Source organism: Hemibagrus wyckioides, linkage group LG10 (assembly GCF_019097595.1).
Source record: "Hemibagrus wyckioides isolate EC202008001 linkage group LG10, SWU_Hwy_1.0, whole genome shotgun sequence".
In the NCBI taxonomy this organism is placed as follows: domain Eukaryota; kingdom Metazoa; phylum Chordata; class Actinopteri; order Siluriformes; family Bagridae; genus Hemibagrus; species Hemibagrus wyckioides.
In genome coordinates, this window is record NC_080719.1 from 15,856,691 (window position 1) to 15,910,491 (window position 53,801).

Sequence of the window (53,801 nt, forward strand, 5' to 3'; positions counted from 1 at the left end):
GGCATTTTTGCAGCCGGGTGGCATCAACGGTCCCTGGTCCTCAGTTGACTGTTTTGCTACATGAGGAAAAAGGCATGTCTGTGTAACAATGACTCTAACCCTCTCAGGTGTGGGAATTTGCCTGAGGTTTCATTTTGCTTTTATATCTTTTTTACAGTGTGGGTTGGGTGTGTTGTGGGATTTAGGGTGGGGATTCGTTTAATTCTTGGAACCCCACCCCAAAAATATGCCAAATCCACATTACTAAAAAAAATCCCACAGCTTTAAAAAAACAAAAAAACAAAAAACAGTTAGCTGTTAATCACGTTGTGCTTTTTGCTGTTGTGTAATGACCACCTGTTGAACATACTACCAGCCAGGTCTTCTTCAGTCAGGAATGTTAACAGAATAATCAGGTTATGAGAAGGTTGGGCTGTGTCCCATTACTAACAAAAAAACCCTTGCTGTGTTGTGAAATGGTTAGATAATAAAGTGAGGTGTGATGTTTTCAATTAGACAGCAAACATTATGAAAATGTTAACATTCCAGTATTGCACTATTACAGTGACTTTATATGAAAATTTAGAAATGCTGCACAAATTTTGCAGCTTGTCAGTTTGTCACACTCTGGGAAACTTTTCGTTTAGAAAAATACCAAAAAAAATAATTCCCTTTCTGTAAAGAATAAAGAGAACTTTTAACCTTTCAAAGAATTTATGAGGAACCTTTTTTTTGTCTTTTTAATTCATTCAGAAAATATTTTGGACTGCATTCTTGGGGAAAAAAGGTTCTATGTAATATCCCATAGGGGGCAGCATGGTGGCTTAGTGATTAGCACTGTTGCCTCACAGCAAGAAGGTCATGGGTTCAAATCCCGGGTTCAAACAGGCAGGGGCCTTTCTGTGTAGAGTTTGCATGTTCTCCCCGTGTCTGTGTGGTACATTATGTTTATTAGGAGTGAGTGTGTGTGGTTGTCTGTCTATATGTGGCCCTGTGATGGACTGGTGACCTGTCCAGGGTGTACCCCTGCCTTTTGCCCAATGCGTGGTGGGATAAGCTCCAGCAGATCCCCGTGACCCTCATTAGGAATAAAGCGGGTATAGACAATGGATGGAAAATATCCCAAAGGTTTATTAGATTTGCCCCTTTGGGAATACTTAAAAATTTCATGTAGAACCCTAAAACTGAAGATTCAAGAGAATTCAAAGTAGGATCCCTTTACAATCCAAAAAAGGTTTTGTCGTCTGAACTAAAAATGTTAGATTCATCATGCCATGGTTGATAGTCATGTGACCTCAGGCTAAGAGTATCCATGCTGTGGTAAGTGGTGGGTGAGTGGGTGTTGTTTTGGCTCAGACCCCCATGCCCACAGCCTCACCCTCTCTGTACCACCTCACTGATCTGCCCACCTCACTCCGCTGGAATCTGACACTTTGCTCTCTGGAATGTGGGATTGCCACAAACTTCTTGTTGTTAACTGCCAGCAGCAGAGTCAGGGGCCCAACAGCAAAACCTCTGAGCAAAGCACCCAGCTACACACCATAAAGTGCTCAGTGTTCAGCTTACCCCATAAAAAACCTATATACAGCAGTACAAGTTTTCAGTACATCGCTATTGCCTTTACAGACCATGTTTCAACTAGAACATTATCAACGAGATGAAGCTGTAACTCAGCATATCCTCAGGGATTCACCTGAATAATAATTCATCCCACAATTTAAGGTCAATTTGCACAAACGAATAACCTGTCTGTGTCTGTCTAAAGTTTGGGTTTATGACAGGTTAGATCACCTTCCAGCTAAGATTTCAAAGACATGGAAGCCTGCCATGTAAGATAGAGCTATAAAATAATTAGAAGGGTAGTTCCCTTTAAACACACACACGCACACCCACACATACACAAAAAGATAGGAACTTGTACTCAGAAGACCAAGCTGACTAAACCTGCGTCTAGATGTGGAAGGAAGACTTGCAGCTTTCTCTGAAACACTTGACCAACATTCTATTTTTGCACCTTGCTGTCGGTGACAGAGAAGAGGCGGTGTTGTGGTTGACGTTTCTCTACATAAATCCTAAAATACATATAGAAAAGAAGCAGGAACGTCAGCAAGTAGCACACGTGGCATGGTGCTTGATAAAGAGATGAAAAGAACTGCCCAGAATCATTTCCTAGGTGTTTTAACAGGCAGTCACCGAGCATTTAGGTTTGTAGTGCACTTGATACAGACGTATATTGCAGCTCAGTGTCAGGACCAAGCGTAGGACTGAACTCTGTAGAAACTCTGCACTATTAGCATGAAAGGGCAACCTCTAAACAGCAGTGTGCCTTCTCCTCTACCACCCACACCCAGCCAGCGTGCAGTATCTCACAGCTAGCCGAGAGTCCACAGCCTCCCTCCTGACAAACTGTGGACAAAAAAGAACAACACTTTACCCAGAAACATCTCAACTGTCCTCCATGAGAACCTATTAAAGACCTGCTGCATGCTATGCTGTTTTTAAGCAAACCTCAAAAAACAAACCTAGATCCTAAACCTGACGTCTTGAGTCATAATGAATTCAGGTCTATGCTAAAGAAAATATAGTACTTTTAAAGAAACTTAAAAAATGAACAATTATTAGAAATCAATATGTGATGGGGCTAACTAAATGTTTATTTACAAGTAACGAAAAGTTAGCAAGCTCCTATCTGTATTCTGAAAACATTTTCATTTAAAACAACTTTCATCAGGGACTGGCTAAAATCCAAGCGCACATCTGAGCAGTTGAGGGTTAAGGCCCAAGGGCACAACAACAGTCCTGGGCTTGAACTCAATATTACAATCACTAGCTTAGAACTTTAACAACCATCATGTCATTCATTCATCATATCATCCACATCATCTTTAATCCGCGAACATTCCATGAAGCTTATTAACTCATCAAAATTTGCACCTAATAAAACAAGGCGCTCTTTTACGAAAATAAAAGGAAAATATGTAGATGGTTTAATAATGAAACCTTGATATGGTTGCAAACAAATGGGTTTCCTAGCTTTACGCAACCCCCTTTACTGAATAACAAAACACAGAAAAATACATATTTACAAGGCATTACCCAGTTCCTATTATTTAAGCTGCAATGTTTGCACTTCAACCTTAATTATAAAGTCGATAGCCTTAAAATAGTTTATTACAGCTAGACATTCATTAAGTAAGTATTTAGTGTTTGTTATAGTTTATTAGAATCTCATCATAACATCATGACCTGTTGTAATCCCTCCTGATTCAGCGCGGAACGAGAGCAAGTGAGAGCATGCAGCCGAGACAGACGTCTAATGCTCATAAAAGAACTTGCAATTGTCTTCAGAAACTCAAGTCAGCACATGATTACAGAGCTCTGGAAAGACAGCCTGCATTTAAGAAAACCCCAGATACTAATTAATAAGAATTCCCACTTCACTGGACAGAAACATTGGCACTGCTAGCAATTGAAATAAAACACACAGAACTACTGCCTTGCAGGTATTATGTTAAGTATAATAATTAACATTTTTTTTTTTTTTTTAGAATTTAGTGGTTAACACATTTGCCTTGTTCTTCCAGGGTTGGGGGTTTGAAAAACACCTCCGCCCTTTGTGTGTGGCGTTTGCTTGTTCTGCCTGTGCTTCGGGGGTTTCCTCTGGTTTCCCAGTCCAGACATGCGTTGCAGGCTGATTGACATCTTTAAATTTTCTGTTGCGTCAGGCGAGTGTGTGCGCAAATGTGCCATGCAATAGGTTGGAACCCAGTGCCCCCGCACCCCCCCACCCCAAGCTTGTACCATGAGTCCCCTGGAACAGACTCCAGGTTCCCTGTGACCCCGAGTGGGACAAGTGCTACAGAAAACGGATGGATGGTATTTTGACAATGCTACTTTACATGCAAGTTAACAAGAAATTTATTCAGACATTCCACATTTAAAAAAGCAGTTAAAAATAACCCAAAAGCAGCCAGACGTTCTGTCACTGGAAGACTAATTTTAACCATTAAAAGTATTTGCTTTCGTCCAACCATCAGTAAACACAATTTATATTTTTTCCCAGATTTTCAGGTCACTTTACAGTCTAGCTCTACAGCCAAGTTGTTAGTTTAATGATCTTGTATGTAACAGAAAACTAAATATTTTTAAAGCTGATTCAACTGAATAAAGGGGGGAATAAAACTGTAATTATACCAGAGTAAGAATGACCGTTTCCTAAAATGTAAGACCAATGCACATTTAACATGTATTTACTTTTGAGACAAATCACCTTGGTAAAACTACACTTACACCGTTATAGGGGCCTCATAGGCACAGAACTAGATTTCTGTAGAGTAGTACTGCCCCCATTTGGCAATCTATGGTACTGCATGACGACTGCCACACTGTCAGGGAAAGCACAGTGAAACTCTAATTAATGATGTTTTTCTATTTGTTCCAGTGGTCCAAATCTCAAGCCTCCATCATTAAAGCTGCTCTATTTATGATCAGTTCAGTTTGAATTGAACAAGTTTAATCTAAACCTCTAAAACAAAAACAAGTCAATCTACAAAGAACAAATTGGACCTTTAGGAATTACAATCTCCATAAATAGCCAGATTACTACTGTACAAAATGGGAATATTAGGTCTGTTATTTGAATAGATGAATTATGTTCATAAATTAAATCTGCACTCAGGAGGCTGATGGAATTTATTTCACAGTTAAAGGGTTGATGGCTGCAGAAAATTAGGACAGAACAGAAAGCATTTAAAAAGTTAAGGGACAAAAAAAAAGCAGTAAACAATGAATTACTTCCAAATAAATTTATTGGTATGTTCACTGTACAAAGCAATCGGCTTGACTTGCAGTTACTGAATTTAGCAGAGTTTCGGGAAGTGACAAAGGACGTCTGACCTGGAGACAAACATCAATAATGTAAATAATTCTACTTTACAAATAAGCATTGTGCTTAAAGTATTATTTAGGTTCTAAACAGTGTCCTTCATGATAGAATCACAATAAGTATAGAAGAACTCTTTGTTAACATGGTACACACATACCATAAAGATGACAAATTTATTCCAGAGCTTTGACGATGGCTTCGTTGGCTTCTATGCTGATCTGGGCTTCTGCCCTGGAGACCTCATCTGAAGCGCTGACCAACTCGGACTGGGCCTTCTCCAGATTAGCTTTAGCAGCCTGCAGGAGAAACAGACAGACATTAACACTTTATAGACATTAGAGGAGAAAAAAACATTTTTCTAAGGTGAAACATAATATGAAATAAGGCAAGTATAAATAACATTATAACAAGCCCTTAATGAAGTCCCAACACTAATCTCAACTGATTGATCGAACAAATGTTCAACTGATGGTCAGGCCACAAGTTTAAAAGTTAACATTTTTGTCAGTGATATAACTTTACTTTCCACCAGATAATAGATCAACTTGACCTTCCTTTCTGCACATGTGTCAATAAATAACATCATACACATTACCTTTTGTTAAAAAAAAGGTTTGGAAAGTCTCTTTTAGTGGGACATTAAACGCAAAACATTAGGCCACAGTAGCATTTGTGTGGAGGGCGACATCTCTTCAATAGTCAAGCAAATTAACATGGCCTCTTTCCTGCGAGGGACATTTGTTATGGTGGCGATTACACAGCTGCAAAGGCCAAATATTGCTGGGAGTTAAAGGTCTCCCAATGGGGATTTGACACATCCTCTGCACTTTAACAGGGACTGACCTTTCTTTCCTTATTAAACACACAGACCCCCGAGCACTGCTATCACTCGGAAGAATAAAAAGTCACCCAATTTTGTGGAGTAAAATGAGAATGGCGGAAAAAAGGTTGCATTAAAAGGCTCAATAAGAGTAATGCACATTAAAAAAAATAAATTAATAAAGAAGAAAAAGATTTCAAATTCATATAGGCAAATTAAAATGGCACACCAGTCATGGGACATTTACAGTTATATTTTAGCTAGCAATGAAAATTTCTAAATGTACACAATCAGCCAAACCATAAGTGATGTCCCAGTTACTTTTGTACTGGTTCCAAAAAGCTCATTTACTAACAAGATACAGAAAGAGCTGGGTTTCACCTTTCATACATCTACAGATTACACCCTCTGTACACTAGGAGGCAGGTCAGAGCCAAAGAAGACCTCAGCAGTACCTAAACACCCCCTTTAACCTATTTTTGCACTTTACATAAAGCAAACAGTATAGATGGTGGGAATTAAGGAGGCACTGATAACTTTGTATCTTAAGAATGTAACAAAGACCAGTGTAGAGATGGTAGAACAGACTATAAAACTGCAAAACAAAAAATCTCATCATGATTTAGAAAGATATTTTGATCATCCTAAAGTAGAATTGGGTAAGACGTGCATATTTTTGGCATGTTGCTTCACATATTGCTCCTCATGTTCATCTTTTGAATGCACACAATCAGGTTACAGCATCACACCATGCATGCAGCAGCTATTCTGCATTAGAATAGTTAAAATCAGGTATAACCCTGGGCATAGGATCAGTTTGCCTCAAAGAGGAGATTGAACTTTCTGAAAGGTATAATATAAGGCAGACCTGGAGATTAAAGCTGGTCTGGATAATAATATAATTACAATTTCATATCTAAATTCAATTTAATCTTCATTCTGATATAAAGGGTATTACTGCATTATTGTATTTGGAGAGAAGATTTAAATGCAGTGGAATATAGGGATGTATGCTTGGCTGCAGTAAAATCACTTTATTTAGAAAAAATATAAATGTGCGATACACATATATTGCCAAAAGTTTTGGGACACCTTCAAATAAATGAATTCAAGCCTTGTTTTTCAGAGGTTGGACTTGGCTCCTTAGTTCCAGTGAAAGGAACTCTTAATGCTTCAGCATACCAAGACATTTTGGACAATTTCATGCTCCCAACTTTGTGGGAACAGTTTGGGGATGACCCCTTCCTGTTCCAACACGACTGCACACCAGTGCACAAAGCAAGGTCCATAAAGACATGGACGAGCGAGTTTGGTGTGGAGGAACTTGACTGGCCTGCATGAGCTACTTGAGTCCTGACCTCAACCTGATAGAATACCTTTGGGATGAATTAGAGAGGAGACTGCGAGCCAGGCCAAAACTAGGACATTTAGTGGCACTTTAGTGAATTAGTATTGAATATGCGAAACCTGATTAAATTCTGGTTTGGCTATGCAAACCCACCAGTCATTAAATGCAGTTAAGCTACACTATATGGCCAAAAGTATGTGGACACCTGACCATCACACCAATATGTGCTCATTCCAATACAACAGGTATTAACACAGTTCGGCCCACTTGCTGTTAAAACAGCCTCCACTCTCTAGGGAAGGCTTTCCACTAGATTTTGGAATGTGGCTATAGGGATTTGGTCTCATTCAGAATTAGTAAGGTTAGATTGGATGTCAGATGAGGAGGACTGCCCAAAAGTGTTATTCAGTAGAGTTAATATTGAACCTCTATACAGGATACTCGAATTCTTCTACATCAACCTTGTATGTATGGACCATCTCTTGGTACACAGAGGCGCTGTTATTCAGGAACACGCTTAAGGCTCTGAGAAGGAAAATCTTTATACTGCAGTATGCACAGACATTCTAGACCAGGGGTGTCCAATCTTATCTGCAAAGAGCCGGTGTGGGTGCAGGTTTTCATTCCAACCGAGCAGAAGCCACACCTGAGTCTACTCAAAGCCAAGATCCGTCGATTAGCCAGTTGGAATCAGGCGTAGCTTGTGCTTGGTTGGAATGAAAACCTGCACCCACACCGGCCCTTTCTGGATAAGATTGGACACCCCTGTTCTAGACAATCGTGTGCTTTCAACTTTTGAGGTAACAGGGGCACCCACATATAGTGTGATGGTCAGGAGTCCACATAATTTTAACCATATAGGGTACGGGTATGTAAAAGGTGAGCATGTTTAATATAGAGAGAAAGGAGCAAAACACAGCTTGCTACACAGAGAGTGTTTTATGATAAGAATAAAAGGTTTTTCAAAATAATAGTGCAACTGTGTCACACTGTACATTTTCTAAATCAGGGGTGTCTAATCTTATCCAGAAAGGGCCGGTGTGGGTGCAGGTTTTCATTCCAACCAAGCAGAAGCTACACCTGATTCTAACAGGCTAATCAACTGATCTTGGCTTTCAGTAGACTCAGGTGTAGCCTCCGCTCATTACTTACATTTCTGTAACGTTAGTGATTTTATTCTTGATATAGAATGTGTTACATATCACACGACTTATGAAATGACTACCTATGAAAAAACATAAGCGATTGTGTCCTGTGATTTATGACACAAATGAACTGATGGAAATCATACCACAGTAATCTCTCATCGTGAGTTTAATATAAAGGCCATGTAGAATTTAATATAAATTTGTCTCCTATGAGGAATTGACTTTAAACAGTAGCAGTGTAGAATTTCGGACAGGCAATTTGGGACGGAATTTGAGGAGCATCTAATCTGAACATTCATAGAATTCCTGGAACATAAACTGCAAGGGCTTGTATGGCTTTCTGTTGTCTATTTTGTTTTTATTTTTTTGGAAACCATTGTAGAGCCACCAATCAAGTGTGTGAACAACTTTAAAGAAAACAGTGTGATGTGCTTCTTACAGAAAGGTCCAGACTATCCAGAGGAAAAGCCTCCTCAGCAAGCAGCTGCACTGAAGAGTCAGCGTTGACGGTGACTGAACCACTGCTCACTGCAACACACAACCAAACATCATTACAGGATCACTTATGACTTAACCAGTAGTGTCTTGTGCTTAACACATACATCAACCCATCTCTGTTCTACAGCCTGTGGAATAGACTTAATTAAGTAGTTTTAATGCTTAAAGGTAGATAGTTTTCCTGCTCTGCTACTTAAGAAAAACATTAAGCGTGTTAACTCTTCAAACGTTTTAATAAAGGGAAAAACATACAGCTACTTTTAAAAATGTGCTAGCCGTCAGGATCAATTAACAATGAGGTCCTAGCATTAAATCAGGAACAGAGTTGACAATTTTTTCTTTTTTAAAACAATGTTGAGATGTTTTTGTGTATAATAAGTCAGGGTTAACAAATCAAACTTCAATATGCTGCTCATATCCATGTTTTGGCTGTCTATAATTAATGACCTAGTTAAATTGATTAATAGAGATTATGTAGCACATTGCATTTGTCCCCTTGGCCAACACTTTGGCTACGAGATGAGGTGTTTTCTTCTCACGTCGCATGTAAAATATGTTATTTATGTTTGACTAGCATCTTTATTTCTCTTTGCATTTTTAACTATGACGTGACTCAGCAGTAGATTTATATGGCAGCTTCACACCAAGGAGATTTTCAGTCTTTCCAATGTCCCTGATTCTGAAAATAAAAATTCTGAACAGGAAAAATTAACTGGTCGGCCAGAGCAGGCCCCGGACGATGTGGGTAGTGCAGCAGGTGTTGACGTTCAGAATGACCAGCTCATACCACAGTAAAGTGAATTACGTTTTAACATTTCCAAATACCAAATGAAAACATCTGTTCTGCAAAAGTCAATAAAAAGTAGGTGTTCTTTAAGTGGGTGTAATTAACCTTTAAGGTGTTCTGATTGTTGAACTTGCTTTAAACATTAAAATTTTATTAAATTAACATCCTGAACCCACAAATGGTGTATATAATATCTGATGACATTAACATGAGATAATAAAAACATTAACTATTAATAAGGCATTAATTGATAAGGTCAACAGAGCTGAAGTTTGTATTTTGTATACTTGGCTTGACTAGACTAGGCTAGACTATTGTGGCTGTTCAGTCCATGGCACCACTTTGAACAGTGCACATGTGAAACAAATCTTTAAACACTAAAGATAATAAGCTTATTGGAGGCAAAATGTAGTGACTTCCACAAATCTAGAGAGATTGCTTAGGTTGTTGCCTGTGGGTTTGTTTTTGTTCGTATGGCTAAGGCTTATTATACAGACCACTAGCTCTTATTTTTCTTTTTTTAAGTTGTGGCGATGTTCTCACATCATTTGACACACATAATGATCTCAATAGATGGAGATGAAATCTGTTACCTGCAACACCGCTGTGTGACCTTACCAAAATATTTGGAAGAGGAGCCATCCTCACTGAAAACAGTGACCACCCCAGGCCTCAGCACCTGCAGTGTGGGGACGTGAGCTGGGAGGATACCAAAGGCGCCGGTCATTGTTGGGACATCCACTTGTTTCACACTGGCTCCAGTGAAGAAGACCTGAAGAAATACCAGACATGTTAAGTAAATACAGTACGTCTCCCTTTAACTTAAATGTTAACAACAAATGCAATACATGATTCCTTTGCATCCTATGAAGTGGCCAATATGAAAGGTTTTTTAGTAGTCTAAAACTTTAACTTAATAACCCAATCAATTGTAAAGGTGCAATATATACACTTAAGTAAAATACTGAGAATATAAACGATCACGTATGATTATTTTAGCTAAATGTTAAGTCAAGGTGAAGGGCTTGTTCTGCCAATGACGGGTTACTGACGTTAGCTTAAAGTTAGCTAACTAGCACGTTCAGCTAACAGCATGACAACTAAAAAGCACTATATTCAGGCTAACGTTATTTAAAAACAATCTATTAAGAACATTAGGCACAAACTGAGTACCTAGCCATGTCAATTAGCAAAATAATAAACACCGACCGAATAAAACCCATTTAATTCAGAATTCAAGCTAACGACAGGGTTAGCGAGCATGCTAGCAAGTTTAATGATAACAGCGCGTGCCCACAGTGTGCATATACAGTCATAGTTGGAATAAATTAGAAACCGTAAGCACGTGCAATGTGATTTTATATAGTAATGTGAATGTAATCGACTCCTGCGGTGTGCAGAGTGAGGTTAGGCCGAGGCAGGCGGACAGTCTCTACCTCATTCGGAGAGGCGAATGTGAAGGACATCTGTGGAGCTCCGGCGGCCGCCTCGGCGTAAGAGCGAACCTGTCTCAGTGCAGGAGCCGCACGGCGAAGCAAAAACCTCGCGGCCATCATCGTGTCTTCTAACTGTGGAGAAAGCTGGACTTCACAGTGCACAAATAAATGAGCTACAGAACCCTGAGCCAAGCGAGCACCCAGTCATTCAATAAGCAGCCGAGAGCGCAAGGGCACAGTGGAATTACCCATAAAGCCTAGCGCGCTTTCTGGTGCATCATGGGAAATGAAGTTGTCTGTCCATTAACTATTTCAGACCCTCTGTCTACACTATATTACCAAAGGTTTTGGGACACCCCTCCAAATTATTCAATTCAGGTGTTGTATTTCAGGGGTTGGGCTTGACCCCTTAGTTCCAGTGAAAGGAACTCTTAATGCTTCAGCATACCAAGTCAATTTCATGCTCCCAACTTTGTGGGAACAGTTTGGGGATGACCCCTTCCTGTTCCAACACGACTGCAAACCAGTGCACAAAGCAAGGTCCATAAAGACAAGGATGAGGGAGTTTGGTGTGGAGGAACTTCACAGAGTCCTGACCACAACCTGATAGAAAACCTTTGGGATGAATTAGAGCGGAGACTGCGAGCCAGGCCTTCACGTCCAACATCAGTGCCTGACCTCACATATGCACTTCTAGAGGAATGGTCAAAAATTCCCATGAACACACTCCTAAACCTTGTGGAAAGCCTTCACAGAAGAGTTGAAGCTGTTATAACTACAAAGAACAGGCCAATTCCATGTTAAATTCATGTGCATGTAAAGGCAGACATCCCAGTTTTGGCCTAGCTCACAGTGTCCGTGCTAATTCATCCCAAAGGTGTTCTATCAGGTTGAGGTCACGACTCTGTGAAGTTCCTCCACACAAAACTCACTCATCCATGTCTTTATGGACCTTGCTTTGTGCGCTGGTGCCCAGTCATGTTGGAACAGGAAGGGGTCATCCTGAAACTGTTCCCACAAAGTTGGGAGCATGAAATTGTCCAAAATGTCTTGGTATGCTGAAGCATTAAGAGTTCCTTTCACTGGAACTAAGAGGTCAAGCCCAACCCCTGAAAAACAACACCTGAATTCAATAATTTGGAGGGGTGTCCCAAAATTTTTGGCAATATAGTGTATATTGTGTTTGTTGTTTACTGGGGAAAATTGCTGATGCTAATTAGACTGAGTTTTAAGGTACCAAAGACAAAAGTCAGTGATGAATATCATACACTATTTGGGCAAAAGTTTGTGGAAACCTCGCCTTCATTTCCATATGTTCTTCTTCTCCAAGCTTTTGGAGATTCAAAGATATCCTAAACAAAATTGTTTAGGATCTCTTTGTATGTTTGTAGCATTACAATTTCTCTTCATTCCCTTCAGACCTGAACCTTCCTCTCCACAAAGCATGAAGAAGTAGACTGGAAGAACTCAAATGACCTCTACACAACTGAACACCTTGGGATGAACTGGAACATTGACTCCACATAGACCTCTGCATTCAACATCAATGCCTGACCTCAGTGATGCACTTGTGGTTGAAGGCCACAGTGTGGCTGTAAATATTATATCAGCAAATATACTAGAGATATCAGGAAACATATCAGGGATACTGGAATTGGTGATTCAGAAAGCACATACAAGTGTGGTGGTCAGGTGTTCACAAACAGTTTGGCCATAAAATGTACACATTCATTCATTCATTCATTTATTCATCGAGTAACTTTACACTGATCAGGATTTATCTCAGGAACACTAGGACCTATGGAAATACTTTGGTTGCCAGTCTAACACAGTGCACCTTGTACACATAAATGCACACACTTAATCATGCATATTGGTTTCAGCTTAGCATGGTACTAGAAGGTGCGAGAAAACTTGAGAACCCAGAGGAAACCCACATGGACATCGTGTGAAACCACCCAGAACGTACTCTAGGCTCCAGATCAAATAAGTCTCTGACGTCCTCTGAAGACAAAAATGTTTGGAGAGCCAGCTAGCAAGAGATAAATCTCTGTATCTCTATAGAAAAAGAGACTTCATTGTGTCATAGAGTGTAGAGGGTCAATGTGTACTTGTGTATACTGTTGCATCCGTGTGGGGGTGATGGTAGTGGGCTGTGTGGGCAAGAAATGCAATACAGTATGTAACAGATGCGTTTACAGAGACTGTATACAAATCACACAGTTGCATTAAAGCCTTAGTTTTTTTTTTCTTTTTTTACCAGAAGGTGGCGCCTGGTCCATGTCAAACACTCCCAAGCAATTAGGGCTGACAGGCTGGTATTAAAATATTAAAAAGGTTACTGCTGTTTACACTCATCATTCGCATCTATCCTTCATTAAACATCTATAGGTCATACGGCTGTGCCAGTTATGCTTTTTTACTCGGAACAGATGCACTGCTCTTATTATAAATGCATGATTACCAAACGAAATGACATCATCTTTGAGTGATAATTAGGGTGTAAATGAATTGCGTGGGACAACTTCTAAAATGTGATGTAAGATACGTTTAGTGGATTGGGCACGGGCTGTGTCTCTTCTCCATAACAATGAGAATGTTTGCATACCTAATTACGCATTCTTGAAGGAGCTCAATCGTCTTCGTCTCTCCTTCTACGTCACGCGGTGCTCTCCACAGTGGGCGTGGCCACAGCCGGCATATTTCATTCATAAATCCACTTAACGCCTTTACAGTGAAATAAACGCATCGCGAGAGGCTCGCCCGCTTTGGCTGAAATATCTTTACATGGATCCCACAAATTACAACTAGGTAAGCTTGCATTGAAGATTATCCTTTTGAAGTTACCGCATATTGGACTGCTGTGATTGATTTGCTGTGCATCTGAATAGTATTGTTATGTAATCTATGTAAGTTATGTTACTGGTGTAATGGGAGTTTTCCTAAAAACAGTTTTTCACTTTATACGTGATCATATGTGTCAAGAATGTAAGAAATCTGAAGGTTGGTGCTGAACAGGGTGTAATTAACCTTTTCATTTAATGCCACTTTAGCCTATAAATCTTCTTCTTGACCAAAGAGTCGTTTTAGAAATCTGTGTGATTTCCATTTTATGTAACATTCATGTAATGGGATATGCCTTAACAGTATGTCTGGTTTTGATCTTGGAGTCCCCCTGCACTGCAATGCACTGCATATTTTACTGATTATTATACAGGTTTTCATGATCTTATACACCTACTTTATTGCACTTAAACTGTATAAAATTAACCCTGCATTTCACTATAAGACATACTGCAAAAAATCAAGTTTAGTAGGTGAGCAAATTTTTCCCATCTATGACACAGTAGCTATGCTTTGATTTTGCAGAACCTGTGACCATTCATGTGTTCAGCTTGTTTAACTTGCACAAGACAAGACTTAATAAATAATTTCTGCCCAAATCATTTATTAACAGCCATGGTTTTATTTACTGTGCAGGAAGTGTGCAGGACGTCATTTCTTTTTTAATATAAGAGTTACAAAATATTGTTTGATTAGATGTGGAGTATCAGGCATCACTGAGGCAATAAAGCTTCAGTCATTTTGTGTGTGTGTGTGTGTGTGTGAGAGAGAGTGAGAGAGAGAGAAAGAGAGAGAGAGAGAGAGAATGAGCTGTTATAAGGCTGTGGGTGGGCAGGGACTGGCTAAGTATGCAGCAGGAACTGAGAGCTTTTTTACAGCGAGACACACGCTGAACGCTGCTTACTTGCACACACACACGCACACACAAATACATTGACTTCAGACAGCATCTCAGCACTGACGGAACAGGGACTGCACACACATCGCTCTGCATGTTGCCTTTTCCCTGCTATATGAGAGAGAGGAAGTGCTTGGAAGGTGAGTTTATATGTGTGTTTGTGCCTATATCTGTGTATACATGTGTTTGGCAAATACAGAGATAAAAGGAGTGAACGAGAGAGCAAGTGGTTTGTGTTTTGGGCAGAAGCTGCAGCATTAATAGCATTATCTGATAGAGAGCACATGCTGCAGGGCCTCAGCTGCAGGAAAGGCTGGGATCATAATATGCCTTGTAATATGGAGATTCAGGGAGTGGGGAGTTTTAAAAACAGTACGCATATATATGATCATACAAAGCAGTAGGTTTCAAGCTAAATTCTTTAGGTTAAAGCTTTGCTTTGGCTGCTGATACATGTTGGAGTCTTTATAAGTCTTGGATTATGGCAGAATCTGTATCGAGTAAGGTGTCAAGTGAAATCATGTGTGATGCATCATTACTATAAGTGATATATATATCATATGAACTTCAGGATTATCCATAATGATCTATTTGAATCATACTTGATAACTGGAAACAAACATATTTCTTCTAACCTTAAAGGTAGGATCAGTGTTTTTTTTTTTGTTTGTTTTTTTGTTTTTTAAATCAAGTTAAATCACTTTTGGTAATATCTGACAAAGTTTTGCTTGCATAGTGGACCCTGTAACAAACATATCAGCTCAAAGACAAATCTCCAGTCACTGTGGTGTATCAGGCTTTGGGAGAAAAAACAAACAACGTGGACAACCAACAGGTAGCCAATCAGGACAAAGAGACGTCTACAGTTGCATGTCAATCATGTTGCCTGTCACATCAGAAAAATCTCTCTCTGGCTTTAGCATTCAGATGTTCTGTGTCTATTTTTGTGATGTAGCTTTGAAGTGAAGGTTGAAGGAAGATATTTATGTATTTGGATTTTAAGTTTCAAAAGCTAGATTAAGTTAACTTTAGCTTTAAGGTGGCTGCCTGTCTTCCTCAGGAGGACGCACCTGCTGACCTGGACCATGAGCAATGAGTCTGTCATCTGGAAAAGCCTAACAGAGAACCCCACAGTAAGTACATCTCTCACTTCCTCTCTCTCACTTACTGATGTGTCATTGGGTTAATCTCTGTTTCTGTCCTCTGTCCTGGACTGTTTTCCCTTATTGCTTCTATTCTCTCTTTAGAACATCTTCAGACATGCAAATAGAAAATATCCTGTTCTGTGTCCTTTGTAATTGAATTCATGGTCTGATGTAAACAGATTAGCCTTACAAGACAGCGTTCATTCAGATTCAAGTTGGCTAAGACAGCCAGTGTAATGTACATCAACTGCAGGTAGTATCTTCAATTACCGGCATCATCTGCATTATTTTATTAATAAGGAAATCAGTGGCTGGGTTTAAGCAGGAATTTGTTTAGTTATAGAAGCTCCAATGCCTACTGTTCAAGTACAGCAAAAATTCTGACTGTTGCTTTGTTCCTATTTATCTCAACATTTTGACAGATGGTACCTGATTGAACTTTGAATTGATTAGGCTTAAGTAATTTTGCTACAGGTCATTGCTATCTGACAACTTAATCAATGTGTGACATCCACCATGTGAGAAATTCTCATTTAGCTTGCTAATCTTACTTAGCTTAGCTTATCTTTTTAGACAACTGTGCTTGTTAATACACAAGCTCCTTTACCATCATGATTTTTGCAGGAAGGTAGCCTGGACAATATATATATATAATATATATATATATATATATATATATATATATATATATATATATTATATTATATATATATTGTCCATGTAGTATATATATATTATACTCCTTTCCCAAAGGATTCGAATGCAGTTTGGTTTGGTTTGGTTAGATTTTTCTGCTCAGCAAGACATAAGACCAGGTTTAGGGATCAGGGAATGCATTAAACTATGATGGAGTTGAACACCTCGGGTATAAATACTGACTCTAATGGTTCTTCCTGCCTGATAACTATGTAACATTCAGTTGCTAAGTTATCAAGGACAGATTGTGCTCTGAAATTGAAAAGAGGAGCAGGAGGGGAATTGAAAGGTGAAACTGTACATTCAGCCCAAAGAATTATTCATTTACCAGTTCTAGTACCTTTCATTGGCTGACATTTATTTTGGTTACATGGGTGCAGATGACAGTTTCTTTTCTTTGATCCCTTTAAGAAAAGAGCCTTGTGTCTATTGTGCTCAAGTCTGCACAAGTGAACCTTCACAAGCACTGAACACTGCACTTAACTCGACATGCACCTGTGTCCTCCTCACCCTCTCTACCCACTCATGTGCGGGAGATGAGAGCATGCCGTGGTGAAGAAGTGAAGTGCTTTCATGCAAACTCTCAGTGACTTGTGTGTCTCTTTGTTTTCCATGGAAATGAAAGTTCCAAGATCAAACAAAATCTACTTTTGAAGTTTGCAATTTACCAGATGTCCATTCTGAGTCCATTTCCTGTGCTTTAAAATATATAGTACATCAAAATATCTGTATGTGGGAGTTTAGAGAAACTTCATGTCTGGTTAAGCAATTTCTCTCTGTGGTGTTCACTCAGGAGCTCCCTCTGGAGCGTGGGGAGGAGGATGGCTACCTCCTCTACCTTGTTCTTTTGTCCTTCTTCATCTCTGCGACGATTGCCATCCTGTTGGTCTTGTTGATTGCCTGTCGCCGCTGTTGTGAGGGAGAACGGAGCTTTGCTCGGTGAGACAAAAGCCTCTAATGTCTATTAATGTAAACATGTCACTGACAGGCAAATAGTAGAACTATACATGTATTGACCACCACAGCAGACATGTCTCAAATTACTGACTTCAGACAGCATCTTATAAACTCATAGTTTGAAGTTTTAGTTTGAATACATTCCAATGATAGTGACCTGCTTTTTCAAAAAGAGGCTGTCTGACTCATAACTGACTCACACATTGACTGACTGACTACCTCAATGACAGACACACTTACCGATTAACTCACTCACTCACTCACTCACTCACTGGTTTACAGACTTATCAACTCACTGACTAACTCACTCACTTTCTCATACATGGCTTACTGACGCTCTACATGACTTCCTGACTCTCTACATGGCCTCCTGACTCTCTACATAGCATATTGATTCTCTACATGGTTTCCTGGCTCACTACATGGCTTCCTGACTCTCTACATGGCTTCCTGACTCTCTACATGGCTTCCTGACTCTCTACATGGCTTCCTGACTGTCTTCATGGCTTCCTGACTCTCTACATGGCTTCCTGACCCTCTACATGGCTTCCTGACCCTCTACATGGCTTCCTGACACACTACATGGCTTACTGACTCTCTACATGGCTTACTGACTCTCTACATAGCATATTGATTCTCTACATGGTTTCCTGGCTCACTACATGGCTTACTGACTCTCTACATGACTTCCTGACTCTCTACATGGCTTCCTGACTCTCTACATTGCATATTGATTCTCTACATGGTTTCCTGGCTCACTACATGGCTTCCTGACTCTCTACATGGCTTCCTGACTCTCTACATGGCTTCCTGACCCTCTACATGGCTTCCTGACCCTCTACATGGCTTACTGACTCACTACATGGCTTACTGACTCTCCACATGGCTTCCTGATTGACTACAAAGCTTACTGACTCTCTACATGGCTTACTAACCCTCTACATGGCGTACTGACTCACTACATGGCTTACTGACTCACTACATGGCTTCCTGACTCTCTACATGGCTTTCTGATTGACTACATGGCTTACTGGCTCTCTACATGGCTTACTGACTCTCTACATGGCTTCCTGACTCTCTACATTGCATATTGATTCTCTACATGGTTTCCTGGCTCACTACATGGCTTCCTGACTCTCTACATGGCTTCCTGACTCTCTACATGGCTTCCTGACCCTCTACATGGCTTACTGACTCACTACATGGCTTACTGACTCTCCACATGGCTTCCTGATTGACTACAAAGCTTACTGACTCTCTACATGGCTTACTAACCCTCTACATGGCGTACTGACTCACTACATGGCTTACTGACTCACTACATGGCTTCCTGACTCTCTACATGGCTTCCTGATTGACTACATGGCTTACTGGCTCTCTACATGGCTTACTGACTCTCTACATGGCTTCCTGACTCACTACACGGCTTCCTGACTCACTACATGGCTTACTGAATCTCTACATGGCTTACTGACTCACTACATACACTATATTGCCAAAAGTATTCGCTCACCCATCCAAATAATCAGAATCAGGTGTTCCAATCACTTCCACGGCCACAGGTGTATAAAATCAAGCACCTAGGCATGCAGACTGTTTTTACAAACATTTGTGAAAGAATGGGTCGCTCTCAGGAGCTCAGTGAATTCCAGCGTGGAACTGTGATAGGATGCCACCTGGGCAACAAATCCAGTCGTGAAATTTCCTCGCTCCTAAATATTCCACAGTCAACTGTCAGCTGTATTATAAGAACGTGGAAGTGTTTGGGAACGACAGCAACTCAGCCACGAAGTGGTAGGCCACGTAAACTGACGGAGCGGGGTCAGTGGATGCTGAGGCGCATAGTGCGAAGAGGTCGCCAACTTTCTGCAGAGTCAATCGCTACAGACCTCCAAACTTCATGTGGCCTTCAGATTAGCTCAAGAACAGTGCGCAGAGAGCTTCATGGAATGGGTTTCCATGGCCGAGCAGCTGCATCCAAGCCATACATCACCAAGTGCAATGCAAAGCGTCGGATGCAGTGGTGTAAAGCACGCCGCCACTGGACTCTAGAGCAGTGGAGACGCGTTCTCTGGAGTGACGAATCGCGCTTCTCCATCTGGCAATCTGATGGACGAGTCTGGGTTTGACGGTTGCCAGGAGAACGGTACTTGTCTGACTGCATTGTGCCAAGTGTAAAGTTTGGTGGAGGGGGGATTATGGTGTGGGGTTGTTTTTCAGGAGCTGGGCTTGGCCCCTTAGTTCCAGTGGAAGGAACTCTGAATGCTTCAGCATACCAAGACATTTTGGACAATTCCATGCTCCCAACTTTGTGGGAACAGTTTGGAGCTGGCCCCTTCCTCTTCCAACATGACTATGCACCAGTGCACAAAGCAAGGTCCATAAAGACATGGATGACAGAGTCTGGTGTGGATGAACTTGACTGGCCTGCACAGAGTCCTGACCTCAACCCGATAGAACACCTTTGGGATGAATTAGAGTGGAGACTGAGAGCCAGGCCTTCTCGTCCAACATCAGTGTGTGACCTCACAATTGCGCTTCTGGAAGAATGGTCAAAAATTCCCATAAACACACTCCTAAACCTTGTGGACAGCCTTCCCAGAAGAGTTGAAGCTGTTATAGCTGCAAAGGGTGGACCGACGTCATATTGAACCCTATGGATTAGGAATGGGATGTCACTTAAGTTCATATGCGAGTCAAGGCAGGTGAGCGAATACTTTTGGCAATATAGTGTAGCTTACTGACTCTCTACATGGCTTCCTGATTGACTACATGGCTTACTGACTCTATGTATGGCTTCCTGACTCTCTACATGGCTTACTGACTCTCTACATGGCTTACTGATTCTTCACATGGCTTCCTGACTCTCTCTACATGGCTTCCTGACTCTCTACATGGCTTCCTGACTCTCTACATGGCTTATTAACTCTCCACATTGCATACTGAATGGGATGCCTCACTGGCTTACTGACCGACTGAATGATTAACTCTTTAATCAGCTGGCTGGTCTGCCTCACAGATTTAACAGAATTGAAACGCACATGTGTGGGATTTGCTTGCAACATTTGCATACTCAGTGGACACAGGTACCTAAAATATGTATCACTAATCCATAATTGAATTCAGAGAAGAAGATTGAGACTGCCTAGTAGTTCTTATTTTAAATCCACTCATAGTATTTCTTATAGAAAATATCCACTGACCATGGTCACTGTCCACCTGATGGTTAGACTAAATACATGAATATGACAGCCTTGGAAAGCGAAGAGTGGAAATGAATGGCTGGGCAAAAACAATAGTGGCAAAGAAGATTGGAACAATGTTGTTAAGTAGAAGAGCACAATGGTGAAGCAGAAGGTTATATGAGCAATAAAATGATATTTTCTCTCCTTTTTCAGTCTGTGAAACTTTAGCTGATCATGGAAAGGTTTTTCCTCCCAGATCATCTGAGACAGCTATGATGTCTGATACCTCACAGTTCAACCTATGGTACCACAGTTTCATTTGTGATATACCACATGAAAAACTGTGAGGTGTCATGGTTCTTTATGTGGCAGTTTTATGTACAGCAATATTATGCAATAACTTGGTTCCTCACAGTTATTGTTTTGTAAGATGCAGGACTGCTATCACCCTAAACATTTTCTTTTTATTCTTGTATGTTTATATGTGTGTCAGTGTGTGATATCTGTGAGGTACTAAATGTGCCTGCACTGCAGTCTCTCACAAAACGATGAAACTAATGAGATCTCATAGCAGCTATCAGCCATGATTAATCTCTCCTGGCACGTCGCGTACGCTCCGACTCTTTCTCTCTCTCTCGCTCTCTCTTTCACACACACACTCACACAGTGAGGAGTCACAATGTCGGGATGGAAAAGCACCCCCAGTTTATTCTCACTGCTACATGGTCCCATATGGACGGACAAACTGTCTCCTTTAATCAGCGAATCGTTTCTGTAGATAGCACAGTGGGCTGAGTGCATCAGACTGAGTTCATTTGGCTTGTCATGAAGACATGTGATGAAGGTGATGATAAAACTATAAAGGACTCAATCTGGCCCTTATTATTTGTTTGTATTTAGGTTCATTCCCTGCTTCAAGCGTAGCGATGACCCAGAGAAGCCGACCACCTCCTATGTTGAGGAAACGCAGCTGGTGCATGGTAAAATGCCCATTTTTGGTATTATTACGCTATCATACTATACATAAAAATCTGTTTTGGTTTACATAAACAAACAAATGACATAATATTGTTGCAGCATATTTGTGACTACCAGCATATGCAATAACCTGACAGAAAGTGGTTTAAATGTAAAATCTGTGGGGGTGGGATATGACTAAATGAGTTTGCAGTAGATGCTCTACAGTCAGGCTTTTGTAACAATAAATAGTTATATTTCACTGTGATATTGTATGTGTCATGTAGAAATAAATAACTGCATTTTTTGTCTTTTTATACACTGTTCTGGCTCGACTACATGAATGCTCTAGGACATAGCCGTTATATCATCCAAAATCCTTATTTCTGTCGCAGCATAAACTGGCAAATCTGGTATTTAATTAATCTTGTTAAATTCCTCTATTTTATTCTATTAATTAGGTGGTGATGAGTAATTAATTAGATATTTTGCACTGTCTGATTCATATTCTGTAGCCACAAATAAGTTGTTTATTTATATTTGTTGTGGAATAAAACACTAGGAATAGAACAATTAGACATATAGAAAATTAATCAACAACACATAACAGAACTTTTCCAATACCAGGACGAAAGCCCCCAGTCTTTTATTCCTCTTCTTCCACATACATTTGCTGACACTATTTAATTTTCTATCTTTTATTTATTATAGAATGTCATGCCATATATGACTAAAGACCACATCGGAAACCGTAAATCTCCAGCTTTACATTTGACTGGTACAAAGTGCTGAAACTAAGGACCCCATTGTCTTTTAAATTGTGTATAACTACTGATTCAGGTTGTAACAAATGGCACAGGAGTTTTAAGGCTTTTCCAGAACTCAGATAAATACCATTATCGGAAATAAATTGCTTCAGACCCAACCAATATGTTTGTGCCCGCATGAAATTAGAACCCATATTGTTATGTTCTAATAGGAGTTTATCAAATATCCATAAATGCTTCTAAACCAAAATGAGAGAAATAAAAGCATGCATTCATCATCACAATGTTGCTGTTATACAACACACATTTTCTGATATCGTATTGATCTTCCCCTTGGGCTAGGATTCATAGCAACAGTCAAGCACATTTTTACTTTCTGTATCATACAGAGTTCCATGCATAAATGAAGCAGGGGGTATATTTGTTCTCCCCATGCAGAAATCACAATCCGTGTGGATGAGTCAGAGTGTTTGTCGGCAGCCAGCTCCCACGATATGGAGACTGAGCGCTTCCTGTCCACGGGAAGCACAGGTCGGCGTGTGTCCTTCAACGAGGCAGCTCTCTTCGACCACAGCAAGAAGGCACAAGAGAAAGGCCGAAGGTCAGTAACCTTCTCGCACTCACCTCAGAGATCTCTGTTACTCTATTGTACATATATATATTTATATATATATATATATATATATATATACACACACACACTTACTCACTCGCACACTCTCGCACACATACAACACCCACACACACATGTATACATATATATTAAAATAGAGAACAGAGTCTACAAGAATATAATATACTCTAATTCACTGATATAAAAAAAAATCATCTGCTTGTAAGAGCTGGCAGTCTGTCTTACGCTAGCATATGTGTAATATATGAATCACCAACTATATGAAACCCCACACCCACACAATATAATTCACAGTTCTCTCAAGCATTCATTTAAGCTTTCATTTTCTCCTTAAAGGGAACAGTAATTTTATTCAGGCAGACATTATTCAGCCCCCTTTGCCTTTCTGCCTTCAGGTACACACTGACTGAGGGTGACTTCCATCACCTAAAGAATGCCAGACTCACACACCTCCACCTCCCGCCAGCCGCCCTCAAGATCGTCACCATCCACGAGTGTGAGTCATCGGAGAACAACATTGCCATGACAACACGGCCTGTCGCTAAATCCAGCCTCTCCATCTTCCAGGTGACACATGGCAGGATTCAATATGACGTATGTCACAGCACTGCCGATGCCAGTGGGTCAGTTAAAAGCTGCAGGTCGGTGGTTCTGCTTAGCTGTTTGTGTGAAGTAGCATTAAACGGGGAGTAGAGTACTGTACTCACATTTCAGGCTCTGATTATAGAATTACTTTAGCCGTCAAAGGCATACTGAGTGCACATCAAACTATATCCTACACATGTGGGAGAATCAAATTTTCTATAAATAAGTTTACCTTTGCTGAAGAATGAAATATAAGAGATTGACTCAAATTTCATTTCTGGAAATCTAAAGGTAGCTACTAAATTCCATCATGTGTAAAATATGAAACTCTATATGATGGGTGGCATGGTGTTGCAGAGAGTAGTCTCCAGGATCCTTGGTTCAATCCTGAACATGGGTTATTGTTGGAGGTGGATTAACTCAGCTACGTTGCCCCAGGTGTGAAAAAATATGTGAATGTGTATGTGCATGGTGCCCTGCAATGGTAGTGTTTTTTATTTGAAAAAAAAACAACTGGATTTTATCACACAGGGTTTTATCACATTGTTTTTGTCACCATTCTATAAAAGTAATAAGGTGTGAGTATGCATTATAGTGATTTTATCATCAATTTGTGTCATGCATAAGAACAGTCATATGCCATATTCCTTTAATATATGACTAAAGTATTCATGACAGCATATATGTCCACATTAAAACCAACAACTGATCCAACAACTGATGTTAGACTTCCAAGTAGATAGAAATATAGTAGATGGGGATACACTGAAGTATTCCTTGCATTTCATACAAAGGTTCTTAAAGGTTCAGTTCAAAATCTGTTAATTTAAGTTAATAAAACAACCCATGTAAAAGAAAACAGATGCCATAGCTGCACAATTTATGTGGAACATTTGGTGAGCTTTAGCTTGGTGTAAAAGGCAATGCTGTGATGTCTGTTATCTGTACTCAGCCTCCAATGCACCCACTGCCACAGACAGCTCTTCGTAGCCTAAGTCCCAGTTCAGCTCTGCCAGGTGATGCCCTCAACTCCACTGTGGATGCCAGCTTCTGTGACAGTCCACCATCTCCCAGCCCAGAGCCACCAAGACCCATCTTGGTAATCATAAATCATAGGCATTTACACAAACCAACTGATGCAGAATATTTTAGGTCATACATACCAAAATTTGGAAAACTGGTAACCCTGGGAACAATTTGGTCACAAAAATTCAAAATGACTAAACTCAATATAGGTTACAAAGTATTAACAACTACATTTTCCTAATTTGTGAAATTTATCTTGTTCCACATTTTACAGTAATGATATTTTTCTCACTCAGATGGAAATTAGAGGTACAAGCTTGAGAAATGGGGGCAGCCCAAGCAGTGGGCGTGAACCAGCACTCGCTCTTGCCTCGGGTGACTCCTCCTCAAGCTGTGTCCCTCAGGGTCCAGTAATGCATTTCTTCACCAAGCTGCGGCGGCATGCCAGTCTGGAAGGAGCCAGTCCTTACCTTAAGATCAAGAGATGGAAGTTCGACAGCAGCCAGAGAGCCTCCAGCCTGGAGACCAGAGGTGAGACCGGCAAAGCTCAGGTTGAGCTGCAGAACCACTGCTCTGGAACTTATACTGTTTTAAGAAATCCATGTTGCATTATGAATATTCATTAGACTCAAAGCAATGGATGTTCAGGCACTGGAACACAGGGAAGAAAAGGGATGGCATTTAGCAGAATAACTTTATTATTTATTATCCTATAATTTGTCATGGTGGCACAACCACACATGGCTACATCAATAATACTATACAAATTCTTTTGCATTCTGTAGTTATCTCTGTTGGATTCTGTTATCCATAGTGCTGTTTCTCAAACCTGAATGTTTAAGGTGGATTATCTAATCTGAAGGTGGATTCATTTTATACAAAGTACTGTGTAAAAGTCCTTTTATTTAGTGCAAATATTGTTGTATTTTATGCATTATTGAAATCTGCATTATAAAACAATTTTAGATTTTCAAAATTCCAAACATATATTACGAGACCACTTTTCAGACAAAAACACATATTCCTGGGTTTTGCATGCAAATAAAATTCAAAGTCTCCAGAAGAAACTGTGGTAGATTCTCCAAGATGCTCAGAAAAAAAACAGTTAATTGTTAATAAATTGTTAATAAATTGTGTCTATAAATGTAAATATTTTCAAGTCATCTTTACCGGATTTCTTTGCATGTGCCTAAGATTTTTGCACAGTACTATACAGTCCCAGCGGTTCTGAGAGTAGCTCTGGCTGTTATTCAATTGGCAGGTTTATATTAATGCACTTGCTCTAATACTTTACTGTTTCTATAGTAACAGCAGTTTATTTAGAAGGACTTGCATGGTGGATAATCTGCATAATCTATGCCTAATAAAAAAAAATCGATAAAAAGGTTATTTAACTGAAAAAGTAGTATTATTGATGGTGAAGCTTTATATCCAGAAATGTTTATGTACCATTTTTGGAAGGAATCTCCAGTGTCAATGCTTTCAGTCATTTATTAATTATTAATTAACTTCAAGAGAGAGAAAAAAAGGGAGGCTTGTGAGGAAACCACTTTTAGTAGCTATAATACAAGTGATAATAAAACTGATAAATGTTTTGTGGACATTCAACAACATTAAATGTTACGACAATCAAATTAAAAACACAATGCGTCATTCATTAATAAATAAAATTGATTACTGTAGTAAAAGCAGAACAAAACACTTTCTCTTTGTCTCAGGTCACATCACACAAATCTGTAGTGGATCTCTTTCCTATAATCTATATGCCCCTTCATGTGGTATAAGACTCACGACTCACTGGCATAGTGTATTCATAAAAGAACAAGTTGAAACATTTTGCAGACACCATACATTATGGTGAATAATAGTAAAACAATAATGAATTCTCTGTATCTTTTATCATACATAAATTTATTTAAGCATGATTATTATAATTGCAAAATTAAAACAATATTTTATTCAGTTAAGTAATTCATATATTAGCACAGCAAAGTTAATTAATTCAGTTAATTTGATTAACCTCTTCCTCCCTAGAATAACATACAGTTTCTAAATGAATCACATGATCTTCTGCTGAATTGCCCTTCATTTGTAGAAGTGGTAAGTGTGTGTGTTTGTGCATGTGTGTGTTTGTGCATGTGTGTGTAAGAAGGGAGTGGCTTTGGTCAAATGTCGGCAGATGGCCGGATGACTTCCTTCAAGGGCAAGCCAGCAGTCTTGCTCTCAGCCAAACTAAGAGAGAGAGAGAGAGAGAGAGAGAGATTTTCTATAATTCACACAGTGAAATAAATAAAATAAATGGATTTAATTATTTGCTCATCCATTATTGAACTGCCAGGATTTGGCAATTTAATAACTATTTAATGCTGTATTTCTCCAAAACATTTTCATACAATACAAAGGTTATGGACAGAAAGAATGACCAATAGACTTAACTGTGGGTCACATAAAAGGACCTGTGGCATGTGTTGATGTTGTGCACTCTTTCTAGGCTCCCCCAAACGGAGGCCATTTCAGAGGCAGAGAGCAGCCAGTGAAAGCATGGATCAAGAGGAGAACGGTGCCCACCACATTGACCTCATCCAGTACATCGCCCGCACCAAGGACGTGGCCTATTGCTCACCACGTCTCCTTTCCCCCCCATCCACACCCCCACCGTCCCTCGGCAGGTATCTTTAATTCCCTCCCCCATCTGTCTGCTGCAGCAATCATCCACCTCTCCTGCACGCAACAACAAGCCATTCCATGCTGGAGCAATGGCAGTAGTTCTTAGAAGGGCACTCTGACTTTGTTGGCAACTGTAATGTTTAGAAGATGGGTCAAATAGTCTTTGGGCACTTTGAAGATTAGAGCTGTCTGGTTTTCTCAAATTACCACAGTTATCAGGGATGTGTACCATTGCTTATTCCATGATGATTTCATAGATTGCATCACTGCTTTTACATTTACACTTACTGAGACTGCTGGCTGTTCTCTATTTCTCTCACATTAAACACTATGTGTGCCATTCGACAGTAAACCATCTGTGCTTTGGCAGTAACATCTGCTTGAATTTCCTTTTTGGCTGTCAGATATTTACAGACCACCTACTGTGTATCACCTGTATTTGTGCAGGCTCCCGTCACACTGTCTGTGTCAAGTATATGATTGTATCTGACGGGCTTTATGCTTCGCTCTTTGCAGGTTAGAGGTGGAGGTGATGGTGGAGCCAAGCTGCAGCAGAGCAATGGGGCCTGGTGTGATTGGCCTGAACGCTGAGCCCCAAGATGATGCTCCTGGCGTGGGCTGTCGTCGGGAGAGCAAAGACCATCAGAGCCTTTATCGTGACATCTGGACCTTGCGCGCCTCTCTGGAGCAGTACATCTCCTCTGACCAGAGCAGTAACAATGACAAAGACTCAGTTCATAGTGATGCAGACAGTGTGTCTTCGCTTAGGCTTCGGACAGAGAAGGGTGGGCTGCCAAGTTACCCCTCCCAGGACACTGGGGATGGGATGGAAGGGGATGCAGAGATGCCTGGGAATGATGGTCAGGAGAAAAGAAGAAAGCAGGACAGTGTGGATTCTGATAAAGGGAGTGATGAATCAAGTACCCGGAAGCTTCTGCAAATGGACAGTGGCTATGCATCTATAGATGCCCCCTCCCGTGCCCCTGATGAGGTACGGCTGTTCCGGAGCAGCAGTGGTAGCAAGGAGGACTTAGGATCAGCCATGGAACGCAGACATTTCTTCACCAGCTCTGGACACAGAGGAACAGTGTTTGACAGCTTTGACACAGATATATTTGATGAAGAACTTGAGGTAGAACCCAGGGGAGCTAGCGGAGGTAGTGATGCGGTGATGGAACTGGAAGAGGGTGGTTTGGTGTGGTCACCCTTTGGGCAGATGTTTACACAGTCTGACACTCAGTCTCATACCTTGTCTTGCCGGGACTATAGCATAGATGAAAAAACAGACGCACTCTTCCACGAGTTTCTGCGACATGATCCCCAGTTTGACCAACAGGAGTCACCAGTGCGTTCAAAGCACCGGTCTCGTGTGCATCTTCGCAAGCAGTGGCAGCGATCCAAGCAGTATAGTGATCCTGGCCAGCGCTTCCACTCCTCCTTTGATCGTTATCGCACCCCACTTCGTCGTGGAGAGACAGTTAACTACCCTCTGGAAAGTAGCTACCACAGTACACTTCCTCGAATTGTCAGCGGCCCAGATGAGGAAAACAGTGATGGGACTGCCAACCTTGCAGAGATGCCTAAAGCCAATCAGATCTTGGGAGCTGCTGATAAGAGTTCTGCATCTCCAAAGGAGGACCACACAAAGCACCCTCAGAGTACTGATACCGGTGGAGAGTTGAAAGAAAAGGCAGAACTTGCACCCTCTGAACTCCCTCCAGTGACTGATAGTACTATGGGTCAGCCAGAAGTTGCAGAAGAGTCCGGGCACACAGTCCAGCCTCTTGAGTCTACAGAAGGTCATTCACCCCCACAGCTAGCCCAAACTGGGTACGGTCCTCAGACAATCACAGCAGACCTGAGTGATAAACTGTCTGCAACCATTGAAGAGCGTCTGTATTCTGACTTACGCAGGACCAGGGAGCAACCCGAGTGTTTACTGACAGCCACACATGCCTCACCCGACCACAGCCCAGTGTAGCACATGGCTCCACTCATCCCGACCAACTCTATGCTGATCTCAACCGGGCTTCAGTGATCAAACATTCAGAGGAAATTACCCTTAGACACTGATCTGGGACCAGGTTTGGTTGTCAATTTAGGGTTGGGATCACAGCAGCAGACCTCAGAGTGTGGATCCATGGTCAGTTTTTAAGGGGAACTTCTTTCTAAATCATCTCCAATGTTCAGTAAGTGGAGATCAAGACCCTTACCTCACATCTGACATGACATTAAGTCATTTTTGAATGGTGTATGTATGGTTTATTGCTTTATTCTGGCTCCATTTAGTTATATGTTGAGTTCAAAAGCCAATATACTCTCTGCACTAGGTAATCCACTGTGAAATTGGGTGCTACTAGACTTGTGATTAATGTCCTTTGGCTTTGATTTGCCATATTTCTACACAGTCCCTTGATTCAGGCTCTTTTCCTTTTTGGAAAAGTACACACCTAATTCAGAAGACACAAAGTACTAATCCGTGATAGAGCCTTTGTCTCTGATATAACCTGCTCTTGATTTATGTGTTATAGATTCAGTTCTTCTGTCCCAAGTCTGTCTAGCCCACTCTATCTGCTTGGCTTTAATCATGTCTGAATAATGACAAAATGAGCTATGTATGTTGCACTACAATGATCGGTGTATGCACTTTTCATAATTTCTACCACAGTGTTCTTCATTAAGTGTCCTTGTCGTATTGTGGTGTGGTTCATACTAGAACTACTGGTATGGGAGAAAAACTGCCTTTGGTGCAAATCATGTAATGTTATGAGCTTTTGTTCTTAACCATACTATTTATTATTGCTTTAATATTTAATGCTAATGTATATGTTTTTCTAAGTGTCTGAGGAAAGAGAATAGATTTTGTGTATGAGATTTTAATCTGTAGGTAAGGTCAGGTAAGCTAATTATCACGTTTTAATTGAAAAATAAACGAAAAAAAAAGAACTTTGTGATAAGCAGAGAGTTTAAATGAGGTCTGTGCTCTAGTGTGTCTCTTGAGTCACTTGTGTTTTATTAGACTTGATGAGGGAGGCATGCTTCTTCCTGCATGCTCTTCACAGACCAGCCACTATGTGTTCATTAACATTTCATTTTCATGTGAAGACAACAAGAGAGAAGCATTCCCAAAGGCTAAACTCTCATCCGGCCTGGAGAAAGAAATTACAAAAGGGTCGTTTGTGGTAAATCCTATTGACAAATAACCCCATGCAAGTGGATCTTGCTAAAAATGCCACAGTTCTAGTCAATATCAATTATCCAATCAAGGGGATTAAAGGCAGAAATTCCAATTAAAGGATTCATGCGAAGAGTAGATGAGATTAGCAGCAGTTTTTGGTAAAAGCCATTTGTGGATTCTGTGGTAGAGCAGACGTCCTCAGACAACAGAACCTAAATGATGTATTTGAAACTTTGAGCAGGATTCAGTGCTGCTGCTTCTTCCCTCCTTTTTCATAATACCACCTAGGATTTTGAGGACAGGAAAAAGACCATTAGCCATTATTTTAGGTGAGGGACATTGTTTAAAATTAGTAACAAATATGTACATAAAATAAAGAAAGATGTGTTGGTTTTAGAGTGGCATTGCATGCTTAATCTTGCTCAGGATTGCTAATATGACAGATAAAGCTTCAATAAACTGTGCTGAAAATATCATCTACCATGAATATGATGCCTTTGCCATCACGTGTATCTCTCTACATTACAGTGTATAACTCATCACTAGATACTTGCTGTTTGCTCTGTTCCAGAGGACATCAGCACCATCTCAATACAACAAGACTTACCAAGTACCTTTGTACAGAGGGCAATTTTGAAATGTAAAAAAGCACAATAGTTTCTGTTTTCAGGTTATAGACTAGTCTTTACTAGAAGTATAGACTTCAATGCCAGATGCTTGGGTGATGTTTTGTGTGCTATCAAAGTAGCCTGTTTAATGCATCGAAGCATTACTGTGCATAGTTTTGCATGAGATGAATCAATTTTAGTAAAGATAACTGTTTTATTCAGATCTGAAATTCAGCACCAAATTAGATAATACCTAATGGATGCTTATTTGTTCGAAGCATAAAATAAACAGAAATCAGAATGATATTTGTTCTAAGATTTTTAAATATTTTATGGAGTCTATTTATTTTAGGAGTATGCCTTGATGAATATGGAAGAGATTTTGCTAAGAGTATGTCCACCGCAGAAATATTTTTACTTTGCTAATATATTTCCACTGGAGACCTTTTTTGCTTGCTGTATTTCCATGGAAAAACATATTTCTGTATAATTGCTTGATATTTAAATGGTTCCGTTTAAGGAGGGGGAAAAAATGTGAGGAAGAATAAATAAAACTTTTCAGAACAATTTTTGTTTACCTCAAACTCTAAAGCCCTGAGGGACCAAATTGACAGAAATGTTTGTCTCAATAAAGAAAAAATGCATCATGCCTGTGCATAATGTGTCATTTTGTTAAAAAATTCTATGAATGATAATTCTCCATTAGCGCTACACACTATCAACACGTCATGCTGTTTTTCCTGTTGGTCCTTCAGTGTAACTATAGCACAGCTGCCATCCCTTCCTTCCACCTCCAGAAGGGGCCGAATCTCCCCATGGGAACATCAAATATTCATATCAGCCTGGCTAATAAATTAAGAATGGCTGTTCAGTAATTATGATGCTAAATCAATAGTAACCTGGGTGTCACCAAGCAGAGAGGGCCTTCCACTTCCACGGGAATGATTATCAATCAACATCCTGAGAGCGCAAATAACCAATACCAACTCCTCTACAGCTTGCTTTCCATTCAGAAGGAAATGATTCACGATAAGCTCATATCAGTATGGTATTAAAACCGTTCCATGGATACAGGACAGTATATGAGCATTGTAGAGTATATTTAAATGATATAGTCTTGTATAGTAGATTTATAATAAGTGTCACTCCAGACTGAGAGGGTTGTAAGATTTCTGCTTCTATTTTGCAATTTATTATTTGATCTCTGATCTATATGGCATCTGGGTGCAGTGATCAATCCCTATAAAGCATTTTCAAAACATGCTTCAATCAATTCTCTGTTGGAATCAGCAGTCTGAATTTGTATTTGTGCTTCAGCAGAAAACCCAGAGAGAAGATCAAGGCCAGATAAATCTGCTCCACAGACATGAATCTGTTCACTTATAAGCCGGAAAATAGTTCTGTGAATATGGCGGTATGGCTTTCATTTACAGCTCAGTGTGCTCACAACCTGAAGGTTATGAGTTCAAATATAATGACTACCAGGACAGAGCCATAAACTGCTTAGGATACATTGCCAAATAAAGTATGTCTTGCATTTGAAAGAAAAGAACTGATTTTCATATTATTATAGAAAGCTTAAGGTTTTCAAGAGGAATAATTTAACACAGATATTGGTTGGCACAGGGACAGCAAAATGGGAATGGGAGTAATTTTGTCTTTTGTTAATTGCTGAACCCATAAAAACAGCCCCTTATACACACTTAAAAATGGTTTATGGAGAGCATCTGCTATACAAATCCCTGTGTAAGTGTCGACTATGGAAACTATCATGTTAGAATGAGCACATTAAAGTAAACCTGTGATTTCCTTCACAGCCAGCACTATAGTTGTCTCTGATGAAATGAATCAACTTCTGATCAATTGTTATTAAGAACTCATTTAATTAATTTGCTTATGGTTATAGTAAAGCTGAATTTAACATAATGAAACCTTGTTGAAAGCATTTGACATTATGATATATACTCCCTGATCACTTTATTAGGAACAGCTGTATATTTAACATAACCAAAATATAAGGCAACTAATACATTTATCATATATATATATATATATATATATATATATATATATATATGTTGGGAGCATGGAATTGTCCAAAATGTCTTGGTATACTGAAGCATTCAGAGTTCCTTTCACTGGAACTAAGGGGCCAAGCCCAGCTCCTGAAAAACAACCCCACACCATAATCCCCCCTCCACCAAACTTTACACTTGACACAATGCAGTCAGACAAGTACCGTTCTCCTGGCAACCGCCAAACCCAGACTCGTCCATCAGATTGCCAGATGGAGAAGCGCGATTCGTCACTCCAGAGAACGTGTCTCCACTGCTCTAGAGTCCAGTGGCGGCGTGCTTTACACCACTGCATCCGACGCTTTGCATTGCACTTGGTGATGTATGGCTTGGATGCAGCTGCTCGGCCATGGAAACCCATTCCATGAAGCTCTCTGCGCACTGTTCTTGAGCTAATCTGAAGGCCACATGAAGTTTGGAGGTCTGTAGCGATTGACTCTGCAGAAAGTTGGCGACTTCTTCCAGACCAGACCGAGAGCCAGACCTTCTCGTCCAACATCAGTGTGTGACCTCACAAATGCGCTTCTGGAAGAATGGTCAAAAATTCCCATAAACACACTCCTAAACCTTATGGACAGCCTTCCCAGAAGAGTTGAAGCTGTTATAGCTGCAAAGGGTGGACCGACGTCATATTGAACCCTATGGATTAGGAATGGGATGTCACTTAAGTTCATATGTGAGTCAAGGCAGGTGAGCGAATACTTTTGGCAATATAGTGTATATATAGTCTCAAATTCCTTTTCATGGCATGAAGAAGTGAAACCCCATGTAGTCTTCTTCTGTTGTAGCTCATCCACCTCAGGCTTCAAAGTGTTCTGCATTTGCCTCTCCACTGCAGTTAAAATGGTTATTTGAGTAATTCAACCAGGGTTTTTTCGCCTGTAGAACTTCTGCTCACTGGAATTTTTGCATCACTCTGTGCACACTGTAATGATTATTGTGCATGAAAATACTATGTGAATTCGAAAATACTCAAAAGAGTCCATTTGGCCATGGTCCAAGTCAGTGAGATCACATTTTTACCCCATCCTGATGTTTTCTGACAAGAACATTTGCTGGCATCTGCTTAGATGAACAGGTGTGCAGATGTTTCTAATAACATGATACGTGAGGGTATATATTTTTATATAACCCTCACGTTTTATCCAGATCTCACAGCTGGAAGACAAATGCATTAAGAGGAGGTCTTTAGAGATCTTTGAAGAAATAAGATCAAAAATACAAAGAGATACTGAGATGACACTCCTTGTGTGCTTTGTCTAAGCTTGGCATGCATTTAGATGATTGCCGTGTGAAGCCCGTTGGCTGTGAGCAGACGTTCATGCCATGCGTTTTTTTCCTGCAGTGTAATGGCAGCACATTTGCTCTCCGTGAGGATTTCTTCTTGTGCCAGGCTCAGTCTACAAACCTCACTTCAGCAAGCTAGCCCTTCGTCCGAGGTTCTTCTACCTTCCTATCTATATTTTAAGGCTAGATAGCTAGCTCGTATTGCTCGTACAGTTTATACAACTTGTATATCTTGCATATTATTGTAATGCATGGGTGTCTAATAGTGGAAATAGATGTGCTTTTTGAAGCCTAATATACTGAATAATCCATTAAACATAGGTGATGAGTGAGTCATTCGAAACACACAAAAGCACTTAAAATATTAAACAACAGCGCTGCTCGACATCTCATCTACTCTAAAGAGATCTCTCTCCTCCTCGTTTCCATCCCTACCACCATCTCTCTGCTGATAGCACTTTTTAACAAATCAGAGGGAGAGACAGAGAGTGTGTGGGAGACATCCGTGACTCAGAGGGAGGATTCTGCACACACTTTTATTGGAAGGCCGTTCAGTTTCTCCTTTCCAATTAAGCTGTGCTGAAAAATGCAAGCCCATTCACCACTTGGCTTGAAAGCTTCATCTGAGAAAAAAAAACAGTGCAATCTTTTTGAAAAGTTCATGTTCATTTTTCATGATGGAAAATCGCATGAAAGATTGACATTTTTATGGGTTCAAGTTTAACACTGATGCCGTGAGGCTAAAGCAGCTAAAAAGTCTGTCTCATTTGGAAATCTTAAAACTCTGACTCATCCACATTTACCAGTTTGATCTATTTTACTTTAGTTATTAATTCATAATAGCTACCAGGGGCGGCTTTTATAAATCTTCTAGCAGGGCTGAGCCCAACCTGTTTTTCAGAAATAGAAGAACATCAATATATGGATTTATTTTAAAGCAGTTTACTTTGGATTTTCTTTTAGAAGTAACCCCAAACAGCACAAACAACAGCAATAAAAAAATACACAGATTGATATGAAGAAGCAAGTCTAGCCTAGACTATATTTATTTTACTGACAAATCCAAAACATGTCATCAGCAGTGATTAAGATGATATACATAAAATACAATCACAAATGGTATGAATGTAAACAAGTTGAATGATTTTTCCTTCCAAAATGCTTTTAGAGCAGAAAATAGAACCGAATACAAATTAAAGGACAAACATGTTCATCTGTTCATAAACGTACCTTTTTGATGTTTGATGTTCTCAACCTTTTATGCATCTTACTGCTGCCACATGATTGGCTGATTGGATAATTGCATGCATGAGCAGGGTTCCTAATAAAGTGTATGATGAGATTAAATTTTCTCCTGAGATTATTTTTGTTTCATAGCCCCAAAGCCAAATGAAAGAAAAAAATATCATCAATAAATACACAAAGGAGAGAGAATCCGATGTATTGCAGTCAGATTTCAGTGCAACTAGTGGATATGTTGCTGCTGAAGCGAAGAGGGGCAGGGTGTTATTTTCAGTGCTGGATTTTGTGTCTGTGAAAAAGATTGAATGCAAGACGTAGTGGGAGATTGTTAAGAAACCAAAGCCAGCTGTCGTGAATGAGTCATACAGTGTGTAGCCCCCATGAATGAGCACACATTCAGAGCTAGTGACACTGTGTGTGTGTGTGTGTGTGTGTGTGTGTGTTTTTGGAGGGAAATAGAAAAAAAAATCATCCACCCACACACACATGCCCACGCCTCCCCCTCTCCTGCTCTCCTCCCCCACTTCTCTCCTCCTCCTCATCTTCTTCCTCCTTCTCTCACCAGGCAGAGTATGGGGCTCCTCTTCTCACCACATGCGTCATTCTGCCCTCTTCAGCTTTGCCGCAGCTTCCCCCATTCGTGACTAGAAACACCGTGCCCTTGGGCACGCTTTCAACAGATAAGGGAATGGACTGTCATGTCCAGATGTTTTCATAAAGCGTGGGACGTTTTTGCACTTTTAAAATGTCCTTGACATCATCTGAAAGAGAGGTTTGTCATTATCAGTCTATAAAAGCTATTACTAACATTCCAAGCACTAATGTGCATGCAGGCATCAATATTGTATATCTAGATATAATATCACACCGAAATATTAAACCCACAATACAAGTGCAACATTTTAGTGTGTGGGTGGAATTATAATTGGACTAAAACAGAAAATGGTATCACTAAATTGAAACAAAGCACACACACACACTTTAATGTCTGCTGCAATTAATATGATTATGCTTGATTTGATCCTATCTATCTATCTATCTATCTATCTATCTATCTATCTATCTATCTATCTATCTATCTATCTATCTATCTATCTATCTATCCATCCATCCATCCATCCATCTATCCATCTATCTATCTATCTATCTATCTATCTATCTATCTATCTATCTATCTATCTATCTATCTATCTATCTGTCTATCTCATTATTAGTCTATAAAATCTATGTTCATATTCCATTATTACTAACACTCAAGCATTCATGTTCATGCAAGCATCAGTATGTCGATCAGTATGCTATGTCGAGATATTAAACCCACAAAACACAGAACAAATTATTGCAACATTCTAATGTGTGGTACCATTTAAAACAGAAAATTATTCCAGTAAATACACACACACACACACACACAATTATTATTATGCAATGTTAAAATAATAATACAATTACTGTTTTAGTTTACTTGTTGCTAGCCATAAATTCGCAGTCCAACTCTACTCCATCCTTTAGCAAAAACACAACATTGTATATACACCAACCAGGCATAACATTATGATCACCTGTCATTTTCTGCCAAAACAGTCCTGACCCATCATGCACTGTGTAGTCTGACACCTTTCTATCAGAACCAGTATTAACTTCTTCAGCAATTTGAGCAACAGTAGCTCGTCTGTTGGATCAGATCACACGGGCCAGGATTTGATCCCCACGTGCATCAATGAGCCTTGGCCGTCCATGACCCTGTCACCGGTTCACCACTGTTCCTTCCTTTGACCACTTTTGATAGATACTGACCACTGCAGACCGGGAACACCCCACAAGAGCTTCAGTTTTGGAGATGCTCTGATCCAGTCGTCTAGCCATCACAGTTTGGTGTTTGTCAAACTCGCTCAAGTCCTTACACTTGCCCATTTTTCCTGCTTCTAACACATCAACTTTGAGGACAACATTACTGCCTAATATATCCCACCCGCTAACAGGTGCCATGTTGAGGAGATAATAAGTGTTATTCACTTCACATGTCAGTGCTCATAATGTTATGCCTGATCAGTGAATGTGTCATGTATATTCAAAGCGTTACAGAGTTATCTTGTAGTTCTACTGTTACACTGTAATCCTAGTGCTATACTGTAGTTATAGTTGCACCACAATTACATCATATTGGATGTCGAAGCCAGTCAAATGTTATATCCACATGAAGGCCTTAAGGGTCTCTTCACAGCCCTACATTGTTTATAAACCAGCTGAACTATCCAATGCAACACACTGGCAACTGCAGCAACATCCTTTGACAGGTCTGCTTTTAACCTACCAAATACGATAATACTTTTTTGCCACATTGTCCAGCCAATATATCTGTCAGTACTTATCTTTATACTATATATATTTTACACACTCTTCAGAGTCTGTCTAATGATTGATAATCTGGTTTATATTTGTCCAGGTCTCCAATTTACTGGCAATATGCAATGTATTATATCACCAGTACGTTACTAATCCATCTGAGTATTAATGCAACCATAGAAACCCTAACTGGAATTAGGGCAGCTTAATGGTGAATCACCAAAAAATATCTGGTCAAAAATCTAAATCTTCTGAACGTTTCAAAATGCAGGCTTAAGTGCCAGCCAAAGTGTACACTTAGGTGTAGTTGCTCATGCTGCTCATTTATGCAGCAACAAAAGCTGTGACGTTTCTTTCCTAATTGCCTGGAAATGGACAGGAATGCAGAGAAAAATGGCGAACGAGAGAATGGAGTGTGAGAGTGAAAGATGTGTGGAGGAGCGAATTCTCCAGTGGAAGTGTGACTAAACCGACTGCCGCAGAATGACTCACAGTTGCTGTGGCAACGGCGCCACTCGGCTGCCCATAATCAGCAATGTGAACAGGAGAGAGAGAGTGAGAGAGAGAGAGAGTGAGAGAGAGAGAGAGAGAGAGAGACATACAGTGAGAGGTATGTGAGAGAAAACATTACGTGCTGGCTATCATCAGTGGATTGCGTGGGCACAGCGTAAGCTAAAAGACCAGTGCTGGCTTAGACAAGCTAGTGAAAATTCACCACATGGCTCAGCGTGGATTCCAAGAAAAGAGTGTGTGTGTGAACAGAGAAGTGCAAATACAGCAATACACTGCAGATGGGTCTTTATGACCTTATTATGAGCTTATGTTACCTAGCGATGTGCACACTAGTAACAAATCAAAGATCGTTATATACTCTTGACCAATCTTGCAGGCTTTATTTACGTGTTTATAAATATAACTATTTTGAGTGAGAATATATTTAATGATCATTTAAAGCCTGTAAATTGTGTAAAAAAACAAAAACAAATTATTGTTAGAGTTTTTATTTATAATTTCAGTAAGGAATTTTTCAAATAACAGCACTGATCATGTCAATAGAAGCCTGGAATAACTAGTAACACTTAGACCTCTTGCATAATACAAACAAATAGATATTTTTCTAATATATATTTATGCAATTTCATAGTTGTTGATGCCAGATGAGCTGATTTAAATATTTCAGAAACGGAATTATTCTGAAGATTGCGCAAAATGGTGCAAAAAAAATAATAAAACCTGGAGAATGGCCAGACAAGTTTTTAGCTGACAGGAAGGCTATGGTAATACAAATAACCACTCTTATATAATCATCAATCTTATTATAAATGCGGTGAGCAAGAAATTCAATTAAATTTTATTTGTATAGAGCTTTTAACAATAGACATTGACTCAAAGCAGCTTTCCAGAACATAAGAATTATAGTACAAAAAGTTCAAGATTAATATTAGACTTATATTTAAATTTATTTGTATTAATCCATAATGAGCAAGTGACTATGGTAAGGAAAAACTCCCTTAGATGGTAAGAGGAAGAAACCTTGAGAGGAACCAGACTCAAAAAGGAACCCACCCCTCATTTGGGTGACACTGGAGAGTGTGATGATGAATAATGTCCTTTCTACAGTCAGAATGCACAAACGTTGAGGTGGACAGCCTTCGGCAGCAGAAGACCAGAGTGAGTTCTACTTCTGTCATCCAAGAACAGCAATCAAGCTACAGGTTTCTGTTAAGTGGCAATGCTCCCCACTGCATCACCATGTTCCCTGTTTAAAACACTTTCATTACACATAATATGTCTGTGGTTTTTTCTAGCGGTGTCCTTTTAATTATTTTATTTTTAATGATGTGATAATGGCGGGGATCACCACAGGGTGTCCAGGATTAACACTTTTTAGTAAAATGTCTTCCTGAACAGATATCCTTTAAGAATGCCTTTGACAAATAAAAAACAGAACATATTGAAATGATTCTGAAATGATGGCAGGAAGCATGAGGTTGTGATGGATTTTAACAGGAAACATTTACACTTCACACACAACACTGTTGCCAAACTGGGAGCCAGTGTGTGTGTGTGTTTACAAAGAAATTACAATCATGTAGAAGAGGGTTTGTAAATAAAGTTACCTTTAGCTAAAAGTGTTAATTAGCTTATTGGGAGACCCCATATAAGCTAACTATTTTATATATATTACACTTATCATTTATTAAGATATCATTTGTTATAATTATAATTTGTTATAATCAGTTGTAGCTCTCTGTTGTTTTTACGCAGTACCACTGTGTACTGTGTCACATTTATATGGTTCAAATGACAATAAAATCTTCTTGACTTGACTTGATTTGATAATCATAATCGACCGGTCAGTTTAACTGCACAGGTTTTGCAGGTAGCTGTTCAATTTTCAAAAGGGTTAGGGATAAAAACATAATGTACTATGCTTTACTGCATAAATAATGTATAAATCTTAACTAAAGTAACTTTTTTTCTGCCTCGTGAAGGTCAAGAATAAAACACTGTGGTGGTTACAGTAAAAATAAAGATCTGGTATATTCATTTACGCTAAAAATTGATGCAAAAACATTTCAGAACCTCCAGCTATTAGGATTCAGAAAAAACAGGCCTCTACTGTGTCCTGCTGATTAAAACATTAAGAGTGGAGAACTGTCAAAACACCAAATTACTTTTTGCCTAACCATTATTCTGTTAACATTAATCAGTGAACTGGTAATGATTTATTATGCACGACTCTGATTCGATTTACTCTAGAATATTATCAATCCATGCATGAGGCCAAGGCTGACCTTAACAATGATTTTAAGCACCTGCTTTTTTATTCAGTTCTAATGGATCATCAAGCAACAGCATGACTCCCTGATTCATGGTGTGCTGCTGTGTTTGAAAGTTTAATCAAGGGTTAATATCCTGTCTAAGTATAGGGGTGAATTTAAAGCCCAAACTTGTCAATCTTATGACCTGAGACTTCTGAAGCGAATTAAAGTTTGGACTATAGAGCAGTGAAAGTGTTTTTCTTCATTGCAGCCTGCACAGAGTGACTCAGTGGTGCACAGTAACTGCACCTGCCCACACACTGATGTAATCTCATCCATCGCCTCTGGATGTCGGAAACTCTCAATGGTCAGGATGAAAAGCACTTGCAGATTTCATAAGCAGAGCCAATGAGTGCAACAAAGCTATCTACGGCTTAGATTTTATTTCTAATAAAAGACTAGGGTAATCAGAATAAGAAATGTGTACTCAGAGTGGGTGCAAATCTGAGGATTCGACCAACTTCAGTCTTTCAAAATACAAAGATTTGTGACAAGTGAAGTCTAGACTGTCACTCAGAAAAAGCGAGACTATTATACAAGAGCAGCATCTGATTTTTCAAAGCTTTTCCAGCAGAACGCTATTAACCAGTCGGCACAGTTTTGATGTGCATTTCTCACAGATCTTTCACTTGTCTATCGAGTGAAATAAAGCCTAATTATATAAATAAAGCAGGCGCATTCTCTTAGATTTAGTCTTTTTCTTCTATAAAAGGGCCTAATTTATTAGAATTCTGATAAGGCTCACCTTTTTAAATGTGGTCTTTTTTTTGCTAGAAAACAAAAAGAGCTCATTATACCCAGTGAAGCAGCACAGAGACTTAAAGGTGACCCATTACCACTTTCTTGCATCATTTAGCTTAGACACTCTAGACACTGCATCACAGGAGAACAGATAGAGCGTACCAAATCACTACTAACAGATATGAGGTTGTTTCTTTCTTCCCCCTTAAAAGGAGATGAGTCACTCTTTAAAGTCAAGACCAGCTTGGTGAAAAACTATTCAACTTTTTTTTTTTTTTTTTGCTGCGTGCATGATGACCTCCGACTGAGAAGTGAATGACGGGAAGTAATTTGCTAACCAAATGTGTTTCTGTGCAAAGCCAACTCCATTTACTTTTCCATCGAGTCTATTGTACTGTTAAATAATGCAATTTGCTAGTAGAACACAATAAAATCGGAGAATGTGTGAAGACAGCAGGTGGCAACCAAGGTCATCAAAAACTTCCTGTGCGTGTACGATGTGACATTTTCTTCACAAAAGCGAGGATGTTTAAAGCTTCACAACGGGGCTTTTAGTCTTTCTTTGTACTCACCTACAGGAAGGTCAGGAAGGTTGGCCTGTCTCATTGAAGCAGCTTTGGCTACAAAAAACATTATTTAAACATTCTGATTGGCCAAAAGACTTGACAGCATTTCTTTAATAGCTTTAATATAAGGTTTATGTTAATGTGCTTGTTCTAATATGTTATACAGAGGAACTTGTATAGCTGACATGAACATATTAACACCTGTTTACAGCTGCTGTAATCCAAGTGATACCTGGAACAACTTCATTCACAAACATTACTCGACAGCAAACACAACTATAAGTGAAAATACACAATTCTTCATAAATAAAATATTAACATTTGTAATCACAATTCATTTTGGCTATGTTACTTGTATTACTTTGAATTACCTTAGATTTTAGGAAATGATTTTATAATGTAAATATTTTCTTAAAGTTACAGTAGTTAGCAATTATATAAACATAATTTTTGAGGGACAGGACAAATAATTCTAATTTGCCATTCTAAGGCTGCTGTGACAGTCCTGTAAGGGTGAAACCATCAGTGCTGTTATAAGCCAATCGATATCCAAGCATAAAAACAGCCTGACTACTTAGTGACAGACAGAAGCTGCCAACCAATCACAAGGGAGAGAGAGAGAGAGAGAGAGAGAGAGAGTAAACAAAGATGTCAGTATGATGCTATAATGAGGAAAATATTTATTCAAGATTAGAACTTTTCTTTTGAGGAGCAGGTAAGGCATTTATTTTGGGAACCTAATGAATGATGGATGATGGTCAAAAATCTATTCTAGCTTTGGATTTTGTATTGTTTCCTAGTTGTGTAGGTGTTTTGCTTAAGAACCCATGTTTGTGTTTGTATCTCTGTATTTTTGCCACTGTATTTTCATCAGGGGAGTCTGCTCACCCTTAATGTATAAGTTATATACACCAATCAGTCGTATGATCATGACCACCTGCCTAATATTGCGTTGGTCCCCCTTTTGCTGCCAAAACAGCCCTAACCTGACGAGGCATGGACCACTAGATCCCTGAAGGTGTGCTGTGGTATCTGGCACCAAGATGTTAGCAGCAGATCCTTCAAGTCCTGTAAGTTGTGAGGTGGGGCCTCCATAGATCTGACTTGTTTGTCTAGCACGTCCCTCAGATGCTCGATTGGATTGAGATCTAGGGAATTTGGAGAGCAAGTCAACACCTCAAACTAGTTGTTGTGCTCATCAAACCATTCCTGAACCACTTTTGCTTTGTGTCACTGTGCATTATCCTGCTAAAAGAGGCCACAGCAATCAGGGAATATCGTTTCCATGAAAAGGTATACATGGTCTGCAACAATGCTTACGTAGGTGATACGTGTCAAAGTAACATCCATATGGATGGCAGGACCCAAGGTTTCCCAGCAGAACATTGCCAAAAGCATGACACTGCCTCCGCCAGCTTGCCTTCTTCCTATCGTGCATCCTGGTACCATGTGTGACCCAGGTAAGTGATGCACACGCACCCGGCAATCCACATGATGTAAAAGAAAACGTGATTCATTAGATCAGGCCATCTTCTTCCATGGTCCAGTTCTGATGCTCACATGCCCATTGTTGCCGCTTTCAGAGGTGCACAAGGGTCATCATGGGCACCCTGACTGGTCTGCAGCTATGCAGCCCCATACGCAACAAACCTTTCTATCAGAACCAGCATTAACTTCTTCAGAAATTTTAGCAGCAGTAGCTCGTTTGTTGGATTGAACCAAACAGGCCAGCCTTCGCTCCCCACGTGCATCAATGAGCCTTGGCCGCCCATGACCCTGTCCCCAGTTCACCACTGTTCCTTCCTTGGACCACTTTTGATAGATACTGACCACTGCAGACCGGGAACACCCCACAAGAGCTGCGGTTTTGGAGATGCTCTGATCCAGTGGTCTAGCCATCACAACTTGGCCCTTGTCAAACGCACTCAAATCCTTACGCTTGCCCATCTCTCCTGCTTCTAACACATCAACTTTTGAGGACAAAATGTTCACTTGCTGCCTAATATATCCCACCCACTAACAGGTGCCATGATGAGGAGATAATCAGTGTTATTCACTTCACCTCTCACTGCTCATAATGTTATGGGTGTATATTACTGTTATTTACCTAGCATACTAATGTTCCTCAATAAAATAAATTGAGAACACAAATAAAATGACACACACCAGAAGGAACCAGAGGTGAGAGTTTCGTTCTCTATTCTGTGTTTTAGATAACCAGCTTGAGTTAGTAGACTAGCTTGTGCCTCTAGATAGCAGATAGATGCTAGCTTTCATAGCAGCATGCTGTGATATTATACCACTGAGAGTTTTTACTCTTTCATTTGACACTTAGTAACTGTAACAGTCACATTTATGTTCACAATAAATAAATAAATAAATAAATAAATAATAAAAAAAAAACACTCCCTATACACAAATATTTGGGCTATGTTTTAAATGGCATACTGCTATACTAAACAGTCTATCATTACTATTTAGGCTTACTTACATATATAAACCAATAATGTCTTACTGCATGTAACTTGTAATATCATTTTTATACAGGAGCAGGCAAAATTACAAAATCTTTTATCCCATACCTTATATATGAGAGCTAGAAAATCTTTTTACCGTTGCCACATTTTCAGTGCAAGCTTCAGTTTACTTTTTGCCATCATTACTCCTCACGATGAGAGAACTTTCAACAATAAATCATTAAAACTGCATGTATTGCAGCATGGTGCCATTAAACCCCCTGCAGACCGCTTTAGTGTTAATATCTGCATCGAGCTGTGCTGTTAATTTGAAACACCCACCTGCCCTTTACCTTCTTTAAATATTCATAAAGTGTATTTTTTCTTCTTTCAACCTTTGGCTCACATCCTGTTGAGTGATGATGTGGTCCTGCATTTGAGGAAGAGATTAATTTTGTTGACATTGTTGGACTGGTATAATGAAGCAGGAAATAACCAAGAATGAAAAGTAAAAAATAACAAAGAAAATCTATTTCACGAACAAAAACACGTGTGTGAAACCTGAACAAATGGCATGAATTGAATTCTCTGAATAAGTGGTGATTACAGGGCACATGTTTTATTATTATTATTATTATTATTATTATTATTATTATTATTATTATTATTATTATTATTATTGCACTACCAATATGGAGCATGCTTTCTGTTCTAAATAGCTGCTATGAATGAAGATCTGTGTGAATATATGTGCATGGTGCATGTGTATTCCCACCTCATGCCCACTGTACCCAGGACCCACTGTGACCCTGACCAAAATAAATCAGTTAAAAAATATGAATAAAGGATCTCTTGCCATAAGTAGTATAGTTTAATAAGTAAAACACATGAATACCTAATGGTGATTTGCATGGAAAGTAAGGAAAGACATGATATGCAGAACAAGACATTTGAGGATTTTGCACTATATAATACAGGTAATGGTGGTTCTAGGTTACTGATCAGGTGTTCAAGCACCAGCACTGCCAAGCTGCCACTGTTGGGCCCTTGAGCAAAGCAAAGCCCTTAATGCTCTCTGCTCCAGGGGTGCAGTATCTTAGACGACACTGTGCTCTGCCCCTAACTTCCTAACAAGCTGGTGGACTGGTTCGTGTATTTAAGAGACTGCTGATCTCCCAGGATTTACACATGACAGTCTCTAGAGATTACACAGAAAGGTGCAGAAAATAAACTACCTTGAGTAAGTGAGGGTGGAAATCATGACTTCATAGACTAGTTCCAGGAAGAATATAGTACCTCGAATAATCCTTTACAACTGTGGTGAACAAAAAAAGCATCTCAGCAACTTAGCATGCACCATGAGATAGAACATTGATGTGGATGAGCTACAACAGCAGAAGACCACATCAGGTCCCAGTCCTGTCAGGCTAGAACAGGAATCTGAGGCCAAAACTCCCAAAAACTAGCGGTTCCAGAAGACTGGAAAAAGACCAAGTGATTTTTTCCAATTTAAACTATAAATAAGCAGTTGAACTACATAAATGACCAGTTTAAAATCAGCATCATAGCACAAAATGATCATTTTAGAATAGCTGTACACTAGTACATAATGTATATTATGCACACAACACACATATTTCACATAACTCCATTTTCTACAGGTATATTCACTGCAGCTCATACAGAGAATTATTTAGCTGAGTGATACTGTAGGGTGATTAATGTTTCATCATTATTTCTTTCACACATCAGCAAAACAGAGAACTGTGCTAGGACTTTTTTTGGAAGCATTGCCCACGACATCTTGTGAGAATGGCAAAGGCGAGAACTCGCACTACTACCCCACTTATCAACACCTACCCACCCACAAACACCCACCCACACACACACACACACAAACCACACAGTGTCAAATTGAGAGGCTTGAGGACACACATAAGGTTAGCAAAAGTATGGTTGCATGGCGATCATCTAATATGAAAAAAGCACATCTTCCATATAACAATTATCATCATTCTTTGAGGAAATGGAGCCCTTGTCATTTGTTGCCTAGGCAACTGCAGCCCATATATGCCCTCAAATGGAAATAACAGATTTTAATGAAGCTACATAAGGAACCAGATGTTAAGGTCAAGATAACTGATTTTGCTTCAAGAGCTGAGTACAGCAACTACAGCAATAATAGTAAATATATTTATAACTAATAATGATAAAGATAATGATGATGATGGTTATTATTAATATTATTATTATTATTATTATTATTATTGTTGTTGTTGTTGTTGTTGTTATTATTATTATTATTATTATTATTATTACTAGTAGTAGTAGTAGTATAGCAGTTGTTATTGTTGTTATAAAATCACATAATTATTGTTTTTTTATTTGTTTTTATTTTTATTCCATATTTTGGATATCAGTGCATTTTATCAGTACTGTTCAAGTTTTGAAAATATGCCTAATGTGATATGTTGAAAATATGGCTGAAGTTTCAGTGTTCCTGATTTAGAAATGAAGCACAATGCAATGCAATTGGTACTAGAATCTTACTGTACGACACTGAACCCAACAGCAAACCCACAATCAGTAAGCGTGACATTTCATTAGATTTTTTTCTACTGACAACTATTTAGTTTGATCTCTGATTACACTATGAAGCAATTTGTAATGTAAGCAAGGCTAGCAGCAGACTAGCAAGGCTAGCAACTTATAAGCAACAACCTCAAGGATCAGAGACCCAACTTCAAGGAAATCGGGAATGTTGCCCTTATCACCAAGCATGTACAAGTACTGTTGAAAGTACTGATTCATCTTCACTTTGCTAATTCTCGCTAATTCTTTAGTCCATAGTGCCATTTGCCTACTTGCTAGTTCGTGGGTTGGCAGTCTATGGATTTCTTGAATCAAGATTTGTAAAACTGGACTGTTGTAAGCTTTGCTTTAGGAAGATGGACTTTCATTTAATAATTTCCAGGAGTAAATTCACTAATTTCCAGCTTGCTAGTGGCTGTGTACCAAGCATTCAGGTTAGATTAGCTACAGTGTCTGTCTCTGTGCTTGTGATTAACTACCCTGGATTAGATTAACGTGGGGCGTCTCATTTTGCTTGTGAAGGGGTGAACCAAACATTACCAAAGAGGTTATTTAAATCTATCAATCTTGAAGGAACAATGGAATACAAAGAGCCTCTTCATGAATCATGAAAAAAGAAGTATGAGTGTTTTGGAGCACATTATAAGTGGGCTTGTGGGGGTAAATAAAATCTAAGCAAAGTGTGGAATATAGGTATCTTTAAATAACTAGATGGCCTCAATGGGACCTTGGATATTGTTTTCAACATTTGAGAGGCAGCCTACATTAGCACTGTTCATTTAACATCAGGTAATTCAACCGAAGACCTGTATCATGACATTAATATTTATTTCATCCCGCACTATTTCAGCTGAATAGCATCTCGCACAGGATACACAAGGGTTCTCGAGTGGACCATTGTTTTGCTGCTTGTGTCGTGCTGAAGATCACACATAAAACATAACATTCTGTAATGATCTAATTTTTAAATAACTAGAGGTAAGGTTGCATGATAACAAAATTGAATTAAGCTAATATTTTGTACATTGAACTAAAGTTTTGGCACCTCCCTATACCAGTCATACTTATAGCTATGATCAGTTAGTTACTAGGAGCAGTGATAGTTCAAGTGATTAAGACTTTTAAGTGATTAAGGTTGTTGATGGAAAGATAGGGATTCAAGCTGCCACCCTTGGGCATTTGAGCAAGGCCCCCAACCGCTAGGGGCGCGGCATCATGGCTGACCTTAAGCTGACCCTAACCGTCCAAGGATGAGATATGTGAAGAAAGAATTTGATCGTGCAGTAATTTATATGTGACAAATAAAGGCTACTCAACTTAACTAAATGGAATTTGTGTGGTGGTCTGGGAAAACAATGAGCCAAAAAACGAAAGGGGTCATAGTGAAATGGACATTAGCCTAAACAAGTCAGTTCGTAATACCAGCTGTAAAAATGACTAATGTAATGCTCCTGAGAGTGAAATCTTTACATTTTAACTTTTTAAAATGCTAAAACATTTCTTGTGGTTGCATACATGCATTTTGTTTTTCCAAAGCAGAATTTTTGAAATGCCACACACTATTTACAATAAGAGAAAAAGCATTACAACATTTGTACTTGGTTTTAAAACACTGGCTTTAAAGCCTTAATACTGGAAAGCAGTAGACCTAAAAGCCCTAATATTGGTAAGCAGTGAACTAAAATAAAGTTCAGTTTAACACCATATAGGCTTCTTTGGTTTGTCCTTTTCGAGGGTGCCTCAGAACGGATTATTTCCATTTTAGAAAAGCTTCCAAATAAAGTAAATCCTCTAAAGAAAGTTAACAACCCAGTCATCCTTTGAGCAATCTTTTATTTCCCTTGGTAGTGTACTGAATTCTAGAAATTATAATAATTTAAAAGGGTCACTTTGACATTTATCTCAGTCAAAGACAGAAAGCATACCAAGAAATCCTAAATCATTCCTCAGGGTGATCTAATTCCATCTTCAGAGCTCTGCATCCTGTTTCTTCTTGTAACACACCCACTCCTTTCACTTGCAATAATGTTTATGATTTTTGATTTGCCAAGTCTTGCTAAATGAGCAGAAGTGCCAGAACAGTGCCATCTACAGCATAGCACAGGAGATGCACCGTCTGCATGAATGGTTTAAACTGTGATGCTGTTGTTAGACTAAACTTAACACTGTGGTTCTCACAATATTGGGAGCCAGAGACACCTTTAAATGTAAAATGTCTTTCACAAAATATCTCTCATTAATTTGGGTCTCTCTATATATACCTATCATTGTGAATTTTTAAAGTCAGAAAAATTTATATTCCTGAACTTTCCATAGAAATAAAATGCACTAGGCCCAAGTTGACCCTATTTAGAGAAGCACTAACTTAACAGACTCTATGCTATTTAACGAGTTATGTGAAATCATCAGTGTTGTAGAAAAATCACTATATATTACTGCTATAGAAGTAGTGCTCCTTGTTGTAGTTCTTCATTTTTGTTTAGGGTTTATTCTTTTTCACCTAAATTGCAATAGGGAACAAATGCATCTGACTGTTTAACGATTGTCTCAATAAGCTCCATCCTGCTTACAGTAAACAAAGATGAACTGAAGAGCAGCACCAAGCACACTGTGGTAATATCCACATCCAGCTCATAAAAGCCCCTCTGCCACAGGGAGTTTCCCTTTTAGTCACGACTCTGTCAGTACGTGCTTCGCATGGCAGGAAGTAACCCCTCTACCAGGAGGACAGAGCAAGACAGGTTTGGCATTGCAGACTGAATGAATTTTAGCCTGCTACTTAGCTGCTCTCTGCATCCCATACAATGACTAATATAAATTAAGAGTAAACTGGCTGATCCTGTGGGTGGAAGACAGGTACTTTTAGTCTGACTGGGTGGTGAGAAGAAAACTGTTTCTGAAGAGAGGACAGAACGATCAGTCTGTACAAAGGATGCACTGCTCATCACATCCATTTTAAAATCTGTTCAAGGAAAACTGTTTGTCTCACACCTCTGGAGTGGTGATTTAATTTCCACCTCTACTCTCTGTGCATGGAGTTTGCATTTTCTCCCCTGTGCATCAGGGGTTTCCTCCCCAGTTCAAAGATATATGCCGAAGCCTGGTTAGCATTTCTAATTGTCTGCAATTGTTTGTTTCTTTGTCCAGGGTGTCCCCTGCTTAGTGCCCTGGAATAGGCTCAAGGCTTCCCATGACTTTTTGTAGGAGACAGGTGGTACAGAAAATGGACTGACGGACGGATGAAAATATGATCTATGCTGGTGTGAGGTCAGATTGGCCAAAGCTGAATGGACAGAAAGTCTACTGTAACTTGAATAAGCACTCAGTGAACAGAAAAGCTTTTATAACTCACACATCCTTGAGGAAGATGGCTTACAACAGCAGAACTTAAGTTGTATTTAATTGTCACATATACATTACAGCACAGTGAAATTCTTTCATCAGATATCCCATCCTTGGGGGTTGGGGTCAGAGCACAGGGTCATCCATGGTGCAGCACACCTGGAGCAGGGTGGGTTGGGGGCCTTGCTCAAGAGTCCAACAGTGGCAGCTTGGCAGTGTTGAGGCTTGAACCCCAATCTTCAGGTTAATGACCCAAAGCCTTAACCACTTGAGCTACCACAGAATCTGAGACCAGAGTAAGCACAGACTCACTAAAACTGTACAGCTGCAAAACTGGTGATATTTGGATATTGTATATCTTTCTTTGGGTTCTTTGGATAAGTCCATGCACCCTTTGTGCGCTGGAATAGGCTCCAGCAGACCCCCGTGACCCTGATTAGGAATAAGCGGGTATAGACGATGGATGGATGGATGGATGGATGGATAAGTCCATGTTGGTTTTTTTTGTGTACAAGCTGAAGAACCCCAATCATTACTAATCTTAACCTTTTTTTTTGTTTAGGAAGGATGTACTTTATATGTAATTATGTGTTTCAGGCTTGAGCTCTGTTCATAAATGCCAAGTTGACAATAACACTACATCCTGTCATGTTCCTGACTGCCATAATTTATAATGATTATATGGCACGATTGTTCTTTCCACATCTAAAATGCCATGAATAATTCACTAAGTGTTACAGTAACCTTAATGTCGCTGTATGCCTGGAGGCTTTATCAGCTTTTCTTTCATGTGGTGTTGTTATATTGAAGCCATTTTTTACACTAGGATGTTGAAGACACTTTGACGATAGCAGGTTTATTCCGTTCATTGCAAGATTTTATTTCTTATAGGCTACTGTAAATAATAATGTAGAAATGAATTTTGCATGAATTTTGTGTACGTGCCTTGTTTGGGTCTTTGCCAAACCATTACTGAAAAGCAGAGCTCTAGTCTATTATAGGTGTTGTCTGATTTAAATGTAAGTTAGTTTAAGCTTGTTTAAAATCCAAAAAGATGCCACCTTCATTGTTAGGCAAGTATAAGATTCTCCCTTTTCTTGACTGGTTGAATGTTGGTCATCAAACATGTTTTATTTATTTGTTATTATACCACTACACTGTCAAATTCTTAAATCTGATTAGTCAGAAAGTATTGATCAATTTTAGATAATAGACATGGATTTGTGGATATTCCACAACATTAAATGTACAGATAAAAAAGTATGAAATTGTTAATTAATATATTCACTAGCTAATGATGTGCTAGAGTAGACAAAAGTTGCACAGTAGTAGGAACTGAGGCCTGGAGTTAAAATAAATTCTTAGCAGGATGGACAGTCATCACAAAATATTGCTCTGTGTGACTGTGTTATTGATTGAGTGATTTTCAAATATTTTAGCATTTGAAGAAACTAACCATAATGAAAATGCGAATACAGTTTTGTAGAATTTGAATAACCAGTAGAGAGCAGTATTGTGTTAAAGAACTGCATCACTGACCCTGTCAGTGTTATGGGTAAAAATTGCATAAACTTGAACAGCTGTACAACTAAACCTGTCTACACATTAACAAAGGTTAAATGTAAAAACCTTAAGTGTCATTTGGCTTGTCCCACTGCAGGAGCCCTTAAAGGCTCTAAAATTAAACCAACAGAGCAATTCTACAACAAAAAGGGTCACAAATAGTATCCCTTTAGGATGTTAGAAACCTTTACCTACCCAAAAGACACCTTTTTCTAAACTTTATACTTCTAAAATTGTCTAAAATTTGCTTTAAATTTTCTTTATTAATTACTTATGATGTTACAATGTGTAGTCCTATCAGCTAGTCATGCTATTTTTATTCATCCAAGTTGATTTATTTATATATTGATTTTTAAATATAACTATACACATTTACGAAGAGCATCTTAGTGGTTAAGACGTTGGACTACTGATCAGAAGGTTGGCAATTTTGATCCCAGGTCCACCAAGCTGCCATTGTTGGGCCCCTGAGCAAGGCCCTTAAACCTTAATTTCTCAGTTGTATAAAATAAGATAAATTGTAAGTCGCTCTGGATAAGAGTGTCTACCAAATGCCACAAATGTAAAGGATTACCGTGTAATCCTGTACAGGTTGTTCTGAAAGAGAGCTATGTTGTACGCTCTGTGTGTTGATTCTATACAAAAACTTTAAGGGATTTTCTCAGCTAAAGAACCAAAATGTTTAAGGGCAATGTTTTTTTTCTATAAATAAAAACATCAGCAAATACAACTGGTGTTTGATTAGTACATGTATTAAATAATGTTTTCCTGTAAACTCACCTTTAAGTCATTCCTTTCACCTCTCTCCCCACAACCAATTCTACCCAGTTTGGTGTGAAAATTCCCACCCTTCAGCTAATATTCCCTATCACTCCCCATTTACACTATATAGCCAAAAGTCATATTTCAGCCATAAGCCAAAAGTCCTATTTCAGATGTACAGTAATGCCATCTTATGAGCATGGCCAGGTTTTGCTCTCTTGACTTGTAGCCATAGATGGTTGTGACAATATTGTGATTTAAATTCATAATCTCCCAGTGTTAGAGTCAATGCTTTTGTTCTGCACCACTTTGGAGCTTGTCAAAGTTTTTTACCAGATATAAATATATAATCACAATACAATAGACGCATAACAATAATCGTTGAACGTACCGTTAAGGTCAGCAGAATCATATTGCTTCTGAGGGAAGAAACTACTTGCAGGCTTTCTATGACTATGAAAGAGTTACAACATTCAGTGGCTGAAACAGAAGATAGTGTTCTTGGATCAACGTTCTCCAAAACATTCCACAAAAACGGCCTTGGGAAACTGGCAGAGATGATCCAGCGTTCTCAATATTCTTCATCAGAACCATATTCCTGCCTTAAAGAAACTTAAAAATCTCATCTTCAAGAACATTGCGTCTTTTTTGAGCCACTCTTCCGTGATAAATGTGGTGCCACAAAATATATTTCTAACTAAACAAAAATTTGATTTAAATTGAAATTTGTGTGGAAAATTGGAAATCTGTGTTCAATGTGGCTGGGACCAAAAATTTAATATTGTGTCCTTACAATTTTATCCTTTGTTGGCAAAGCTGTTTTTAAAATGGTTCAGTGACAGTTATGAAAATGATCTATTCTTCAAAATAACGGCAACTTTAAAAAAAGATTTTAAAAAATAATTAGTTCCATTAAATTATAAAATAAAATTAAAAATAATAGGATCCACAAGTCT

The 53,801-nt window shown here is 39.2% G+C and overlaps 2 protein-coding genes across 2 annotated transcripts; one reads left to right on the forward strand and one right to left on the reverse strand.

Moving 5' to 3' along the window:
• Positions 1-4,769: 4,769 nt before the first annotated feature.
• Positions 4,770-11,151, reverse strand: atp5f1d (ATP synthase F1 subunit delta). Its single transcript, XM_058401806.1, has 5 exons — positions 10,902-11,151; positions 10,084-10,237; positions 8,620-8,708; positions 5,022-5,160; positions 4,770-4,875 (listed from the first exon to the last, which is right to left on the reverse strand). The coding sequence occupies exons 1-4, from the start codon at positions 11,019-11,021 to the stop codon at positions 5,038-5,040; spliced, it is 486 nt and encodes a 161-aa protein (XP_058257789.1). The 5' UTR covers positions 11,022-11,151; the 3' UTR covers positions 4,770-4,875; positions 5,022-5,037.
• A 3,427-nt stretch (positions 11,152-14,578) lies between these two features.
• On the forward strand, positions 14,579-31,697 carry cbarpb (CACN subunit beta associated regulatory protein b). Its single transcript, XM_058401583.1, is given in 12 exon segments — positions 14,579-14,628; positions 14,630-14,711; positions 14,713-14,783; positions 15,704-15,776; positions 17,278-17,423; positions 21,527-21,606; positions 22,789-22,951; positions 23,380-23,551; positions 24,522-24,668; positions 24,892-25,126; positions 27,087-27,264; positions 27,779-31,697. Coding segments are annotated over 12 exon segments (2,847 nt in total). The 5' UTR covers positions 14,579-14,593; the 3' UTR covers positions 29,244-31,697.
• Positions 31,698-53,801: the final 22,104 nt, after the last annotated feature.

Excerpts from the sequence above, each read along its gene's own strand:
- atp5f1d (XM_058401806.1), bottom strand. The coding sequence starts at position 11,021 with ATGATGGCCGCGAGGTTTTTGCTTCGCCGTGCGGCTCCTGCACTGAGA. Across the intron at positions 8,709-10,083 it reads CTCCTCTTCCAAATATTTTG|TGAGCAGTGGTTCAGTCACC; the intron begins GTAAGGTCACAC and ends TGTGTGTTGCAG. Across the intron at positions 5,161-8,619 it reads TGGATAGTCTGGACCTTTCT|GCTGCTAAAGCTAATCTGGA; the intron begins GTAAGAAGCACA and ends TTTCTCCTGCAG.